This window comes from Leuresthes tenuis, unplaced genomic scaffold (assembly GCF_036924035.1).
Source record: "Leuresthes tenuis unplaced genomic scaffold, fLeuTen1.0.hap1 SCAF_12, whole genome shotgun sequence".
NCBI classification, from domain to species: Eukaryota; Metazoa; Chordata; class Actinopteri; order Atheriniformes; family Atherinopsidae; genus Leuresthes; species Leuresthes tenuis.
In genome coordinates, this window is record NW_027325366.1 from 9,310,373 (window position 1) to 9,381,935 (window position 71,563).

Sequence of the window (71,563 nt, forward strand, 5' to 3'; positions counted from 1 at the left end):
CATTAGTTCATGTTTCATCTGATGTACTGAAAAGATTAATCATATCAAACTTTTACAAATTTTCATCTTTAAATTCTTCTTCTATACTTCTCAAATCATTTTTTTATAGTATGGGACTTCATCGGGAAATATCTCAAATAATGATGGAATGATTGAAGTTTTCAAAGGAGGAGTTGTGAAAACAAATATTTTAACGCTTTCTTGCACTGAATAAATCAATTTAATCTCTAGTGATAGTGGCCATGGTTTAATTAGTGGCAGTTCTGGGGAAAACTGGTCTTAATATGAAGCTTGAAAAAGACTCATCATTCTAATATCATCCTTTTCTCTTGTTGTCAGTCAATGATGGAAAATCAGCACTGAAAATCACAGCAGCAATCACAACTTACACATTAAATATTTTATCATTTTTATGTATTACTGTATATCTGTTGGGCTACTTGGTGGTATGATGGTTAGCACTGTCACCGGAGGGCTGTCTCTGGGTACTCCAAAATCCTCACAGAGTCCAAAAACATGCATGTTTGGTTAATTAGTGATGGACTGTTGACCTTTTATAAATAACTGTATATTTGTTGGACATATTAAAATGTATGATAAGAATATTGAATGTAGATTGTTATCTAAAGCTTTGATGTGGTAAAACAGCTGTCTTATAGCGATTCCACATGTATAGCTATCATATTGTAGCTAAATGCCATGAAGTTTATGAAAACTACCTCATGATTTGGATTGGATTGGATTGGATTAGCATTACACTTGTTATATGGCCATCTCAGTCATTTAATTTGGTCCCTCTCTTATGGGTCTGCTTTGCTGCTGCAGGAGTTGGTAAACTTGACCATAGCAAGCATCTTGAATTCTGAAATAACCACATTCAAGTAAACACAAGAAACTTGTGCAACAAAAAAAATGGACCATAATTCCTTAAATTCAACAATTAACCTTCTAATACTGGCTCAGTACCTAATGAAGAATCTCCTGATCCCTATAATCCCTATATAGACCAATGAGCAGTGCTGACCAACATGTCAATGGGGTCATCAGGTGGGAACCTCCTTTCATCAGTGTTTCATCTAGTTGGGCCCACGACACCTCCAGGAGGCTAGACAGTGATCACTGTCAATAAAGAAAGCTCTGGCAGTACAGGAACTAGGAGGGTTTATAATGGTGAACAAGCTGAATGATTATGATTGCAAAAGTAAGGCATAGATCCTGGTAAGATTAAACTTAAACAACCTAACACAATTGCACAGCTCTGACACATTAATGTGTCCTTAACATCATTTAAATAATAAAGTAATGACCTTTGACTCCACCTAGTCCAATAGTAAATTGCTGATAACACAATGCAGATATCCATTATGATTGCAAAAGTAAGGCATAGATCCTGGTAAGATTAAACTTAAACAACCTAACAAAATTGCACAGCTCTGACACATTAATGTGTCCTTAACATCATTTAAATAATAAAGTAATGACCTTTGACTCCACCTAGTCCAATAGTAAATTGCTGATAACACAATGCAGATACCAGCAAAGTTCTATAATTAAAATTTGCAGCACATTTCCCAACCAACACTTTTGACTATATTGAAACTTTGAAGACAGAACATGTAATACAATAGTTTTCTATTGTGGATTTGTCAGTTTTACCTAGGCTAAAGACACAAAGGTAACTCATAAACCTGAACAGACCAATGACAAATTCCTGTTCTATCATAAAGTTTTCTCTTGATATGACACACTTTTGACCAAGTTTGCACCTCATTTGCACCCCAGGTGTGTACCTCATTTGCACAATAAGACATTTAAAGATGCTGACAGGCGCGTGCAGTTCGTGCGTTGCTAGGACATAAACAGGTTTATGACAAGGGGGCCAATTCAAACAAAAGCTCACCAGCCCCTGTGTGGTAAGAACTAAATAGTTTACCTGTGGTATTGTTACACTGACACCCTTTTGCAGAGGTATAGTTCAGTCGTTTTTTTTCCCAGCGCGTGTCGTAGGACGACCACGTCTGTTTTTTCTACGCTTTGTAAATAATGGTAGGTCACGTGACACGCAGGCTATATGCGAGGCGGGACGTAAACAGAGCTGCAGAGAGGAGCAAATCGTTCAACGGAGCACTGCTGAAAACACCCCTAGTCTTTGTGTTTTGTGCGACCATCCGGTCCTTTAGACCATAAGATTATATCTTTCCAACTTCAGCTACAGTGATAGCTAAGTTTGGAAGGGAGAAAAGGGGAGAAACGCCGTGTCTTTCTTATTTTTGACGGTTAAATGCAAAGGTAGCTTAGGTTGACCTCCTTTACATTACAAAAGGGGAGCTATTATAGAAGAAAGAAGGTAACCACCTGGTCATTTTTTTGCATTTAAACACTTAGAAAATGGATAACTCTGGACCTAAGAAGACATGCTGTGGTGAGTCATTTATGTCTTTTTTTTTTCTAAGAGCATGTAAGCAAATACCTATTTACCAAGACGATTGATATCGACCACCAGCAGTAACATGTTGTGAAATTCTTTGTTTTCTTTACAGAATCCATTCGGGATTTCTTCACTTCAGCTAAATTTCTTATTTACATGGGACATGCTCTGTCAACATGGGTAAGAAAAAGTTAAGCTCTAAAATTCTTACAGCCACAATTTATTAGTAACCACATTATTGTGTTTAAATAATACACCATCACATTGGACATTTATCTGTTCTAATGTGGCTGTCCAGTTTAAATCCTAATGTAATACAACATTTATGTATTACTACTGCATTACATGTAATTATAAGTGACATTGTAATACAAAATCACATGTTTTCCATGTATAGCTTATCACACAATACTGGTCTATTCAGACAGCTCTCATGCCTAAAGGGTAGGTTAAAGTGCAGAGGGTGATCTGCTTTTCAACCCATGAAAGCTGAATGAACTCTTATTATTTATGGAGAACTTAAACCACCTTTCTGTCACAACCTGGATATCTCGAATTATCAACCTGCCTGTTAATAATGAGAATGAAAATTTCCAGGGTGACCGAATGTGGAACTTCGCTGTAGCTGTTTTCCTGGTGGAGCTGTATGGGAACAGTCTGCTTCTCACGGCAGTGTATGGGCTGGTGGTGGCTGGCTCTGTGCTCCTGCTGGGGGCCATCATTGGGGACTGGGTTGACAGAAACCCTAGACTCAAAGGTAAGGCAGCTCACAATCTAAGCCTAATATGGCTGTTTTTGAGGGTTTGGCTATGAACACCCTTTTCAAGAGATAAATGTGTTCATTTTGTAGATTTGATTCTGAAAAAAGGCATATTGTGTGCAGTTTTCATGCCTCACTCTAATAGAATCACCCTCTTGTGAAATGATTATCCAGAAGAATTTGGTAAGGACATTATTAGATTAAATGAGGGAAAAGGAAACATATCTTTTGCTCTTGTGGAAGCACTCTAATGAATTAGTTTATCAGACAGATAGCTGTTGTCTTTGATCAGATTTCTGTCCCTAATGCTGGTCCTGGTGTTTCCACAGTGGCCCAGACTTCGCTGCTTGTCCAAAACAGTTGTGTCATCATGTGCGGGGTCCTCCTGATGGTTGTTTTCCAGTTCAAAGAACAGCTTGTGGAGCTTTACAATGGATGGATTCTGGTAAGATCTTGTCTGTTTTAACATGGTTTGATAGTAGATTTCACTCAAAGCAATTGTGTCACATTTCTTGGTATATTGTAACACTTTGTCCCTGGGCTGAAACTTGCTTACCTCTGTTGATGAGTTCCCACATCAATATAATTTATAACCCCTTGAACAACTTTTCCAAATGTTAAGTTAAGTTGACAGAGAGTTTAATTTCGGAGAACAATATGATCAAATAGTAAAATGATCAATTTGGATTTATTATTTTCAAGTCACAAGAAAACAATGTTTACTGCTCATAAACATTTAGATTTCTTTGTCACATGGAAATTAAGCTTGAAAGGTTGTTGTAGAGATATGTCAACAGTCTTTTGGAGGAAAGCGAATTTATGAGTGTCTTGGAAGGGACTCGTTTACACTTGTTGAGCTGTGGACTGCATCTAACTGAGTCTGAAGTCTGGCAGACTTGCAAACTTTGAAAAGTTTCTGTCTTTGATGAGAGTTAAGTTTTGGGGAGCTGAATTGAAGCTTAAAAGCCTATCTGTTTGGGGAGCTTGTTCTGCATTTGTGAGACGTGATCCAGAAAAAGGTGATTTTCAACATGGGGCGTTGGGAGTGTTTGTGTTTGTGGAGAGAGGTTGGTGAAACAGGAGCTAGTGTCTTGTTGAGGGCTGTTTAGTCAGCAGGTTCTTCAAGGCCTGTCACATGACAAAAAAGGAGCTAAGGGGGGGGGGGGGAACTTGGCCACTTCCACTGAAGCATTTCTGTTGCTATGCTGACTAGAGCAGCTGCTTTACTATGTACATACAGAAGTGAAGACTGTCAGACTGTGTTGTTTAGTTTTTAGGCCATTAGGTTTTAATTGCTACAGCATGTTGAATACTGTATTATGTCAAACTGCTCTTTGCGTGAAGCTTTTTTTTTTTACAGTGTGTTACAGTTTTTCTGCAGGAAGTAACTAATTTTTTAGGTTTATATCAAAAGTTATGGCTCTTGACCTTAGATTTCAATAATTGATAAGATTTTTTTACATTCAAAAGGCAGATCCTCAGATGTTATGTGCCATTTTATGGTTATATTTTTCTGTGAGAAAGTGCTGAAATCCATACTCCCCAGTTTTCCTACTTGTGGAGGGTGCAAGTACAGTACACCTTTATGTCTTTTATTCTATATATCTACAGATGAATTATAGCTCTGTTGTTATTCGTTGCTTTCCTTACTTTCAGCAAAGCCCCTGCTATCATATAGTCTGTCCATGTGTTTTTTCACCCACAAATTATGCTTGATTTAAATAATGGATAACAAAGTCCATCCATACATTTTCTATACCCATTTAATCCGTCGGTCGGGTGGCAGGGGGGCTGGAGCCTATCCCAGCAGTCATCGGCCAAGAGGCGGGGTACATCCTGGACAGGTCGCCAGTCCATCACAGGGCCACACAGAGACAAACGAGACAAACAACCATGCACGCTCACACTCACTCCTAAGGACAATTTTAGAGTCACCAAGGAACCTAACATGCATGTTTCTGGACGGTGGGAGGAGATAACAAAGTTGTTATTTTTATTTATAGAACAATGACTCGTCAACATTTTGGTAATTTAAAACCAGTGCCACTCAAATTTGTTGGGAAGTATTTATAGCATCATGCACATTTAAAGTGAGAGTCTTGGGCTCCAGGACGATATATATGGAACTGGGTCAAGATAAGCTACAGATTGTTTTCATGATAAAGAAGTGTAACAGTGTGGCTGAATGGTGTGTTTCTTTTTGTCTTTTTTGCTTCTTAATGGAATTTATTGACAAAAAGACAATCCAAATTGCCTTTTCTTCAACAAAAGCAAAAAAGAAAATCAATAGTGATCCTCAACAGCAACCTGGAAATGTAAAAGTGGTTTTATTTTGTTTTTCAGACAACCTGCTACATTCTGGTCATCACCATCGCCAATATTGCTAATCTGGCCAGCACGGCTATGTCCATCACGATCCAAAGGGACTGGGTGGTGGTTGTGGCTGGTCAGGACAGCAGCAAGTTGGCAGGTCAGTGTTATACCAACAGTTGGCTTATCATCTAGTGTAGGTTTCACATGATCCATTATCAGATCTGTTCAGAGGGAAAGACTTTGAACCCCAGGAGGTGACTCACTCTCATTTTTTCAACTTTTATTCCCTGCAGTTTTCCCCTGATTGTCATAAGCTATTTAAAAGATTTGCTCACATGGTGTAGAGCACAATGAACCTGGTGAACCTTATCAATGTGTTGTGCTCGCACCATCATTGTGAGACTGATGATTTAGCATAGTGTTCCTGTTTCTCTTTATTATTCCATATTCTTAGTTCTTCTGTACATTTTTGTCGTTTAACTACTTCTGCACTCACTTATTCTCCCGTTTCCGTCACAAATTTTGGTCTGCAACTAGCCCCGCACGATTGGTTCTACCGGGATAAAAAGCATATCATGTACACCAGTCGGGAATAGTGTGCTATTACTTTTCTCTCTCATTACTCGAACGATATTCTGGAAAAATAAGAAAAACTGGGAATTTTTGTCCATTGTAAATGCATGAAAATGCATGTATAATGGGACAAAAATAGCCATATTTGGAGGCCTCATAACTCAGCCATACTTCATTATAGAGACACCATGCAAACTTTAAACAAGTCACAAGACATTCAGCTATTACCAAATGGTTCAGCTTTTTAAAATATTAAGTCAATTTTGAAATATCACAGCATTTCACAGAATTTCAGCTATGAGCCTCGAAGCGAGAGAAAGTCTTCTAATGCGTCCATCGACTCCAGTGGAACATTTTTCGGAGGAAAGCAGACAGGTTCATGTGTTTTCCAATTGCTCTCGTTTACACATCTTTCACTCCATTGAAATGAAAACTACATTACCACTGAAAATCATTCCACTATTGTCATTTCAACTTCAAATTCCTTCCTACCAAGACTTCAGCAACTGGTTTTCTCTTAAAATTTAAAGTTTTTCCGCTTCGTTAGCATGGTCAGCTATCCCCATTGAACTTATCAGCATTCTCACTGCTGTTTTGCAGGAACAACTTTTTCTAATTCTTGTAAAACTTTCACTCATATAAACGTAAAACCCACCAAAATATGTGTACGTTTCCTTTGTCAGTTAAAAATGAATTAATTGACTTACATCTTCCACTCTTGTTTCAAACAGACATGAATGCCACAGTGCGGATAATCGACCAGCTGACCAACATCCTGGCTCCCATGTTAGTAGGCCAGATAATGGCTTTTGGCTCTCATTTCATTGGCTGTGGTTTCATTTCCGGCTGGAATCTGTGCTCCATGTTTGTCGAGTACATGCTGCTGTGGAAGGTGTACCAGAAGACACCGGCACTTGCTGTGAAAGGTGGACAAAAGGAGCAGCAGCAGGAACTCAAACAGCTCAGCCCCCCAAAAGGTACGTCAACTGGTTGAAATGTGTGTTTGGAACATTTGAAATGGACCTCCACCTTCTTAGTTATTAAGTTTTGACTTTTGTGATGGTAGGAATTCAGTTCCCATAATCTCTGCTATTTTGCTCTTTTTCAGATTTGGAGAATGGCCAGAGTCCTGAAGAGTCATCTCAGCCGCTGATGAATGAAGCCTCAGTGGTTCCCAGCCCTGACTCTCCAAAACAGCATGGCTGTTGCTACCAGGTGACTGAGCCACTGCGCACATTGAAGGCTGGCTGGGTGGCCTACTACAACCAGAATATCTTCTTTGCTGGCATGTCCCTAGCTTTTCTCTACATGACAGTGCTTGGCTTCGACTGCATCACCACAGGCTATGCCTACACACAGGGCCTCAACGGCTCAGTTCTCAGCCTGCTAATGGGAGCTTCAGCCATCTCTGGCATCTGCGGCACTGTTGCCTTCACTTGGGTTCGCAAGAAGTGTGGCTTGATCCGCACAGGTTTTATTTCTGGCATAGCCCAGCTCTCCTGCCTCATGCTGTGTGTCGTCTCTGTCTTCGCTCCGGGAAGTCCCTTCGACCTCAGTGTCTCGCCCTTCCAGGACCTCTACACTCACTTGATTGGAGAGAAGACCCTGCCAGAGGCTGACCTCACCAGTGTTTTTACTGGTGGGAATGTCACCACAGCTGCACCAGCTGAAGAGCTGCCACCTCTACAGTCCTACATGTCTGTTAGTCTGCTGTTTGCTGGCGTCATCGCTGCTAGAATTGGTGAGTAAAATTACTCTGGATGTTTCTTCCTGCAAAGCTCGTCAAAGTGTAAATACCTCTATTTTAAAGGATGTAACAGAAATGCTTACCGACTGTTTTAGATGTTCCAGTTCCAGTCAATGATCATTGATTTATGGTCTGAGTTGAGAGATATGGTAGTCATATTCCAAAGGAAATTACACAGGGCAAGAATTAGTACCTGCTGTGTTGGCATGTTCACTTCCTTTGTTGCAATGATCACATTTTACAAATATGACTTCCTAAACTTGACTAAGCAGGTTCAAAGATCGAACGTTTTCATAATACACTAAAAAAGTTCACTCAAGACCTCTAGATATCTGCTATTGATGTCAAAGCAATATTTGCAACCTTTGGTGCCAATAATATTGTCTTTCTCCCGCTACAGCTACTGTCGAAATCTGAAGTTGTTTTACTGTGGCTGTAAAAGTTTCACCAGAACTGACTGCTGATTTGTACCTTCATCCTGCAGGCCTGTGGTCCTTTGACCTGACAGTGACCCAGCTCATCCAGGAGAATGTGATCGAGTCAGAGCGTGGCATAATCAACGGTGTCCAGAACTCCATGAATTACCTCTTAGACTTGCTGCACTTCATCATGGTGATTCTGGCTCCGAACCCAGAGGCTTTTGGTCTTCTGGTCATCATCTCTGTTTCTTTTGTGGCCATTGGTCACATCATGTACTTTCGATTTGCCTTCAAGAGCCTGGGCAGCCGCCTCTTCCTCTGCTGCTCAGCGGAGCAGAAGGTAGAGATGGATGACAGCCCCTCACTTCCTACCACCGTTTAACCCTGTTAAAGAGACTCCATTCTGGGTGCACACCTTCTAAGACTAACTCTACTCTACATCTTATTTATCTTACTAACATTATTGCTTGTAGTTGGCAGAATGCTAATACTAACCAGAGTGTGGTAACTGAACATGCTATCCATAGTCATTAACAAAGCATTCAGTAGAGTAGACAGTTTCCAGTCAGGAAAACTAACCCACAGTGTAACTTTATATAAGGCAGCATTCCGGTAAAGTATTCAGTTAGAGAGTATGAGGAGAGTCTTTGCCTTTTAACAGTGGATTCCATGATCCTCAACACATACATGTAGTTTTAAACAAGGATCCATCACCTCTTGGACTCCATTTTGGGTCCTTTTAAAGAAACCAGGGGATACAGCACTGTAAAAAATATTCTCCCTCTATTAGCCTGAATCTAGTTGTAAAGATTTTCAAAAGGTGCTTCAGCTAATATACAAGCAAAACGAGGGGGGAAGTCTTGCAGTGAAAAAGGCATCGTGGCTTGAATGAAAGGTGATGACTGTTTCAGAACCTAGAAGACAGAACGTTCCTCAATCTGAGACTTTGTCTCTCAGTGAGTTCATTGGCGCTGTTCTTCCTGACTGTTTCCTGATAGCCTTCTGTTGGTTGTGTCATCAGACATGCTCAGTATATACTTATGATGAGCAGATTGTTGATGTCTTTCTCAAGCAGAGAGGGGGATACGTTTTATTTAACCAAACACAAAATAGTGATTTAGTCTCTTTAATAATCGCTATAAAAGTTACACATTTAACTGTATTTATTCAAAAAATGCAGACGGTGGTTTTATAAGAACTGTCATCAGTATTGTGTTTCTTGCTGTTGTGCCATATGAAACAAATGAGAGCTCCTATGCACCCTAATAACAATTTTTCATTACCAAAGTCCAAGTCCAAATGCATATAGTATCAAAGGAAGTGAGGGAAACCAGTTCTCTGTCTGAAGCATTCCAAATATCTATTTACATATTCTGGTAGTAGTGAAACCTTAGAATATCTGAATATTCCTTAAAACACTCAGCGATTGTACTTAAATTTAGTTTTTTTTTGGTAGTTTACAATAATAGTATACTATGTTCCTGTTTTGATTTTCGAGAGTGATTTTTTTCATTTTTTTTCCTGTCGTGATTGTCGTTACTAGGGCACTTTAAGTGATTGACATCTGTCATTACACACAGCTAATGTGTGATCAGGCATTAGTTCAATATTTTTTGCACAAGGCTGAAGTCATGACTCCCAACAGTAATCTTATTTCAGTCATGTGTGGTCTGTGAGAGGATTTAAGGTTTTAAAAAAGGCACATATTGCGACACTTAGTAGCACTGCACTAGCTCTTTTCAAAACATCCCCTTGTCCACCTTGGGCACCCCAGTTCCTCAAAAAGTCGGCTAAAGATCTTAGTCAGCAACCTTACCTTAATCCACTGCCAACAAAACACTGAACAAGGACTCAGTCTGGGTTTCTGTTCTTGTTGCTTTGAGCTTAAATAGATACAGCATTTTGGTCTGGCCAATTATGCTGTGATCTTTGGCTTTTGGGGTCTAGTATAATGTCTAAATATTACCTCACAAAAAGTTTGTGACATTTCTGCATGCTACCTTTTCTTTGTAGTGATTACCTGATCAGACTTGGCAGATAAAAGAGTGAGAGAAAGGATTGTTGGAAGTTGTAAAGTAAAAAAGTGACTAAATAGTTACATTTGTTTAAAGCTTGGCAACATAAGCCACCGTAAGTTACTGGCCAACTCAGAGAAAGTAAGATATACCAATAAAGCCCTAAGGTGCATTTTTTTTTGGCTTGAGTACATTTTTTTACAAAACACTTGTTTTGTATGTATAAAGATCTACCGTGAGGACCTAATGTAGCTTTAACTACTTTGTTTCTACTTCTGACAGTGATTTCTGATGCCTTATGGGAAAGTTGCCTTGACCGCTGTTTAACGCACACGTGTTCAAAGGCTACATCAAGACATACAAGTAGCCGCACCTCTCAAATGAAAAAAACTAGCCAGTCTAGCCAGTCTTTCAGTCATGGTGGGGAAAAATATTTGGTCTGGAAATAGAGCCAGCCACACCAGATGTGGGAGAACAGAGGGCACTTTGTTAAGGTGCATCCCCTGGCAGAGAGGAGGGCAGTGAGTTAGAATGTCTGCAGATGTACCATGAAGTGCAAACTCACTCGGAATTAAGTTTTCATCCCTAACTTGCATTACAGTAACTTTGAAGCCAGTCTGGGCATAAAAATATAAACCAGCTCAGAGAACAGTTGGTCTGCTGATTCAGGGGTATCACACAAGGCCATAAACTATATTTTTGATGTAAATTACACTTAGCTGTGAGTCAATTTAAACGTACGTTAATGTTTAATTGGAAAATATTTTAAACAAATATGTGTTCTGTTGTTATGCCATTTGCCATGAAACTTTTTTTTTACGTGTTTTTATATACCTTGTGTGAAGACATTGTGTAAGTTTGAAGTTTCTTTAAGATAGTTGGAAATTTGTGTGTGAAGCAATTACTGGATTTAGATTTGAATAGGTCTGTAATTTACTGCTTTTATCGGACTATTGTTCTCTTTACATGTATATGTATATATTTACATATATATATATATATATATATATGCATATATGTATATACATACAGTGTTATTGTAGTTTTATAGGCAGATCCAAATTCATGTTTGTTTAATAATCACGCTCCACTAGACATGAGGAAGATGCCCTGCTTGTAATGCATGAGGTATATTAAATAAAGAAAATAATTTACAACTACTTGTTTGTGATGTGTTTTGTGGAGAGTGTTTGTGTGTGTGTTATGTATGGAGTTTCTTGGCCTCAGTCTTGGGCTTGGATACTGCTGTGTAAGGTCACATACCACAGCGGAGTATGCAGCCGAAATCCTCCCCCAGAATCCCCTTCCTTTAGGCAGCCGGTGTAAGACTGGCTGACATAAAGCTGAGCATGGGCTTGCTGTTGACAGTGGCCTGGATTTGCATAAAATGACCAAAAAAGAATGAGTGCGTTAGTGGGCTTTAACTCTGCAGTTTGCATTTGCTTCAGCAAATCCATGTATTTTAAAATGTATTTTTCAGATTTTTACTGGTCAGTTCAGCAAGTGCCACTTTAAGAGGCTTGCATATCGACAAATACCAAAGTGCTACCAATAGCCAAGACAGCTTATGAATGCAACAGCACATTTTTGAGTGTGTGAGCTGCTTTGGCTAATATTCTGCTTCAGAAATCATACACAGAAATATCTTCAAAAGAAAGAAAGAAAAAAAAAATAATTCAGACCTTCTAGAAGCATGTAAGATTGGCCTGATTTTGTACAACTTGGGAGTTTTCTTATGTATAGTAGCAGCTTACAAATCAATCAATCAATCAATCAATCTCTCTCTCTCTCTATCTATATATAGATATATATATATATATATATAGATATATATAGAGATATATAGATATATATATAGATATATATATATAGAGATATAGCATTTATACATTGTTGTTATACATTGTTGTTTTATGATGGTGGCATCTAGAAAAGGATTCACTAGAAGGAGGTATGTTGTATCTCAGTGCGACTTTTCTATTTAAATAAATAAAAATAAAAAAAGAATAAAGGTAAGGAAATTGCAGAGGAAAAAAATGACAATATATATATATATATATATATATATATATATATAAGAGTATATATACACAAATACCTAAAAATCTATCAATATAACATTTATACAAACGTATTTATAAATATGGATACATCAATGCAAATACATGTAATTTCCTTTGTCATGATTTAGACCTAAAACTGCCACTCTGATGTGTCACTAGTGCCAAATCTGCAGTAAGATAATGAAAATGCACTCACAGTTTGTGCTGTACATGATAACTTGTATAATATCAGCTATGGGCAAGAGACTCTGTGATGAAAATAAAGAAGTGTGTAGAGAGGAGTGAAAATGCTGCTGACTGTGACGAAAGTCCATCGTCTACAGACAGGAACTGGGACTGGGACTTGAGATGGGTGGAAACAGTCGAGATATCTTTCTCTTCATGTTCAGCATTTCTAATACAATTTACACTCATGGGTAAACACTTTCTTAAAAACAGTGTGCCATCTTTGGTCACAATCTCCTCTTGCAGCCTTTCACTTGTTTTGATAAAGCTTCCAAGAAATCATTTTACAGCCATTTTAAAGATAACATCAATCATGATATTTAACTGATACCATATCAGTGAAAATGAGGTGCAACGAGTTCAGACCTTGCTCATTTCCACTAGATATAAGTCAGGTATACTGTACATACGTGTGGGCAACCCGGGACAATTTTTGTTACTGTGAATAATTCAGTAGACCAGACACAAATTTATTTAAAAAAATAAAATAAAAAAAATATATAAAAGCAATATGTTAAAGATAGAACATTATCAATTAATTTCCGGCTGGAACCTACCCTGAGAACTTGCACTGAGATGTTTGTCGTTTCTTGTCCATATGGTGTAGTTTATTGTAATAGAGGTTTACTTTTGGTATTTTTTCACCCCAAATTACCGGTTCAGCTTTAAAATCCACAAGGCATATCACAGCCATGATAATAATTGAGGCATCTTACAGCTTAATAAGAACCTATTAGGTGACTCAGTTTGATCACTTGTTAGAAGAAACACAGAGATAGTGTGAAAGTTCACAACACAGCACGGGGCCCCCGGACTGAGAAGAGCACCTGATCAAGACAGGAACTGAAAAATGCTGCGATCAAAGATCTCCATCTTATCCAACCCTGGGAACAAAGCATGATCTCCTTGTGAAAAAGCTTACTCAGGAAGCAGATCTCAAGACTCTGCACCATTTCAAAAAGGGGGGGGGGGGGGGGGGGGCACTGCCAGGATTTTTTTCTATGAAAGCTGCTAATAACAGATATATGAAATAGGGTAGCCTAATCAACATCATCAACCTTGACACAAGCAGCAGCAGTCTGACAATAAGTGCACCAACAGCTTATAAAGCAATGTTAGAAAGTTGCACATAACCTTGAGAACACTGAATTCCATCACACAGTACAGACAATAGAAAAGTTTTGTGTGAGAGGGTAAGTAGTATGGCAAAGTTATCCAGTCTAGCAGCATTGAGAAAACCTCTTGGTTTAATCTTTTTCTTTAAAATATCAATATGTTGAAAAATAGATGTTTTTTTTCATTGCAACCCAGAACTTAAAGGGTAAGTAACGAACCTTTTTAGATGACAAAAACACAAATCCCTGCAAATCTGAGGGAAAAAAAAATCTGGACAAGTGTTAACAAAAAGTGACATTTAATTGAAGCTCAACAATATCTGAAGGTGTCCTGGTGGCAATATAGGATGCTTGACCATGTGGTCATTAAAAGCTAAAAACATGAAAAAAAAACTTTAAAAACACACTTTCTAATCAATGGAGGCATGTGGGACTTTGGTAAAAAAAAAAAAATGACAAGAAAATGACTGCAAACAAGATTCACATTAGCAAACAAGATTGAAGATTATAGTGAGGCAGTTGGAAGAGAGCTCAAAGCGGTTTTAACAAGAAATCTACCAGTGACTCAATCGTACGACTGTAAGCCCTGCTGTTTTAACAGGGAAAAACTGGGGAAACATTGACAGACTCAGTAGATACTTCTCCAATCCAACATCTGTTCTGTGTTTGCAGTAATCTTTTTCCTCTTGGGCATTGTTTTTCTTCCTTTTCTGAAGAAATCCACTCGATGGTGGAAAACATTAACATAAAAAACACCTAATGGCTGGTGCAAGCTTTCTATAAGTAATGAAATTGCGAGTGTCTGTCTTTTCTTTTTACTCATTTTCAAGAGTCCAGCAGGCCTGCGAGCCAGCTGTGGTCAAGTTTCTTCACCCTCTTTAGTTCCCTAACCTGAGCTTTTGTTAACGCAGGAGCAGCACACTCCAGAGCTCTCAAAGATGCTTGCTCAGGTGTCAACGCTCTGGATTCAATTTCCCCATCTGAAACCTCTTCCTCATTCTCGCTCTCCATTTCCTCTTCTGGTTGTTTATTTTCCTCCCTGAGGCCAGGAGGGAACACATGGGGAAAAAAAAAAAAGCGTTAGCATGACTGCGCACATTTTCTAATGAAAAAGAAACCCCACATTTTCACGTGAGCACAGTTTTGGCTTTCTAACTGCTGAATCACATTAAACTCGGCTGAAGCAGTCTTTTGTTAAAACACACTGATATTTATAGAGCTACAGTAGTCAAATTAGTGAAGCGTTATCAGATATCCAAGTTTCCCCAAACCAAACTTGGCAAAAGGAACAAAGGACCATAGTGTTCTAGTCTATGATTTTTCAATTTTTTTTTTATTGAACACGTTAATGACAAACAGATCAGTAATCATGCTGCGTTTTTGAACCAAGACAAAACACTTTGACACCCGTAGACTGACCCGGTATCTGTGACGGAGATGAGCAGAGACTGTACAAACATGGAGCAAAGGAACGAGGTGGAGGGCAGGACGTGGGCCGGGGTCTGCAGAAGCTGTTAGAAAGACAATTCTCATCAACTACAAACATGTTTCTGTGGGTAAAATTTTCACTTTATTGCTTATGTACAACCCAAACTGCCTACCTCTTTGATGGAAACAGAGCTCTGAGGAAGAGCTATTCTCTCAGCAGAGGGGTTGCTCACTAGCTCTAGATTTTCCTGTTGCTGATGCCGATGTTTCCCCAGCAACAGGTTGAATGGTGTCATAGTGATACTGTCATCAATAACAAGCTTGAAGGGGGTGAGAAAAAATAAATAAATCAGTGTCGTGAAAAACCTGAAGCATTTCAAATAAAAATAAAAAAAAGAATGACAGCCAGAGGTTAATGCTGACCCTTGATTTATCTAACTGCAATGGGGGCCACCATAAGGCTGGAAGAAACCGAGAGGGTGTGTTGGGATACTTTCTTCCCAATTTGAACAGAACAAAGGCAGCTTGAATCCAGAGTTGACTAGTTTACTAGACAGATTTAGTACCTCTCACCAGTTCCTAAAACTTTAGACATGCTGGACTTGGTTTTTACCGTATTTGAATCTCTGCAGTCTCTCTACAAGAAAACATTATTCCTGCTGCAACTTTATTAGTTTTAGTTAAATTTTTGGAAAGTAGAACATATGGTACCCACACGTTTGATATGTTAGAATTGTGACAAAGTTAAAATGTTTTGAGGGCATACTTTCTTCCTCTTTTTTTTACCCCATTCACCCCCTCAATTTATAACTTTGGGGAAACAGCTGACCTGTCAGCCTGGTGATCAGCATTAAACAGGCAGGTTAGGGGTGTGTGTTAAATTAAATTAATTAAGTCCCTTTCTGTACAAATTTACTTTACCAAATACATCAGTTAATGTTATTCTAAAGTCGTCTGTCTGCCGAACATCTAACCTTCATGCACAACGCAGACCAAAAGCAGCACATATTATTTCCATAAAATGCAAAAACATTGTGATGACACAAATTATTAATGATGGAACAGAAAATAGCCAAATTAGGTTAATGAAGTATACAATAATGACTTCCACTACAAATCTAACATACAAGGCACAAAGTGTTCTACATTTCTGAGCCGGGATTCCAGATGTCTCGATAAATTACAGCAATTCATTTGGCTTTCTGCTCTCCACTTTTTGTAAGTTTGTAAAAAAGAAACTCAACCTCTTTCTCAATACCTTTGTATAATTGATTGTCTAACAGCTGTTTCCCATTTTAGACACGTTTTCTGTGTTTGAGCATTGGAAAACAGCCTCCAGCAAATAAGGTCTTTTTGCCACTCTGTGGTGTCATAACCGAGTGTTGTGACCAGTCTGATGACATGACGTGCGTACCCTGCACTGACAAGCAGTCACCACACAGGTAAACCTCACCTGTTTGCTGGAAGCCATTAGCCTGTCCTCCTCTGCTTTGGTGGTAAATGTCAGTAGGTTCTGCAAAATAGTCAGAATTAGAAAAGTTACTGAACAATCTAATCCTACAAAATCCAGATTTTCTTTTGTCTTTCACTAGAAATGATATTAAATTGAAATGTCCTCGACTTGAATGAAGTGACCCATTCTAGGCTACAGTAACGTTTGGATTATCTTCTCTTCAGAGATGTTATTTGTCAGAATTTAGCTCTGCAATAAAGGTTCGTCAGTAACAATCATGGCACCGTAAAAATAGAAAAAGTATAAACATACTTCTAAAAAAATACCAAATGCCCCTGGAACCCCTTTGTTTTTGAGAATGTTAGCCATTCTTTTTCGATCTGCTTTTAATCCTCTTTAATGTACAAGGCAGATCTTTCATGTTACATCCTCTGACAGTTAAATATAAAACATATCCGAGTCCATCTCTTGTCAGTGATGTTTACCATGTATTGTGTGATGAAGTACAGCTGGGAGCGGTTGAGCCACTGGCTGCTCTCCTCACAGCTCTCCAGCATGACCTCCCTTGGGGCGAAGACAGCGTGAGTAACCTTCCCTGAGCACACAGCCTTATGGGAAAAGAGTGGCCGAGGCTCGCTGGGTTTGAACACAAACACTGAAAACAGAGGGTGGAAAAACAAGTCACAAACACGGTGATGTTATTTTAGAAAGTTCAGTTGAGGAACTTAATTTGTTGAACAGGCAGCAGCTCTATACTGCCAAAAGTTGCATTCTAATGGTACCATTAGTGAGCCACTGACACAATAGTGGAGTTAAAATTTGCTAAATCACTCATCAATCAGTTAGTGATTCAGTTATGGATCTGAATCAGTGAATTAATGAGGCTACCAGGAATACACTGTGGCAGAAAAGATAAAAATGGAAATAAAACAGAAGTCTTAAATCTGATTTTAGATGTTTCTAAGATGCTATTAGGTTCCAGTCGGGTAAGATTTTCAGAAACTCATTTGCAAAAAATGTAATCTAAAGTGATTTGAGATGAGATGTTAACTTTGAAATGCGTGAGCTTGGACATCCAGTACAAAGCTTACAGTCAGCAGATTCAGCTTGAAAGCAGAAGGCAGCGATGTTCTCGGAGAGGGGGTCAGCCAGCAGCAAACTGATGTCCATGGAGGTGCTCCACTCCACTGCCACACAGGAGTGTGATGAAAGACAAAGGAAAACATGCTTTTATAAGTATGAACAAAACTTACACAACAGCTTCATTTAATATATTCAACTGGAAAAATTATAACAGGAAAATGTGCACAGTGGCTTGATTTTCTTCATTTTGTCTCTGTATGCCGACACAGTGAATTTGAAATGAAGCATATGTTAGAATTACAGACTGTTTTAATTCAGATGGATTAACAAAAACCTTGCATTAATTGCTTAGAAATTATAGCCATTTTCTACTTTGACTGTAATTTTTTTCTAATAGCTTTAAGCTAATGTTTTTAATACTTGGATACAAATCTTTTACAGTCAATGACGGCCTGAAGCCTGGAAATCTTTCTGCTTTCAGTAAGTGAAAAGCATCCTCAGTCAGGTTGAGGTCATGACAATCGAGCTCAACCTGGTCAGGACAAAGATCACCATTTAAGACCATTTTATCCGTTTGACTTTTGATTTGGATCATTATCCATTTGTATTGTCAAGGAAAGAAAATTGATTCTGTTACTTTTATCAATAGTCACATCATCACTAGAGAAAAATCACTGAGTCCCAGAGGCACTCATACATGTCCATGCCACACTACTGCCCCCACCATTTTTTTAAAGAATAATTTTAAATGCTTTTGATTGCGACTCTTTCCTTTTTTCCCCTCCAATCGCTATTTTTTCCCATTATCCTGGTACAAGTTATTTTTGCTTTTATGAGTTACTTTTATGAGCGGGATGTTCATTATCAAAGTCTTACAAGGCCTTTCTGTCCTTTGGTGGTAAAAGTGGTTTGCATATTGATGTAAACCCCATGTATTTACATTCTTGATATGTCTGCAGACTTTGTCCACTACTTGGCAATGAAGCTACTCATCGCCCAATGATCCATTAATCTTTTTAAGTCTGCGAAGAATAGAGGCAATGTTTAAAAAAAAAAAAAAAAAAAAAAAGGTTGTATATTCTAAACTATCAATGCAATATATTTTAATACCTTTAATTGCAGATGAAAGTTTACACTTCAATTACATTTTGATTATTTTTATTTCAAATCCATTTTGATGGAGGAAAGGCAACATTTGAAAAGTTGTGTCACAGTCTAAATACTTCATGAAGCTGTAAAACGTCTTACAGAAACAGGTGAGGAGGTTCCAGCAGCAGAGCAGCTTACTGGCAGTGAAACCAAGCAGATACTTGGAACAGCTTAGTCGCCCAAAACAAAGATCCCTGATGGAGGAAAGAACATTTCAATGAAAGTCCTGTTATTTTCATGTGTCAGTGAAGAATTACCTAGTGTACCCTCAATAAACCAGACCCTTGCATCAAACAGGTTTTATTTATAGTGAGAACATAAAAGCAGCTGCTGAACACACGCTGAGAACCAAAAGCCAAGAAATTTTGTATCTGGGAAAAAAAAATAAAAAATTCAATAAAGATCAGCTCTCAGAATATAAACACTTCCAACTATCCATTATTTCATGTCTCGACAACAAGAAAAGGAAAGAAGACAAAAAAAGTTCAACTTTTCTTTATAAAAATGACTGCACCTTTATTATAAGGCCTCAGTCAGGGAACACAAAGATTTACTTATTCATCACATGTAAAAAGTGTGGAGTTAGCACTTGGAGTTCAAACAACTGACCAAACTCTCCACATCTATAGGAAGCCGTTATGCAAGGGGCATGACACAGCTGTCAAAACAACTGACCATTAATATTCCTGTTTCCCCTCATCAACTTTGAAGTCCTATTACTCAAAGTCTTATTCAGGGCCAAAAGTATATAAGAAAGGTCCATTCAATTGAGGCTCTGAGTATGACTAAGTGTTTTTCAATGCTTTTCACTTCCACACAATCAAAACAAGTTTCTCAACATTTAAGTTTATCAAGAGGGAACCCACTAGTTTCTTCCTTAAAATACTCAGTATTTTGTGTTTGCTTCAGAAAAGTGTAGAATCTAGCAACAGTAGTTTTGTGTCCTCAGTGACCTGAAGGCTCTTTGTGAGGAGAGAAACATCTGCCAACATTTCTGAGACTCGAGCAACATTGCGAAACTGCAGCCTGTCCTCGTGTTCAAGTGGTTGTCAGGCACAAAACTCTAAACTTCTGTCAGAAAAGGTCATTTAACTGTTCAAAAACACCTATCACTCAGGACCCTTGACAGCAAACAGCTCTTCTAAAAAAAAGCTGAGTGTGTGTGTGTGTGTGTGTGTGTGTGTGTGTCCATACCGTGCTTCGTTAGTTTATTCTTTTTTTTTTGGAAGTTGTGCTGGGTCTCATTGTACTGCTTTCCCCTCACAGGAGAAACGGTAAAATAGCCCCCAAACAGGAATAAAATGCTAAGCACTCCATTTATATTTGTTTTTAACTGAACATGAGACATTGTGTCTGTGCATTTTGTAACATAGATAACCTGAACTTGCAGAGTCACTGTTCCAAAATGCCTTCCTCTTCAACAGGAAGCTGACCAGGAACATGACCAGCTTAAACTGAATACCAAGCATGTAACAAGCCACGTAATGTTCCTTTTTAGTAACTAACAATGCTGAAAACTAAATAGTTGATACCTGATAGCTCCTGGTGGCTGTGACAGGGTTGCCAGGAGCTCCCAAGAGGTAGGACTCCACACGGTCACCACCTCCTGAAAGCTGACGGACAGCAGAGAGCCATCAGCTGAGAAACAGCAGCATTCCGGTACCAGGCTGTGATACGCTCCGACGAAATCACATGACCAGGAAGGACTTTCATCTACCAGCACATTCAAAGAAAAAGGAGAGATGGAGAAAGACATCAGGAAAGCTGGATTATTAAGAAAAACAGCCCAATTTGTATAAATCCTTTAAAGTAGTTTGTTTTGGTAAAAAGTTGCTGGCAGAGCCTGACACCAACAGACGGCCTCCTGCTCACTACCTTCATTTAACAATTGTGCAAAGTCATGCACTCGGAGTACAAGCAGACACTGCATGCTGATGATGGCTGGACATTATGATATGCAGTTAAGATGCTCATGGAGAAGATCAGAATTAAAGAGAATATTACACATTTCCAATTACCAAGAGGCAATTTGGTCTATTTCAACTAATGATTGAATGACAAGGTACACACATCTAACTGGCAGTGGTATTTTATTTGGTTACCACTTTAACTCATACAGCTTTGTATTTTGTTGCCATGTTTTGATGGGCATTCCGATTGATCCTTTTTTCAATAAATCAGTGATTTTGGCATTATGCTTTAATATTTGGAAAAAGAATACCACATGTAATGTGGACAGCTGCAAGTTATCCACTCAAATCATCAAACGCTATAAAGATAATTTAAAGTTCTGGAACAGTATGTGTACAACATCGCACTAACTGGTCAGACAAAAATCTGCCCTGTGGTCCACTACAGCACGTGACACTTAGCTAACTGCTTACCCTCTGTGTGGGCTGGTGCGTCCAGCTGCCAGGCTTTGAAGTGTCCGTCTTTGCTGGTGGAGACCAGCATGGTGGTCTGGCTGCTGGCTGCCTGGTCAAAGCACATGGCTGTAATCTGTGCCTCGTGGGGAGCCGAGATGGTTGTGTTCAGCACAAAACTGCATGTTACAGGGTTGTGGTTGAAGATCAAGGACAAAAAAAAAAAAAAAAAAAAACATTACTGAACTATTTTCATTCTATTGAGAAAAATAAAAAAAGAAAACTGCTAGACAAGAATGTATAAGCATGAAAAAAATATGAAGACAGCTGAGATGTCCTCACCTCTGCGTTTGTTCATCAAATGCCCAAAGTTTCAAATTAAGCTCCAGCTCAGCAGCTTTCGGTTTTCTTTCTTCCACTGTTGCTAACCAGGTACCAGAGCCATCAAATGCTGCTTTGACCACCTCAAACTGCTCCAGGCCCAATTCGTGAATGTACTCCTGCTGCACTATGTCTAGCTATGGGGAACCCCAGAGATGAAAGACTCAATTAGTAAGTTAAAGGTTAACAGATGGACTTCTCTGGATAATGTGCCATCTTCAGAGTCTTACGTTGTACAACAGTTTGTCTCTTTGAAGGGAGTAAAACTGAAGATGCCCTGGTTTTCCATTTAGCACCAAAGCTTTGCTGCGTGGGTCCACTATCAGGTCTGTGTTGACATTTTCACCTATAGTAGCACAGAAGAAAGCTGTGTAAAGTGACAACCTTGAACCTCCTCTTTCTTTGATAGAGTCATATAATGAAAGAGTGAAACATCCACCTACAAGAATACACTTTTGACACTTACATTCATCTAGACATTGACAAAAAAAAAAAAAAGCAACATATAAAGTAAATGATTAACTTTAGAAATTACACAGAAGATTTGTAAATGGGGTCATTCATTTTGACTGTACAATAATCCCAAACTTCACATAAAGCATTTTGGGCTTGGTTTGATATTTTGCCAGTGTTTGTTTACACAACAGCCAAGTTTACTTTTTTGGCAAACTAAAATAATTCTTATGTTCGTGTTAAGAAAGAAATGTCCAAGCTGGCTATACTGAAATGCTGATAGCTTCCTCTTGTATAATAAAGATTCCTCAGAAGTCTAAAGGTTATTCAGAAGACATGCAGTCTGTTTACAGTTTAGAAACTCATACAGCATGTTTATGATCACAATGTGCCACAATATGTTTCCACCTACAGTCTGTACTCACCTTTGACCAGGCCCTGGATGACAGCTGATACCTTAACACAGCTCTGCATGATTGTGATTTCTAAATGAGATAGAGAAGTCAGTTACTCCCACAACCTTCAATTAAAAGGAAAATCTCAAATCATTCTAAAGACATTTTTCACACATGCGCTCATAACTGCAAATAATGTTGGAAATTAATTTCTGTTCATGATACTATTAAATGTGCAGCATAGATATAAGTCTTTGGCTGCAGTTTATCAAGTGGTCAGAAGGTGCTGCCTTCAGAAACTGTTATATATTAAATATACACCATATATGCAGCATTTGTCATAATAGAGTCATTCTATTTCATATTGTTTTGCCATATAGGTTACAGCGTCTTACTGTTGTCACTGTGGGAGGTGCAGAACAGTGATCCATTAGGTGACACAGCTATGTGTGTGATGGCAGCACCCAGGCGAGGCAGGAAGTCCCGCTGGTTCTCTTGGTTGTATCTCCACTGAACAAGCACAGACTCCACTCCCCCACTCAGCAAGTTGGTACCTGATAAAACACAACAGCCACAGATACAGAGGGGGGATGGTGTTTCCTCCTAAATCTGGTATAATATGAGCTTGTTTTGTAAAAAAGAAATTGATATCCATTTCTGAAGAGAATAATCTTTTATAAGACAGGTAGACACTTGGCTTACTTAGACATAATTGGATAGAACATGAGAGAAAATAAAAACGTGCAATACCTTCTGGAGTGAAGCGCAGTGAACTCACAGCACTGTGGTGCCAGTGCAGGGTTGAGTATGTGTACTCTCTGTTGTGGTTAAAATTTCTCCTGAAGGAACATTTTAGAAATAAGTTTGTCCACACTTCACTGATTACCCCCAAAACAACACAAATGACCAAAAAGAATGCTTAAACAACAACAAAAAAAAAAAAAAACAAGCTCGCACAAGAAACTGAATATAGGAAGTTGCTCAATGATAAGCTTTCTTTTACAAAATATATGCAAAAAAAAAAAAAGGAAAAAAAAGTGACCCGCAGATGAAATGACAAAGTAACAGAGCAAAACAACAAGCATTCTGTGTGTAACCGTTTATGCTTGAGATGACTCACCACAGCCGAATTTTGCCATCTTCATGACCTGTGGCAATGCAGTCCTCTTTCGGGTGACAGGCAAGGCATGTTAAGATGTTCTTGCCTCCCTTCTTGTTGTCTTCTTTGAGAGAGAACCTATCATCCCACAAGAGGACCCATGTTTGGTGTTACAGAACATAACTGTGCTTTTATAGGTAAAACTGGAAATGGGAGCATTGTGGATTAAGTAACTGAGCTGCAGCCTCACAAAAAAAAAATCCAAATTGTTGGCAATATAGCAGTTTAGCCTGCGTATTTGTATTTCTTTTTAAAAAGCAATTAACATTAATTGTAGCAATGTGTTGGATAAACTGTGACCACTTCCATTTCACAGTGTTGCCAGAGGAGAACCCTCTTTTCTTCCCTCACTTCTGCAGAGCAGCTGCAGGATGACGGCAACTGTGAGATGTGCATGTACTGAACTTTTTCAGATTCGTTTCACATTTAAACACAGCTGAAACCACATAGTTAAGCCACTGCAATATAAAAACCTAGAATCTAAAAGAATGTTTGTGAATATACATCTCTTTGAAAACCATTAGTGTAACTGGAAACAATTCTGGAACCTAAATCATTTAGATTCTAGTCTTGCAGCCTACAACGTACATTCAAGTACATCTAATAAACTAATAAAGCTATACTTAAATATTTTTAAATATTAATGGTTTACAACTGTAAAAGTTATTACATTGTTCATGATTGAAGTTCATAAAAACGGAATTTCTTAAACAGCCGTCTCAAATCAAAGCAATGTTCAAAGACAATTAAATACAGGACATCATTCTTTAACATGTCGCCCAGCCCTGATAACTACACTCCTGGTGTCAAAATGGAGCACCTAAAGCCCCTCGCCCCCGCCAGATCGTTAATTTAGAGGTGACAAACAACATGAGTGAACCTGTATGACTTCTTCTTCTCGAAAAAGTAGATCACCAGCTGCGCACCTTTGGCTGAAACAAGATATTCACCCTGTGAAAAGGAGAGTTAATGATTTTAATACACATGCATAGAGGTGATCAAAGATCTAGATTTTAATAAAGAAAGACATATATAAAGTGCAGCTTGTACAGTCATCTACCAAAAAGAACGACATTCATAACACAAAACGTGTCAATGATAGAAGCGGTGACATGCGTACCTGTCTACCAAAGGAGATGGCTGCTGGGTTGGAGCTGACGTTGCTGAGCACAGCAGAAAGTTCTCTGGCCTCCACCAGCTGATCCCCACACTGTGGCAGATGTACTGCAACCAGCTGAAACAACTCTGTACAAACAATGTCAAACGTCAGCCTGTTACCCATCCTTACCCAGTGACCTCTGATCCAGTTTCTCCTTCCAACATGTCAACATGTTAAACATTTCCTGCATTTGGTAATCCCTGTACCCTAATTAAAAACACACAGTGTAGATCTTCATGTATGCAGATACTGGATACAGCAATCCTATAATATGACATGGAGAGACCCGAATGTTGAGGATCAAAGCAATGCACAGAGCAATTTTCTAATTTATGAACATACCAAATTATGGCAATTTAAATTATCTCAAAACATAAGCCTGAATATTACCTACTCAGCATTAACACATAAGTTCTTAGTCTGGCCTGTTCCAGTATCATTAATTACACACTCATTCTATCATTTTACATTAAATCCAAACAATGACTACAACTTGAGGACAACTCAAACCTACCAGATCTTTTGTCATTTTGCATGGGGGTAACAATAAAGATGACCCCTTCATGGTTTGCAGATGCGTACAGCGAGTAAACCGGGTATCCGATTAAATAAGTCTGAAAGAGATCAAACAGCCTTCACATATTTTGCAAAAAACTTCAAGCTTCTTTCTTACACTCATTCCACCCTTCTGACTTGTCCTTGACAGCATGTTCCACTCAGAGCTGTGCATGGCTCTCCACACAAAAAAGGAGCATGGTATTCATACACTGATGAAAAGGAACAAGCACATGCAACTCTGCACCATGAACTCATTACTGATCTTTGTGTTTAATTGCCCTTTATTATGTGGCTACTTTAAGGGTAGCATGTTCCCAAAGGAAATTTAATGAAAGCTAACTTTTCTGCATGGCTTCTGGTGCTTTGTTGTAAGCAGCAATAAATAAGCCTTACCTTTATGAGAATGCCATCTGTGAAGTCCCAAAGTCTGACAGTGCCATCTGTTGAACAGGAGTAGACCTGCAGCCCAGCAAGATTGCATTAGTACAAAAACGTGTGCAAAAAAGTCAAATAAACTACAATAATAACGACAACTTCTAAACTATTTTCAATGAAGTAATAATTGAGCCATGGACAGCCACTTGAAACTGGTGTGCTGAACTGAACATATGGCATTACCATTTGTTCATAAATGCAGATATATACAATATGTATGTGCACACCCAGTTGTGTTAACTACCTATGGACAATCTTGAACATTAATGTGCAGCTTTATCTAGAATATCCACATAAATGTACAGTGAATTGTAGTATTCTATAATAAATGGTACAGTGCATAAAGCTTAGTCTTCAGTTTTTATTAGTTGATTACTTACTATCACTCTACTATTTAACCTATCAATTATTTGACTATTTGATTGAGTTTTGTGAAGTGACTGCTGTAACATTCCAACTGATAAGATACTTCATACATTTAAACAAAGATTGAAGCAGCTTTAAAAAATACTTTCTTAAAATTTCTTTACAGCAAACACTCACACAAAATAAGCCAGTTGTAGGCCAATCTTTCTACCCAGAAAATTGAGATTAGTGTTTAAGGAAGTGGCCTTTATGAATATGAACATTTAACATATGGATTATTTATTAGAATAATAAAAAGAAAAATCTTTTTTTTTTTAAAGCACTGCTTTTGTTGAGAAATTATTAGCTATATTCAATAAGCCTGAATTTGAGGAATTCATTGAATTCCAAAAGAGACTGATTTACAGATGTCAGAATAAGTCTTGAATCAGATCAAGGAGAGAACCTTTAGATAACCTAATCAATAGGAAAATGTAACAACGTATACACTTTATCTAACCGTTTATCTCTGGATGGAACAAATATGTTATTTCTCTGAACGCTGAAAATATGATGTGGTCTGGTGACACAATTAGTTGTTTGGGGTGTTACCACCAAACAAAACGGGTCTGTGTACAGTTTTTGTACGTAAAGTTTTTATAGGGGATCTGGTGACAATTAGCTAAGAAGTAGTAGTTGGTGAGTTGTACTTATATTGATAAAAACCCTGTATATCACAAATAAACAGAAAGGAACATGGTACACCAGGCTTAAGACTGCTCGAAAGACATCTTCATTCCAAGCAGCAGTACTGTTTGGAGTGAGTGTGGAGAGAAGACTGTACCTGCAGGTGGTTGGAAGGTCTGAGCAGCACACCTGTCACCAGGTCGGTGTGTCCCCGCAGGTCATGGATACACTCCTCTGTGGAGGTGCTGAACACCCTCACACACTCTCCTGAAGCACACAACAGGAACCTGCAGCAACACAAACCACCTTTTTCAAATTCAGCTCATGACAGGTAGTGGGTTCTTGTCAGTACGTAATGCACAGCCATAGTTAAATTACAAATAACCGAGTGTCGCAGAGATAAGATGAGATTGTGACATTAATCCGTAAACAGCGGCAATGCTATAACAGTAAGCTTGTTGCTTGAATAGCTAATGCTAACGGATAGGACTTGCTTTAGCTCTACTAAAAACTGTAAGAATCGCGAGAGTCTCTTCCAGCCAACATTATTCATTGTCAGACTTAAAATACACACTAACCTTGAATCATTGCTTATGACGGGCTCCCTGAAGTTAATTTTACTACCACCTCTGTGAACCACGCGGATATCCCCGTTTTCAACCATGTTTTTACCTCAGTAAACTTTCACCCCTGACCGCTGCCCTTTCTTCACCCAGAGCCAGATCATTTACCGTTTATCGCCCTCTATTGGACGGGAGTGGTACTGTACTCTACTAAAGTATGTTTGATAGAATAACATTATCCCTACCTTCAAAATCTCCTGATTACAAGGGACCACACCACAAAGAGTCATATTTTGAATAAAACATTATTGTTGTTAGTATACAAACCAGTTTCCAAATTAATTTTGAATGCTTCTAAAAATGTAAATCAAATCAGTTCTAATGCCATGATCTTCAAATGTACAAAAACAATATAGAATGTTGTAACAAATGCTATTTAGAATATTTTACACATAGGTTAATGTTAAATTTGATGTCACCTTGATAAAAATGTTCTGATATTGCAATGTTTACCACTGTGTGGCACCAGTGCTTCAGAGTTTGATAAATGAGGAGATTATTTTTTGTTGTTTTGAAAGATTGTCCATACTTCCTTGCTACAGCATTGCTGCTGTTAATAATTTTATGGAACTTTTTTCTATTTATCATTTCGTATTACATAAACAGTGGCCCCTTTAGACAGATGAAATGTTGGGCTGCATGGGCTGCATTCAGGCCAGTTTAGCACACTCTGCTACAGAGCCACACTGTTATAGTACTTTCATAAGAGGTTGTGGTATCGCCTTTCTGAAACAGTAGACTAGTAGCAGCATCTTTGGTTTCTGTATTTTTCTTTGTACGTTAAAGTTTTCATTTGCATTCTGAAACTCACCTCTGGTAAAGTTTATTAAATTATTCAACAAGACAAACAAAACCACATCACCTCATTTGCGATGATAATGGATACAACACTTTACGTTTCAACATGTTATTTTCATGTTAGTTAGACACCGCGGGGTCATTTTATTATGACACAGCATCTTAACCTTTTAAAACTATTACAGTTGAAAACTTATAAAGGTTACTGAGCAGGTGACAGAAAGTTCATCCGTCCACTTGAGCTTTTATTTATCATTCTTTATTTATTTCAGTTGGATGGAGGAGGATGGGTTTCCTGAATACCTTCGGCTTTCTCCGTAAATGGAGGTGGTTGAGTTTGTACCTGATTCTCCGTAAATAAGGTCTCTTCCTGGAGTGACGCACATTAAAAGTGAAAGTGCATGTGGTGAATGAAGCACACGGGAAAGCAGCACAGAAACGTCTCAGGTAATAGTTATGAAGATAGTATATTCGTTTACAGTCGTTATTGGAATAAATGATCACGAAGTGTTGTTATTTATATTTATTAAATAACACACTGCCTTCTACGGAATCTTTAGTGATAACCGGTGTGTGCGTGTCTCCTGGACGCGAAGCAGCATGAGCCAGTGGAAGCAGATTCAGCAGCTGGAGATGAGACTCCTGGAACATGTGGATTATCTGTATGATGATAACTTTCCCATGGACATCCGACAGGTGCTCGCCGGCTGGATCGAGTCCCAAGATTGGTGAGTCCTACTCTTTGTGCGTGGTTGTGCTGGGAGGGTTGTTGAGTGAATCTTCTGATATACAAATTATAAACTAAATCCATTTCTTATTTTCTATGTTTATCTTACATTGATTTAATATTAAAATTATTATATGGGAAACTAAAATTCAGTCTTAAAACAGCAGTTTTAAAACAGTTCATATCGATCATGTGAAACAGAAACTACACTGGCTTTCAATTCTGTGCTTTTGTGTATGTATGTATTAACAAGGGCATGATAATTAAAAAAGATCTGGTCCTTACCAGGTTTTAAAATTATGTAAATACAACCACAAATGAACAACAACACATGACATATTACACTGTGTGATTATTTAGCAAAAACTAAGCCAAAATGTCTATGCTTCCATAAGAATAAAGAGGGTAGGCAGCGACTAAGGGCTGTTATTCAAATGCATTTGATTAACAGATAAAAGCAGATGTTTTGGCAGTTTGCTAGTCCATAGTATTTTGGAACATTCTGGTGTGTGTTAAAGCAATGCAAAGGAGGATATACATCAGCAACAATCTTCGTGAGGCAACTATTGCTGACGTTAATCTGGGAAAGGTTAAAAGACCACTTCCCAACTATTTGAAGTCCATCATTCTATAGTGAGAATGTCACAAGTGGAGGTGGAGTGGGAGGTTGAGGACCCAGAATGTACAAATACCAGGAAGGAGGTGAGGAACTAACAATGTAATGAATAAAGGTTTTACTGAAATAACAAAACGAAATAGCAACCAGAGCTAGAACAAAAAAACTGGAGAAAAAAATTAAAATCAGAATAAGAGAAACAGACTGACTAGATACAATGGAAACACACATGAGAACATAGATGACTTGAGCTTCTAACAAACAACATATACTGTATGGATGCAACGGCCTGGCAAGGAAGACCTGAAAACCAGGAGAATATATACTGAGGGATAATTAACAAATGGAAGACAGCTGAGGTAATGAGCAAACGAAACCAGGTGTGACACAGAAACCAGAAAACTAATAGAAATGAACAGAGACCAAAATAAAACTGGAAGCATGAAGACAGAAAATCAATGAGCAAAATAAGACAAAGGTACAAAACATTATATGAAAATGAAAACCAAGAAATACAAAAAACATGGACCATGACAGAGAAGGATTATTCACAACATTAAAGACAGTTGCCAGACGGGTGTCCCAGCAAATTCACCATCAGGTCAGACCAAGCAATATTTGAATTTTAGTAAGAACTCCAACAGCTAAATCGCAGACTCTATAGGCCTTAGTTGGCATGTTAATTGTTAGAGTTCATAATGGCACAGTGAAACATAACAAGTATATTTTGTTCGGAGGGTTTGCCAGGATAAATCCTACTCTCTCTAAAAAGAACATGGCAGCAGGATTTAGGTTTGCAAAGTTGCATCTAAACAAACAACTGGACTTCTAAAAATATGTCTTTTGACAGACAAGACCAAAATGGAGATGTTTGGTCATAAAACACAGCATATCAGCAGAAACACCTCATGTCAAGCACGGTGGTGGAAGGGTGGTGATTGGTCTTAATTTGCAGCCACAGGACCTGGACACCTTGCAGTCATTGCGATGAACATGAATTTGTCAGCATACCAAAATATTCTAGAGTTATATGCGAGACCATCTGTCTGACAGCAACAGGACAATGATCCCAATCACAGGAGCATATTCGGTGAAGTGGCTGAGAAAGAAAAGACTCAAAGTGTTGCAATGGTCCAGTCAAAGTTCAGACCTGTAGTAGTGAATAAATGTTTTTCTCATGAATTTAAGATAATTTAGTTAGACATCCTTTTGAATTTACATTCCAGTCAGTGTTTTAACAGTTATTCCTCTATGAATTGCAGGTGGGGGACAGTAATACAAAAGCAGAATTTTAAGTCATCCGCCTGATACCCCAAGTCAACCTTTTATTGGATTGCATTAACTTGTCCTAATTGTCCGCATAGAGTTAAAGTTTGGAAGAGATTACTATTAAGAACAAGGATTATCTGATCCACCTTCACCTATTTTGGAGGCGTATGACGATGGGATGCCTTATGTGCAGTGAAGAGTAGGAGCCACTGGCCTTTAGTGAGGAGATTTTAATGAAAAATAAAATGTTCGATTTAACAACATATTAAGGTGAAATAAAACAATGCTTCAAAGTAACAATAAACAATGTTGTTAAATGTTCTTTTTTTTGTTGACAGATTATTTCCTGCAACTCATGTTTACAACCCCATCTACATAATTTCCTGTGCTGCCTGCTCTCTACCACATTGTTGGTCTAATTCACTTCTCTGACTGCAGTTTCATATCTCTCCTCTGGTATCTATGCACAGATAGGCTTGTATTACTTAAAACAAACCTTTTGATTTGTTGATTTGTTTGGCAGCTAATCAAAACAGAAAAATGAAAAGTGATAGTGACAGTGACACTGTGATGTCACTGACAATGTGCTGTTAGTGTGGGGTTAATTCTAACTTTCAAATTTAATGCATATCTTTTTTTCAGATGATACTGGTGATTTAGTTTCACACTATTTATTACTAAGATAATTCAAATGTTAAATCAGTTGTCTGCCTCATTGCTTTATTTTCATAAAGGGCATTACACAAACACAATTATGCAAACATATATAAAAATTATTTTCAAAACATATTTCATGCGGTAAAGCTGAATTTTTTGTTTTTTACATTTTGCTCGTTTCCCAAAAGAGTAAACATCAAATGATCTCAATCATGTAAAATGCAAACTACATGTCTTTACCCAGACACATCCTTCTACAAAAGTATATGGATGCTTTTGCAAAGTAACAGCAGAAATAAGTGACAGCAGAAAACTGCTTGTCAAAATTACCTCTTATTTTACAAGCATAACACTGATCACTTTCTTCTTGCTTGGTTCATTTCCTGAATGTGGCTTGCTGTGTTTTTTCAGGGACACAGCTGTTGACGACGAGTCAATGGCCGCAGTGCTGTTCACCAACCTGTTGTCCCAGTTGGAGAAGGTGCGTTTGCTGGAGCAGAACTTCCTACAAAGACACAACATGAAAATCATTCAGCAGCAGCTACAGGTACATCACTGTCATCTCATCCCATCAGTGTTTCTAGACAGACAACTGCAGCATAGAGTAAACAAATGAAAGGATCAAAGAATGTATATCACTATGAAAGAGAAATGGGAGCCCGTGTTCTGAAATGGTGAATGTTAGATAGTAAAATTCACCCAGGCTTGTAAAACTCCACAGACATGACATACTGACACAGCAGGGAAAAGCACAAAAGCGTTTATAAACGTGTTTCTTGCTTAAAAAGATTAAGTAGATTCCTTTTCTATTTGAAGTTCATCATTCTACAGGGAGAAAGATTATTCACAAGTGGAAAACATTCGACACAGATGCCCATCTTGTCAGGAGTGCATGTCTTTGAAAGTTCACCCCAAGGTCAGAGCAGGCAATATTCAGAGAAAGTGCAAAAAATATGAGCTACATCTCAGACCCGACAGACCTCAATTAGCATATTAAATGTTGAGGTTCATGACAGTACAATTAGAAAAATGCTGAACAACTATGGCTTCATTGGAAGGGTTGCCAAGAGAAAACCTGTTTCTAAAAAGAATGAGCCAGGACAGTTTAGTTTTGCAAAGTTGCATCTGAACAAACCAAAAAGACCTATTGAACAATGTTCTTTGGACATCAGTCCAGTCAAAGCTCAGACCTCAAAGCTCAGAACTCAACCAGACTGAAAAGCTGTAATGTGACCTTCAGAGTCCCATTATGTGTGTAAATGAATGCCAATAGATCTGAATAAACTGAAGCAACATTGTAAAGAAGAGTGGCCCAAAATTCCTCCAAAACAATGTGAGATACTGATAGCATCACAGAGAAAACTATTCCTCTTGTTGTTGCTGCTAAAGGTGGTTCCACTAGTTATTTAATTACAGAGTGTACTTAGTTTTTCACTTTTTTGTATATATTTTAGAGAAATAGATGATACCAGGTATGTAAAGGTGTATTGTGTTCATCTGAGGTTGTATCTACTTAATAACACGTGGCAAAGACCAATTTTTTTACTTTATTGTGATAATTAAAGCCTTATAGTCAGAAGAGGGTGTGTTTGCTTTTTAACAACTGTATGTAGAATACTTTGGGGAAAGAAGACAACAGCCCCAAAACAGCACATTTTTTGGCTTCTCTAAAGTTCTAAAGTTCTCGTTGGAACTTTCTGTTTATTATGGTTTTCCACATGTATTGAAATCTTTCTTTTCAAATTACAGTAAACCACATCTTAGTCGTAAGGAAAAAGTCTGTCATTATTTTCCTGAGAATTAATGTAAAGCATTTTTATTCACTCTAACTTGGAAAAAAAATCAGATAATTCTTCTTTTTACATTAATCATCCTACACTTAACGTGCACTTACACCAAACTAGAAGCTGTGTGCTTCATAGCAGAAGTAAAGTTAAACCATGGACCAACCGTTACTGTCGTCATTTAAAAAAAAAAAGTTGTTTTTAAAAACACCTACAATAAGGAGAAGTAGTTTAATGGTATTTGGTGTGTGTGTGTGTGCTATAGTTAAAAGGGAAGTAAAATTATTGTTGTATTCTCAAAAAGGACTTTAACTGTGCTACTGATTTCTCTTTTGTCTCTGTTACCTGTGTGTAGTTGCTGCCTTTTTAACTTTTTGGAAGTTTCAGTTGGCCTATTCTTCAACAAACTATACATCCATGTACTTCCCCATAAATACTGTTGGTGAAGAGTGTAGAATTCAGCAGAGGAGCTCCACAGGATGTTTGGTTGAGCTCAGAGCACATTCAGTGTATGTTTAGTGTATGTTTTATTCTTGAAAAGACCCGTACCTTTGCAGAACAAGCTGTTGAGGCTCACACCGCTGTTTCCTGTGTTTCTGAATGTATGTGTCAAAGTCAACACTTCTTAGAGGAAGTAGTTACTTCTATGTGGTAGCCATTAGTATTTGTGGCTTATTGTTGTTGTTATGTGTGAGCAAAGTTTGTTTCTTCGATTCATCTAACACAGGAGATAATTCAGTCTATATAAATGTTTCTCACTGTTCAGTCAAGAGGTTTTCATGGGGAAACCCCTTCATTGCATTTATGCTTATTTGACCTTTAGTAAGAGAGGTCTCTTGCATGAACATCACAACATTTAGAGCTTAGCACCGATAATGGCAAACAAAAAAATGGAAGTGAGCTTGTGATTGGCAGATGCTAGAAACTCAAAACCAAGCAAATCTGGTGTTTGCCAGTGGCAGTGATGTTACCATAATGAAAGTGTGAATGTTTAGGTGTACATTCGTGCGTTCTTTGTCTCTCTGACAAAGATGCTAATGACTGCTACATGGAGGCGAGGGCAAAAGTTTCCCCCAACCCTCAGCAAAATCTTCTGTGCTTTTCTAAACGAGTTGATGCCAAAAGCACCATCATAAGGAAAGTTTATGGCTGCTGGTTATTAGGCAAGACAAGATTTAATTTATTCCCAAGTGGGATAGGTTACAGCAGCAACAAAGGGTCAGAAAAATTATCAATGCTGTGATCTATATCAACTGCAAAGAATATTATCAATATGATTAAAGAAAGAGTTTAAATTCTCATTAAAGATATTGAAATAAGTATACTGGTAGATTTGTAATACACTCAAGACAGCCACTAAGGTCATGAATAGATAGACATAAAGAAACTCCTTATGAAAAAGCCAACAGCTGCAAAAGAATAAATACTGCAAAAGAAGCTGCTCAGAGTTATGTTAGATGTATTAAAGGAACATGAAACAATGATGATGTGGCTCCAGAACAGCTTTGTCTGGAGTGGAAAAATAACCCTGATAGTATGTCACTGTAATTGGGGTCATCTGAGCATGAGAACTTCACATTTCTTCTTAAAGCTTGTTAGACTCAAGTCAAAAAATTTAAAAGACTTAAACAGTTTAAACAGTTTAAGGGAGATTTACGGTTGTTTAATGAGATAATCCATTGTTTTGGGGATTTGACCAATGCTCAACGTTAGATATCTTTGCACTTTTAAATTGATTACATTTTGAAATCCATAATGTGCAAGTCCATCAAATCTATGGAACCAAACTAAATGTTGGTGCATCCTGTTCAGACAGTCCACTTCAGTTCATGTATGTAAAACAAAATATGGCGTGCTACTTTTATGGTTACTTTTATTACAAATCTTATCCATCCATCCATTTTCTATACCGTCAATCCGTTAATTGGGTAGCGGGTGGGCTGGAGCCTATCCCAGCAGTCATCGGGCGAAAGGCGGGGTACACCCTGGACAGGTCGCCAGTCCATCACAGGGCCACATATAGACAAACGAGACAAACAACCATGCACTCTCACACTCACTCCTAAGGACAATTTGGAGTCACCAATTAACCTGACATGCATGTTTTTGGATGGTGGGAGGAAGCCGGAGAACCCGGAGAGAAACAAATCTCTGTTATGCAGTTATTCTTATTGCTATTTTATTGATGACTTTCTTAATATGGGATGCAGTTAGATTGATTGAAGTGATTGTAAAACACTTTGGTCAGTTGATGTTGTTTTAATGTGCTATGTAAATACATTTTTAATTTGAGTTTGAATTTGAATATATTCCTTTACATTTACTGTGACTTTTGTCCATTCTTTGTAGCAAAACTGCTCAAATTCCTTCAAGGTAGATAGATCTTGCTTGCATTTAGCAATCTTAACCCACCATAAAACACAGATTTTTAACTGGATTGATTAATCTTGGCTTTGATTAGAGCAATCCAAGACATTTGAATATTTACCCTTAAACCACTTGAGTGTTGCTGTAGTAATATGCTTAAGTTAGTTGTTTTTCTCTTAAAGATTAGAGGTGTTGGGTTTGTACTAAATGCTGCATTTTCCATGATGGCCATGATGTACCTTTACCTCATCATGTTTAGGGAGTCTCACAGATGCTTTTTTTTTTCTGTAAACTCTGTTTCCTTCACATCAAGGAAGCTTATTCATGTTTAAGGTAATCAGATGTTAGAGAATAACGATCTAAACAATGCTGTGGGTGCTTTTGTGGTCTGCATGTATTCAAGAGGAACCTTGAAAAAAGATTTAGAATGGAAAGTGATGCCTGTTTCTTTGTTACTGATACTTAGAAATACTCTTTTTATATGTGTGTGTATGTTTCCCACCAGCTGAAATACTCAACCAACCCTGCAGTAATGGCTAGAGTTATATCTACCTGCCTCAGGGAAGAGCGACGTATTCTCTCCAGCGCCTGCACACAGGAACAGGTTTGTCACATCATCTGTTTTGAATGGAAAGTCCCACTGCTTCTTTAATTAGATTTGCTGCTGGTAATTCAGGGCCCCTACCAGGAAGACAGCGCTGTATATTGTACACTCCCACACTCCCAACGTCTCATTTTATTCCTTAGAGACAATGCTGGAAGGCAAAATGCTTTTAGAAGTCACCCTGTAAGTGTTGCAATAACCGCAAATGACATGGCAGTTTTTTTTAAAAACAGTTGATAAAAGTACATGGGCAATTGAAACATAAGTTTAATAAATCTTATCAAGAAACCTGCTTTTTCATATCTGATAAGTTAATAATTACAGTAGATCACAAGACTTCTTGTATATGTTAAAGTGTGCCCGTTGAAAACAGAATAATCACCTCATACTGCAAACACCATCCTTGGTTTTATGCCCCTCAAACACTTCTGTTTTTACCAAACAGAAAAGAACTAAAGCCAAATATAGCCATCAAAGCTTAAAGAACGATTCCTCACAAAATGCAACCTCTAAAAGTTTGCCATATCAACTGATTAACAATCCTGTTACTTTACAGCCTCTTTTTCTCCAAAGTGGACAAGAAAAAGCGCTTACTCCCAAGTTACAGCCCCATCCGAGAAAGAACAGATGCAGTGTTTTCCCTTAAACCAGAAAGAATCTCATTGATTGTGATAACATTTTAGATATTCTCATGTCATGTCGTTGTCAACAAAGCAGTATAAGCCCTTTGTTAAATCAGTGGTGCTGCTTAGCATTCTCCAATTAAGATTAAAACAGGAAAAAGGCATCTTTTTTAAATACAAAGAGTGGCTTAATTAAAAACTAAAAAAGTGACTCAAGAAAACATGTTGAACAGGGCCCACTGGAAAAGTCAATACAGAATTCTGTGGCTTTCGAGAGACAGAAGACCATGGACAACAGAGTTGGGGTCATCAGAGGCAGTGTGCAGGTAACTGAAACAGTCCAACCTTTTAGGAAAAATCCAACAAGCACAGTACCACATTTCATAAATTAATTTTGAAACTGTCTGTTTCAAGTTGATGGACCAGGCTGTGAAATACATTGAGGACATGCAGGATGACTTTGATTTCCGATACAAGACCCTGCAGTCACGAGGTGAGCATTGTAATGGGCTTTGTTTACAAGGTTGAAAAAGAAGAAGGAAAAAAGAGAACAAATAGAAAAAATCTAATAAAAAAAAGGGGCTCTTTTGTTCCTTCGCAGACACCAAGAACCCAACATATTTCATGTTTTGTCTTGCCAGCTTAATTTAATTTCATAATATACATCCATTTTTGCATTTCAAGCATTCAACCCATTTTACTCATTCCAACATAAAAATGTTGGAATAGAGCAATTTAGGACTAGTAATAAGTCAGGTAATTGTAATCATGATTTGGTACAAAAGCAGTGTCCATGAAAAGCTTGTCTTTGAGGCAGAGTGCCTGGGAAAAATCACTGAAACATTCAAAGAGAGTGTTCCTTAAATAAAGATTGAAATGGATTAACTTAAATCTCTATACAGTGCAGGATATCATGAAAAAGATCAAGAAATCTGGAGGAATTTGAATGCGTAAAGAGCGTAGGACTAAGCCTAAACTTGACACCCAGGATCTAAAACCCCACATAATGCGATGAGTTACACTAAGTGCAACCTCTTACAGTCATTTGAGAAGTGACTGGTGCTGTCAGCCAGGAGAAGATTTCATCAGGTGGTCTCTGACTTTTCTCAGGCGTTTCGACCCTGAAACACAACACCTTCCAGTCGGTGGGTCTGCAGTGATGGCCAGTCATTGCCCATCTTCTCCTGACTTCCAACTTAACTCCTCCCTCCTACTCCATAATCAGCAAGAGGCTCACGCCCAACCTGCGAGCAGCCATCTTCCTCTCCCTCCCTTCTTGGCCTCCTCAGTCCATATGACTGTGTAAGTTCTCAGAGAGGTTTGGACAACCTGGGGAAAATGGAGTTTCCGCCCCAGGTCTACCCTCATCTCCCATGATGGTGCTGTGTACAGGAGGCCATTCATAGTTTTCTTGGAGGATACTGGTCTCTCCCCCACCCTGACGAATTGGATGGACGGTACTTGGCTGAGAGCAGTCTTGCACCCAGCCTGTATGTGTGCCATTGTTCCTCTTTCTCCACATAGCCTGCAAAGAGGTTCCTCCCTCAGCCCCCACCTGTGCAGGTTTGTTGGTGTTGGGAGGTTGTCATAGACTGAACAGAGCAGGAACGAGCTGCAGAAGGGCTCTAGTCGCCCTAGTTCAGGTCAGGTAATCTTACGTTTTGGCAGGTCCCACTTCGTCCAGGCCCCCTTTGATCCATGCTCCACAGCCCGAGACATTCTTCCTTCCTCCTCCAGCTGTTGGATCTCAGCTTGGACCATGTCTTTTCCTCTGACACTAAGAACCAACATCACAAGCTGATATAATCACATGGACCAGGGAGAACTGATGTAAATCTTTGTCAAGCACTACAATATGGAGTTTGATTCACAATTTTTTTTAATTGATCTTTAAACCTTTTAAAAGCCTCATTGAGATTAAAAATCTCTTTTCCAAGAGTGTTCTGGCCAAGACAGCAGTACGCAGATTAAAATGTACAAATGCTTCTTAAAACTTCACTGTGCGAAACAAAAACAAAAAAGAAACTTATGTTAACCTTGTCTAGAGGCAGCATCCAAAAGCCAGGCTCCTTGGTAAAGGTCATTTACACTTCTGTTGTAAGGAAAGGAAATGAAAGGAAAAGCATCATTACATAGTGGTAAATGCTGTACTGTACCAATGTTTGGAATGGGCTGTAGGCCTGAAATGCAAGAATGGATATATATGATAACAATTTAAATATAGTTTCAAGATATAAAACATGAAATATCTTGGTTTAATACGGTTTGTAAATGTAAGAAATACTGTTAAATGTATTATTATATTTCTCGTTATTGTCCAGTTGCACAGTCTACAACATACCCTTCTCAAATTGAATGTTTGTGATTATATATGTGTGTTTGTTATAGAATCATCAGATAGGAACTCTGACATTATGAAACAGGAAGTACCAAGACTGCAGGAAATGCTTAACAGGCTCGACTTTAAGAGAAAGGTAAGCATTTTCAAAGCTCTACAAATATAAACTCATTGCAGTGTATGAACATGTCAAAAACATTTAGCATCTTTGACTGTTTGGCTCTGTAGGAGATACTGTCAAAGATGGATGTTGTGATCAAAGAGATTGATGACCTGATGACCACTCAGCTCAGCCCTGAGCTGCAGGACTGGAAACGCAGGCAGCAGATTGCTGCCATTGGTGGTCCCCTGCTTACTGGCCTGGAGCAGCTGCAGAGTTGGTAATGAACTCAAACAACAGCTTGAAAAAAAATTCACAAAGACCTGACACACATATCAACAAATGGTTTTGTAAATGCAACATTCTTATGAGGAAACTTAAAAAAACTGATTTAAAAAAAAAGCCACTGACAACAGTTTTACTGTATTTAAAAAGTTTAACTGAATATAAAAAAAACACAACGGAGGGACAAAAAAAGGAATATATCCAATATTTCTAAACAAGAGCATGTTTTCTTCACCTGTCAATATTCACTCATTGTACATAGGGCAGAATGTATAGTTAATAAAAGATTCTTGGATCCAGATCTATATCAAAAGTTAACCATTTCTAAGTTGGGCTATGCCCCAGCTAAAGTAGCATTTAAAAGCAAATCCTACCATAACTTTTTGAGTAATCGTGAAAACAAACCAACAAACAAACAAACTGAACCAACTAAGTAACCTGCTTCACAGAGGTAAGAATTATTTTTATTTCTGAACCAAAACAGTGATAACCCAGGTGACGTGAAAAAGGTAATTCTGTCTGGCTTGAAAGTTCCTCCACAGTGACAGACGATGTTTCTCAATTCAGCAGAATGATTTTGTTGACCTTTACTGGTAAAATCAGTGAGGTTTCTTTTTATCCTTTTCAGTGACATCAGTTCCTGACTTTGTAACTTGCAAAATGCATGGGTTTTGTCATGTAAACACATTCATTAGAACAAACAGACTCATCTGATGAAAACAGTTAAGAACAGGAAAAGCTTAAAACACTGTATATGTAATATAGGTACATCTTTGTCATCCATTTCAGTCCATTGGTTGTACTTATAAGAGTTGCTTTAGTGCAATAAAAGAGTAGTAAACCCCTTAAGCAGTCATTACAGGGCAGTTTTATTTAACAAGACTCTATCATCTCTTTATGGGTCTATGTCCTTGGTCCATTGCAGTTGTAGAAGTAGTCACAGCCTCCTTTTAACTTAAAGTACTCAACACTTTTTGAAAATACCCACTGCAGGTAAGAAGCCTGTTCATAAACAACATTTACTTAAAGCATAATCAAAGTACCTCTTCTTAATTAAAATGTTGTCTGTGTTCTGCTGTTGAGTATTATGTCATTATTATTATTATGCATTAATAACATTGTCTTATATTATTTGGGTGGTTTACAAGCTACTTACACTACTAAATTCCACTGCCACAATGTTTTTGTATGTATTTATCATTATGAGGTTTTACAGGTGTGGTTTTCAGACCAATATCTCATTAGACTTACTGTCATTAAATGTAATTGTTTTATAACTTTGATGATCCTTCAACTTTTATTTTAATACTGTTAGTAGCTCCAGCTTAGTCAGTACTTTGATTTAGGTCCAAATCTCCTCAAAACCAATAGTTAGCCTTAGCTCTACTTTGTGTGAAGCATATATTTGCATGTTAGCCTGATAGTTATGATTGTTACATTATCATTCACTAGCCTAACAAATTAACTTATCTTGGTGAGTGTGTATGTTGGAACAGTTTTGACTGTGCATTTTTCTTCTGCATGTCTTTGGTACATCACTTCTGCTCTCAGTTTTATCAAGTCAAGTAGTTTTCTTACTGACAGGGGCTAAACCCATACCATAAGATTTTAAAACAGTATATATGAGGTCCCATTCCCTTTTTTCTTTGGTCCCATCTTCTTCTCCCTCCTCAGGTTTACTCTGACAGCACAGAGCCTCTTCCAGATCAAGCGCCAGCTGGACAAACTAGGGGAGCTGGTTGTGAAGGTTACTTATGAGAGTGACCCAATTCCACTGCAAAAACCTCAGCTTGAAGAACGAGTCAAGTACCTCATCTACCATCTCATCAAGAGGTACTGACATTGCAAATTGTAATCCAGTTTCACAAAATACTATATACAGTCAATACTTGGAGGAAAATTAGGCATCATTGTGTAGCTGAACTGAATGCATTTTGTTTTATTTTGTTGCAGTTGTAAATGTCCTGGCTTGTTTCAGAGAAGCTGTATTTTTTCTCAGCCTAGGAAAATATGCAAATTGTACATAGGCTGAGAACATAGATGCATAAATAGGTAACATGACTTTGTCCTCCATTTGCAGTACTGACAACACGTTATACGACTTAGGAAGGCAATGCTGTGAATATAGTTCTATCAGTTGAAATGATCAAATTGATAGTATGATGTATGGTATGTTCTTAGCTCATTTGTGGTGGAGAAACAGCCTTGCATGCCCACACATCCACAAAGACCCCTCATCATCAAAACTGGAGTACAATTTACCACCAAAGTCAGGTATCATCATATCAAATTTCTTTTCTTTTTTTGTCTGTCCCTTTTTGGCTTGTTCAGGGTTTAACTGTTAGTTTATTCATTGTTATTATTGTTTGCTGAGAATTCAATCACGGATTTTTTTTCTTATCTGATTTCTACCAGGCTCCTGGTAAAACTTCCAGAGGTGGATTATCAGCTGAAAGTGAAAACAACATTTGACAAGTATTTATTTGTTTCCTTAAAAAAATAAAAAAATAAAATTGTACTGTGTCAGTATTTGTCTGCAATATTATTCAAGCATCACTTTTACTAACATATATATATATGTTTGTGTGTCTGTAGGGACCTCCCTCCTGGCAGAGTGTGAGTACAAACAGTCTCAGTATAGCACGTGCTGCCATTGTTCAGTTTTAATGCAGATAAAAGCAACGCAGCATGAAGGTTGCACTAAAATACATCAAAATATAGATATGTATGTGTTCAGACATATTTTTATGTTGAAATCAGTTTTACAAACAGTTTTACAAAAATATCACTTTATAGGTGAGTTAGTAAAGAAACAGTAACTGTTGATTTGATTTTAGTAGGTTAACTTCTATTACCTTTAAACCTACACTTTCTTTCAGCTTAACAATTTCTTAGCAAGTCTTTGAATTCATTGTAATCATTATGATGAGATTTGTTGTGTATTTTTTGCTATAATTCAAGTTAGAGAATTATAACTTTGGGAAGAAAACCTTGTTGAAATCTTTTAAATGAGATTGGATATTTGTTATGCTAATTTAACACCAGATTATTTCATTTTTAAATGACTTGCAGATTTCAGCACATACATGTCTGTACCATTTAAAATAGTCCAGAAACTCCATCCTCAGATTAATCGAGTCCATCACATCAATCTATATACTAATTAAAGTAGGCAAATCCATGAATCCGTTGTTGTTTGACCTTCCTTTTTTCCTCAGAAGTCGTCAGTTTTTCATCCTGACCAACAACACTAAAGTGATGGACATTGAGGACTATTCAAATGGCTGCCTCTCAGTGGAGTTTCGACACCTGGTAAGACAACCTCACTGCTCTACAGATACTAAATAGTAAAAGTAGCCTACCTTTTATTTGGTTATGTATATAAAAACATCTGAGTGTTTTTAGATATTATTTAATGCAACTGACACTGAGTTTGTGTCTCACAGCAGCTGAAAGAAAAGAAATACATTAATGGTACAAAAGGGAATGAGGTAAGAAATATAGAAGACTATTAGCAGACCTGTAAAGTTCTTTGTTATCACCTCTGCAGATCAACTACTCTACGTGTTGGTTTTGTTGTGTTTGTCCGTCACTTTCAATATCTGACTACTGCAAATTAAGTCTAAATGTACTTTTAAGCTGGTCTGTGCGCTGATTCCTTATTAATGAAGTGGCACTAAAAAGGCTCTGATGTGGACTGGTGTTTGGTGTATTTTGCAGGGCCTGCTCTCTGTGACTGAAGAACTTCACTCTCTTAGTTTAGAAGCTTGCTTCACTGTGCAGGGCCTCACCATCGATCTGGAGGTCAGTATCAGTGACATTTATATTTATTTATTTTAGTTGCAGACTGTGTGTAATCTTTTTTTAACAAAAACTTTATTAATCTGTTTTCCCACAGACATGTTCCCTGCCATTAGTGGTGATTTCCAATGTGAGTCAGCTGCCTGGGGGCTGGGCCTCTGTAATGTGGTATAACCTACTGACTGATGAGCCGCGGGTGAGCTGTCACACACAAAATACAATCACATATGATTAGCTAAAAGCAAATCTGTTTAATACAACAGTTCTTTACTAAATCTAGTTTTTTTTTAAGCTTTTATTGTTTTGTTTTTTGTACTGAGCAAAATATAAGCCAGATTAAAATTCTCATTCCTGTCTGAATCATCTTTTGACAGCAAGCAACATATTATAAAAACAACACAAGCAGCAATAACCCTTACCTTGCATTAATGTTGTATATTTGTATATTTTCTATTGTCTGTAGCAATACATTTGCTAAGTAACTTAGTTAGGTGTATTTTTTCCACTGTTGGTGCTTGAACAAAAAGCTTCCAACCTTTTAGACTTTTTTAGTAAATAAGCTAATGGATGTTAATGGGGTAAATTTGTTTTAAAGACATCTTAATTTACCTTAATGCCCATATTCATGAAAAACAATCTTTCTTATCTTCCCTACCTTTTTCCTTTTCTTCCTCTTCCATGTCTGTACATAGAACTTGGCGTTCTTTGGTAACCCACCTCGGTCCAACTGGAGCCAGCTTTCTGAGGTCCTCAGCTGGCAATTCTCTACCTTTGCTGGACGAGGCCTCAACAAAGAGCAACTTGCCATGCTGGTGGAAAAGCTTTTGGGTATGTCTGCCATTTAGTTTTACTCAGTGGATATACATTTTTAGATTAAAAAAAAAAATCCAATGTAGCAAAAAAATTTAACTCAAAATGAGTTTAAGAGTACTTTAACAGGACTCATACCAGTTTACTTTATTTTTGTTTATAACATAATTTAGTTCAGCCATTAATACCATTCTCTGTATGTTTCCTGAAGGTCAACATGCCTCCTGCGGTGACTATCAAGTGTCCTGGTCCAAATTTGCCAAGGTAACCACATACACTACCGTGCAGTCACAGTAATGCGATTGCACCACCTTGTGGCCTTTGCAAAAGCTATTTCTATTACTGAGGCTATTTTTTTTTATCCTGGTCATGTATATGTTCCAATTCTTATTCCCCCTCATTATCTTTTTGTCTTTTTACTCATTAAGGAGAATATTCTAGGAAAGCCCTTCAGTTTCTGGATGTGGTTGGACTCAATCCTGGATCTCATCAAGAAGCACCTCCTGCCAGTCTGGAATGAGAAGTAGGTCACAAGCTCACTTGGTATATCTCATGTTATCGCACCTTCAACCCCCATCTCCTTCCTCTGTCCCGGTAAACTTTTTGCTATTTCCTCGGGACCGATTTTATACTTAATTTTAGAACCTATTTTTCTATAAGTGTCAACAGAATGTCAATGTATGACAGTATCATTTGACACCTCAGGTTGAAACATAAAACGGTGATATTTTTTCTCTTTTACCACCATCATTTGTTCAGCTATATCATGGGCTTTGTGAGTAAGGAGATGGAGCGTGCTCTGCTGAAGGACAGAGAGCCTGGTACTTTCCTCTTACGCTTCAGTGAGAGCCACCTCGGGGGAATCACTTTCACCTGGGTGGAGCACAGTCACAATGGTGAGGTCGGCTTTCTAATCCGCCAAAAGACTGTGTGTCAATGCAATGACAAAAGGATACTTTACATAATTGTCTTTTATGAAAAACAGAATTTTGGACCAGGAAAGTGAGTTTTATTATTATTTGTCCAAGGCCTACTCCAGTTAAACATCCCCAACAGGCTTTTAAACACTTTTTTAACCTTACCTATTTCTGTGCTTGCTAACAGTACTTTTTTTTCTTTTAACAACAGGTGATGTGAAATTCAACTCTGTGGAGCCATACACTAAAAACCGGCTGAGTGCTCTTCCATTTCCTGACATCATACGGGACTACAAAGTGATTTCAGACGGAGTTGTCCCTGAAAACCCACTCAAGTTCCTCTACCCCGACATCCCCAAAGACGAGGCCTTTGGACGGCTCTACAACAGTCAGCCTAGCAAAGGCAAAAATCATAAAACCTTGTATTTATCTGGGTTTGAAATTTTTTAATGCTTGAAATTTTGTTGGGTGCTTAGAATGTAGGCAACAACTCTAATGTCTTTTGTATTTCTGTTTGATTTCCAGTGCATCCATACATACATACTACCCTCATCCCCATCTCACAACTACGGTGAGTTCTTTCTGTTTTCTATATATGCTTGGAAAACTTCTGTTTAGATAATTTTGCACAAACTTCATTTTTAGTTGAAATATATTAGGACATGTTTCTGATTTTCAAATGTGTGTTTATGGAACTGGTAACATCACCTAAGAGGTCGAAAAGTGACATCTCAATGTAGTTTTGCCAGGGCCTTACTTTCAACTTTGGAGTGAGAGGATAAGTGGTTATTGAGACAGGCAAACAGATATAAATTGGGGATCTTAGGTTACACCCAAAAGCTTGCTAAGAATAATGTTCAGAGAGCACATTCTTTATATCAAAAACATTAATCGAAATATCAAAAACGTATAAAGTATCTCAAAGTTCCGTCTACACACGCTTAAGTACCCTGCAAAACACTTTTTAAGTCTTTAAGATGTTTTTCTTAGCCTTTTATGATAGAAACAATCAACCATTGACAGTGTAGGGGGATAGAGAAGATATGGTGACTGCGCTCTACCAGTTGTGCTACAGGAGTACTTACCTGTGAAATCTGAAGTATTTCAGTTAAATAGTTGCTAAGATAGCTGAAAACCACAAAGACAGACTCACAGAGATTTCCATAATTATTATACATTTTATTTTAACATTTGGACCATATGGCAAGGTTACAAGACTCAGGGCTTGTAAATTTCATCATCACATTTAGAAATAATTTCCATAACTTATTAGAGACAACTAACACATAACTATGGTCTCTCCCTTTTTGCTATTCCAGCTCTAATGCAAGCACCACATCACCTGCTCGTCAGTCTCCTGAGCCTCCAATGACTCCTGGGGAGTTTGACATGCTCAGTGAGAGCTTATGCTTCGATATTGATACCGTAAGTTTGCATGCACTGACTTCTGTACTTAAAGTTAAAGCTAGCAACTATCTGTTTTTCTTTTCGTACATGAATCCCAATGAATGACTGAAAATAAAAACAAACTGATCCTACAAACAAATGTTAAGATTATGTCCAAAGTCCTAATGTATTTACTGATTTATTAAAGAACACATCCATGAACCACCTTGCTGCCCTTACTTGGCAGGGGGACATGATTAACAACAAAGGCACAATAAAATTATTGAATATTGTTTGAAATATTGAAAGTGATGATGCTTTGCTGCTAATGTTATTTTTCTTTTTGCTTAACAGATGAGCTCTTCATATTCAGAGTAAAGCAAGATGTGCAACATTTTAATCAACAAACCTTTCAAGTTGACCTGATGCCAGTCTTTAATCAGTGTGGATATCTTGATATTATTATGATTTTTAGCTTTGTTTAAAGATGTTTTGTTGTTAAATGTTGCTTGTTTTATTGACTTTTTTAATATTCATACTTTTTCCATTAAATAATTGTTTTATGTCAGTCTGTTTTTATTGACTGTGATGTGTATAAATCTGTTTATTTTGACATTTATTATTAGACATTTTATGTCTCGTGGCAACAGCTGGAGTAGTTGTATAGTGATTCGTTCCAGCCTGTGTTACATCTATGCACATAATTATGTACTCAGCTTGCTTATATGCCACCTATTGGCCACAAAGAAAGTGCATGAAATATCTAAAGACAACAACTTGGCTGTGTATATTTCTATAGATGGTACAGCAGAAGGAGGTTTAATTTTGGAAGAAGCCAGAAATTAAATATCTGCAAACTTGATACAATGCTACATCATGCAACGCCTTGAATGTGTGCATCAGCATTTCTGGAGAATCATGTAATTCTCTGTGAGCTGAGAGTGGATGAAGTGTCAAGGTATTTACCAGGAAATTATTCAGCTCTGCTCGGCATGTTGTTCCCTTTGTAGGATTAAAAGCACCTTTTCTCTATGAAACAACATACCATTTCAATTTCCACACTCATGATTAACTCTATTTCCAAATGTATGAGGTGTAAACCACTGACCATAACCAAATTATATCACATCATAAAGAACTGTTTTGTGTCAGGCCTGTGGAACCTAATGAAATGATGGGTTTTAGCCGAACAGCCACAATTTTGCTTCGTCGTACTGTTGTTTGTTTCTCATTTAAGTTTGTGTGATTTTAACTACAATACTGTCACAGGTGCAGGTAGGGTATGTATTTAGGCCCCTGGATAGAACCAGTATAGATTTGTCTGTACCCAATTTCTATACTAACCTAAGCAAACCAGTCTGAAGATGCTTTTGACCTTGCTGTGAAACTCTTGACCAAAGACTGTAAAATAGGTGGGCTCTAAAAATGTCGTAGTGTTTATTGAAAACGTAGATAGTATTTGGTAGTGGCAAAACAAGAAAACAACCAAGACGTGATATATAAGCCTACTCTCTTGTACATATATTGAATGTGTTTTGAACAGTGAAGACAGTCATTCACCTCAACACTTTTGTAATGGTTTAAGGTTTATGGTTTTTCCTTTGAATGCAAACTTAATGGACAAATGTGTAGTCAAACAAATACATTTTTTCCTGGCCTTGTATGGCTGATATGTTGCAAGAATTAGAATTTTAAAATATTAAACAAAGTTTTGAATTGTAGAATAAAGGAATCTTTAGTCAAAGTCAAAGTCAAATTTATTTGTATAGCATATTTCATGTACAAAACAATTCTAAGTGCTTTACATGAAATGAAAACATTGCGGCAGGGGGCAGAAAAAGCAATAAAAAATATGTAAAAGAATATAAATAGAAAAATTTAATAGTTGATTAAACTTAAAAACTTTTAACTTTACACAAGTTTTGAGGTGTTACATGTCACACGATGTGGAGTTGAGAGGAGAGGGATCCAAAATACAGACTGAGAGGGAGGAGGTTGAGGAGAAACTAAACTGATTTATTAAAACAGCAACAAAAGGTGCATCTGAGCCAGAAATCCAAACAAAACAAAAACCTGATGGATGAACAGGAGTAACAGACTGAAGAAAGGGACGAGAGTAGGGACACGAATGACAGTGAAATCCATGAAGTGATACAACGAAGATCTGGCAAGGACTGAAGGAAATGAAAGAGAATATATACTGAGGAAGACAACGAATAAGTGACTAGCTGTGAATAATTAGCAAGGAAACAGGTGAGTAACTGGAGATGAGAACCAGAATGGGAGGGAACCAAGGAAACTAAGAATAATGACCAGAATAAACACAGGACAAAAAACATAGAACAAAAGCAAACTGAGAGCATGAACTCAAATGATAAAACCAAGAAAACACTAGAAAAACAGAAACAAAAAAAACAGAACAGCAGAGCGCAAAACTCCACACCATGACATTATCTTTATTTTTGTCGTGAAACATCCCTTCCTCCCTATCAGATACTATTCCCCCTGTGTTTACAAGGACACGAGGCTTGCTCATCTGTCAAATTCCTACCGAAGTTAACTTAATTTACTTTATTTGTGATACAATATTTAATGCCAAGCTACTACATAACTATGCGCTTTCTACCCATTCACGCACATTCATTCAGTTTCACATCAGTCAGTGTGGCCAGGGAAGGCGGAGTCGAACCATTAACCTTCTGGTGGGCAACTACTCTTCCACCTGAGCTACAGCCGCCCTAGAACATCAGTAATTACATTACATCAGTCCCATGTTATATTGTCCACTATCTATTTGTGTCTATTTGCTCAGCCTGTTACAACTCCAGACAAAGAGGTGTAGCCATTCTGATAAATAGAAGAGTAAATTTCACCGTAAACGACACAGTTATAGATCCAGAAGGTAGATTTCTAATAGTTAATTTATCTATTCAAAATATGAATTTATGCATTGCAAATATATATGGTCCAAATGTGGATGACCCCTCATTTTTTCACTCCTTTTTCACTTCACTCTCTGATCACTCAGATAACACACTCATCATAGGAGGGGACTTTAACATGGTATTAGACTCAGGAGTAGACAGACTCAGTACTTCAGGAAGTCAGCGGAACTGGCAGTCCACGAATATTGTTAAACAGTATATGAAAGACTGTGGTCTTTGTGATGCTTGGCGCTCCCACCACCCCACTCTTAGAGAATACACCTTCTTCTCACCGGTACACCACTCATATTCAAGAATAGATTATTTCTTAGTTAGCAGTTCCTTGATGAGGGATATTTCAGACACCAAAATCCACCCCATCACTATCAGTGATCACGCTCCAGTTTCTATCACACTGAAGAATAACAGAGTTACACCACCAGCTAGGAATTGGAGATTTAATACATCATTACTAAAAGACCCTGATTTTATTAATTATTTCAAAAGGGAATGGTCTGTATATTTAGAAAATAATGACCTGCCAGGAATGTCAGCTTGTACTCTCTGGGAAGCCGGAAAAGCAGTTATGAGAGGCAAAATAATCTCTTTTTCATCAAATAAGAAAAAGAGGGAAAGTTCAAGGATATCAGATTTAGAACTCAGGATTAAATCATTAGAAATAGTCTACAGTACCTCCAAAGAGGAACACATACTGAATGAACTAAGAAAAGCTAAACTTGAATTAAACAAAATTATTGATAAACACAGTTTCTGATACAAAGACTTCGCTTGGAGAACTTTGAGCACGGCAATAAATCTGGAAATCGTGAAGAACTCATGAAAATAAGCTTATTCTCGGATTCCTGAAACTTTAGATTTGCTCTTTCTTTTACTGCAAAGTACAACATTGTTTTTTTTTGTTTAAATCTTTCTAGACATGGTAAATATGAAGGACAAAGCAGTTTTAACATAGTTTGAGTGAAGGAATTCATTTTATAGATAAAATCCCAAGAGTCTGCTGAAAAAAGAGAGTGAATGCGAAGTAGACTTTAACACGGCTCTGGGAGCGAGCCGAGTGTGGGCTAACCGGGAGAATTGCTTGAAAGAAACGCGACACCGAATGACCGCTCATTCGGTGTCGCGTTTCTTTCAAGCAATTCAGAACAAAGCCTCAATATGGTGTTCCCATGGTATTTTTGTTGCTGCCTTGTCTTTTGCACAGAGTAAAAGACAAGGCAGCCATCGAATAGGGCCCGATTGTTCCTACTTGGTCAGCCGAGGAGCAAAGGGGGGGAGCAAGCGTCTCAACCAAGCAAAGGTCACCATGGGGAAGGTGGCTATGAAAACTAGCCCGATGCCCTGCTCCCGCAGTGACGGATAATCGTACTCTGGTTTCTCTTCATAACGTACAAGTCTTTTGCCTTTTACTAAAGATTTCCGTGGAGAGCAGCACTAATGAGTTGTTTCTATTTTTGGCAGGCTTTACCTTTGCGGGTGAAGCCCTTTCTGTCTGTGCAAAAGAAATTTTGTTACTGTGCAGAGTGACTTATCTGAGTAGAGTCACCTTACTTGTTGCGACTGTGCCGATGTTCGAAGCTGGAGTGCAAAGTTGTTGCTTGAATGGTGCTCGCTGGAGCGTGCGGGAGTGCAAAGTTATACCATTTAAAAGGGCTGAAGAGTGCTCAGTGCAGCGGGTGGGCGGAGATGCAAAGTGACACTCTGGCCACATCGAAAACCGAGGTTACATCCACTACCAGGGGCAGCCCAAGCTCTGCCGCAAGTGCGGTGAGCATGGGCACCTGGTTGAGGCTTGTACCAAGGTGATATGTGGGAAGTGCAGAGAAATTGGGCACACTTTTGGAGAGTGTCCAAATGGCAGGAAATGTAATCTCTGTGGAGAATTAAATCACCTCTTCAGAGATTGCCCTAAATCTTTTGCCAACAAATTAAAGACGGTAAAGCCACAGTCAAGCCAACAAAGAGAAGGACCAGAGGTGGCAGTTGGTGAACAAAGTGAAGAGGTTGACCCAATAAATTCAAACTTCCCACCAAAAGTTTGGATTGGAAATGAGGAGCAAAAAGGGGAGGGGCCTGTAGAGGCCTCACCACTCAGTGCTGAAGTCTGTGAGAATTCACAGGCAGAGGGTGGAGCTACGCTAAATGAGGAGGAAGAGCAGACAGGTGAGTCTAGTGAAGATACTCACCTCCCCGAAGGTCAACAGCCGAAGAGGACGGCATCTGAGTTGTCCTCTGATTCCCCAATGGTATCAGAGAAGAGGGGAAGGGTTAGGTCCCTTTCAGACAGTTCTTCAGTGGAAGAACCTAGAGTCTTCCCCTCCGACTCACCAAATGAGGTCTCCTTTTTAACTTTAGCTCTGCAATCAACCCCCAGGGACTCAAAGTTAAATGAGTAATAATAAAATAAAATAAAATGAAATAAATAAAATAAACATTGCGTCAGAGGCCAACACAGAGAGTCCGAAAAGGAACTATAGATCACCCTACTCACTTTTCACCTAAAGAAATGAAGGAAGAGCTAGTTTCCCAAGAAATAACCTGAGTGTGTAATTTGTTTTGATAACTTAGAAAAACGAAAATGACATACCTACTTTCCTTTATCCTTTTAATGGTTCTCACCTTCTCAATACTAAACGTGAGAAGTGTGAAATCAAAGACAAGAGCCCAGAGTATTTTATCCTTCTTAGACTCCATAAAATCAGATGTGTTTTTATTACAAGAATGTGGACTACCTTTTTTTAAAAAACCATAGACAATGGGAGGAAATGTGGCCCCATTTATCGATATGGAGTGGCTCAAATCAAAATAAAAATGATGGTGTGGCCATTCTAATTAAAAATCCGCATGTTCTGGTGAAAGGTAGCACAGTGGTGAGAGACGGACGGGCACTCTTAGCACACTTGAATTTTATGAGGCAAGACTTTAACCTCTTAAATATTTATGGAAAAAATGACAGGTATGACCTTTTAGAAGATATACAGATTTACATGCTAGGGCAAGTACCTTTAGTTGTAGGAGGGGATTTTAACTGTATCTTGAGCAGGAAAGATAGAAAAAGAGCAGGGGGAGATTTTAAAGTGGATAAGACTTCGATTTTACTTCAGGGCATATGCAGGGATTTTAAGCTTACTGACTGTTTTAAAACCATGCATCCCAGAGAGGAGGGCTTCACCTGGTTTAGTCATGATGGCACCAGAGCCTCTCGCATTGATTATTTCTTTACTAGAGATTGCCCACCCACTGATGTTAGATTAACCCCTGTTTTCTTTTCAGACCACCTTATGCTCTCCTGCACCCTTTCACCCCCTTCTGGTGTGACGGTAGGAAGTGGTCTGTGGAAAGTCAACTGTTCCCTGTTGGAGGATGAAATCATAGTCAGTCAGTACAGGGAATGTTATAAAGAGTGGCAGACCCTTCAAGACCTCTACGAAACACATGCACAATGGTGGGAAATGGTGAAGGAAACGACCCAGACTTTTTTTAAACAGCAAGGTAAACGTAAAAAAAGGAAAGAGAATAGATGTATGATGGGACTACAGAAACGCTTACAGCGCTACTTTAAACTAAATCAGTGTGGCATAGACTTTAATGAAGAAATCAAAGATGTCAAAAAGGAAATGTCAGTTTTAGCAGAAATAAAGAGTAAAGGAATTTTTGTAAGAAGCAGGGAGCAGGAAATTGAGGAAGGTGAAAAATGCACACGGTACTTTTTTAAGAAAGTTATAAATAAAAAGGAGTGTATTCAAAATCTAAAAAGAGAAGATGGGTTTTTAACAAAATCAACATAAGAGATGATTGAAACTGTACATACCTTTTATAGTAACATGTACAAAGAGAAACCAGTGCACTTGGAAACATCGGCAGAAATTTTTAAATTCGTTGACAAAACCGTAAAAGAGAATGCACACATGACACAGGAATTTACTGCTTTAGAGTTAAAAAAATGCCTAACAGGTTTTAAGAGAAGTCTAGCTCCGGGTTTAGACGGGCTTCCTGCAGAATTCTATCTGACCTTTTGGGACCTTTTATCATCAGACATTTTAGATGTTTTTAAAGATTTTGAAAAACTCGACCGACTGCCTGACAGTTTTAGAGTGGGAATAGTGACTCTACTTTATAAAAAAAATGATAAGACTGACCAAAAGAGTTGGAGGCCCATCACACTTCTAAACTTTGACTGTAAACTTTTTAGCAAGGTTTTAGCGACACGGATGTCCTCTGTTTTAGAGGAGGTAATTCACCCAGACCAGGTTTGTGCCATCTCAGGGAGCCAACTCACCGACAGCCTCGTACTGATTCGAGACATCATTGATTACGCTAAAGACAGAAACACCCGGCTTGTCATCTTAAATTTAGACGTTGAAAAAGCTTTTGATCGGGTCTTGCATCAATATCTCTTTCAGGTGTTGCAGCCATCCGCAGCCTCATTTAGCGTAGCTCCACCCTCTGCCTGTGAATTCTCACAGACTTCAGCACTGAGTGGTGAGGCCTCTGCAGGCCCCTCCCCTTTTTGCTCCTCACTTCCAATCCAAGCTTTTGGCGGGAAGTTTGAATTTATTTGGTCAACCTCTTCACTTTGTTCACCAACTGCCACCTCTGGTCCTTCTCTTTGTTGGCTTGACTGTGGCTCCACAGAGATTACATTTCCTGCCATTTGGACACTCTCCAAAAGTGTGCCCAATTTCTCTGCACTTCCCACATATCACCTTGGTACAAGCCTCAACCAGGTGCCCATGCTCACCGCACTTGCGGCAGAGCTTGGGCTGCCCCTGGTAGTGGATGTAACCTCGGTTTTCGATGTGGCCAGAGTGTCACTTTGCATCTCCGCCCACCCGCTGCACTGAGCACTCTTCAGCCCTTTTAAATGGTATAACTTTGCACTCCGGCACGCTCCAGCGAGCACCATTCAAGCAACAACTTTGCACTCCAGCTTCGAATATCGGCACAGTCGCAACAAGTAAGGCGACTCTACTCAGAGAAGTCACTCTGCACAGTAACAAGATTTCTTTTGCACAGACAGAAAGGGCTTCACCCGCAAAGGTAAAGCCTGCCAAAAATAGAAACAACTCATTAGTGCTGCTCTCCACGGCAGTAAAAGGCGAAAGACTTGTACGTTATGAAAAGAAACCAGAGTACGATTATCCGTCACTGCGGGAGCAGGGCATCAGGCTAGTTGGCATAGCCACCTTCCCCATGGTGAGCTTTGCTTGGTTGAGACGCTTGCTCCCCCCCCTTGCTCCTCGGCTGACCAAGTAGGAACAATCGGGCCCTATTCGATGGCTGCCTTGTCTTTTACTCTGTGCAAAAGACAAGGCAGCCACAAACACCACGGGAACACCATATTGAGGCTTTGTTCTGACCGCTCATTCGGTGTCGCGTTTCTTTCAAGCAATTCTCCCGGTTAGCCCACACTCGGCTCGCTCCCAGAGCTGTGTTAAAGTCTACTTCGCATTCACTCTCTGTTAGAAAAATTCTCTTAAAATTAGGCTCAGAGTCGCTGGATACGATTAACACAAAACATTTATTTCTTGCAAGAAAGAGACAAGTCCGAACAACCTGTCAGGAAGATGGCTCAGAGTTGTCTCCCTGACCAAATGGTGCTCCAGCTATTTATGTTGTTTATCCTTGCTGATCACACAATGTTATGAGAAAAGGCGCTTTTCTCACCATTCATTATTATGGGAAGGAACATTCAATGTTATGGGAAAAGGTGTTTCTCACCAGTTAATATTATGGGAAAGACTAGTACAAGAGTCAAAACACTTTTGCTTGAATCATAGAAGAGGAAAAGATGGAGGGACTCTTCTGTCATAGTATAACTATATCATTTTTCCAACATTCCCTCCTGTTTATGCTATGAAGTATTAAAACTCCAAAAATCCTGCACCCCGTACAATTGACATTGAATGTATTTCTACCGTTCACAGTGCATAGGAGTGAAAAACCCATTTGCTTTATTTACGGGAAAATTCTCCTATGGCCCCATTCTCTCCTTGGCGACCTACCGCTTAGTCACTCACTTAGTATCAAAGGTCGCACTCCGAACCGTTAATTTCAATGAAAAGTGATGGACCTAGGTGTGACCAGCAAACACAAAACGGATACACAACCAAAAATACATGGCAATAAGGACAAAAATCAATAAAAATGGAAATCAATAAAACTATGAGTAAATGATTAATGAACAAAATTAAAAATGGAAATATGAAATATGAAAAACATAATAACAAAAATACATCGATCAATAAAACTATGACTAAATGATTTAATGATGAAAAACATAACAAAATTAATACAATGGAATAATAAAAATGGAAATATGAAATATGAAAAACATAACAAAAATCAATACAATGGAATAATAAAAATGGAAATATGAAAAACATAACAAAATTAATACAATGCTGTTTATTCAGTTCAGTTCCATCTCCAACACTGCAATCGTCTGCTTCTGGCGGAAAATCAGTCCGGCTTGGTCTTGAACGGTTAAGCTATCTTGGAAGGAGAGGTTACTAGCACTTCACTTCCCGAAAGAGGTCTTTACCTCCTCTTATTCCCTAACTAATCCTCTTTTAGGACACTTCAGGATATAATTCAGCCATACAGTGGTTGGAGGCTGTAGATTGTTAGACGTTACTTGGTGGAATGAACTCTTCAAATCAGCTTTTCATTCAGTTCGGGTGGAGCGCTTAGCTTCGCCGTCCACCCTTTTGTACACATGTGGATAAAAATTTGTGATTGTTCCACCATCATCTTGGCATGATGGGAATTCCAGAATTCCAGAAACCTGGTCATTTACCTGACTTTGAGTCCTGTAGTGGTTCTGCTGCTGATGCAGTTCATTTAACCTGTGGACAAATGTTAGCAGGAAAAAGCAACATATCATCTTTACAATGCTCTACATTCAGGAATTGCTTTTTAATAGGTCTAATTCCCATGTTCATTGGTCTTTCATATGAACGCAAAAATAATCATTAAACAAATTATTGAGAATTCCCTCGGGGTCATTCAAAGTACTTTGAACTTTGAACTTCAAATGTTATCTGTATCATCATCTCCATCATCCATGTGTCGCTCGTTGTCATCGTCACCCTCTACCTGTTGATACATTATGCGGGTAAGGATGGTTTCAATCAGTCTTTGGGACAGTCCTCTCAAGCATGTGATACAACATCAAGCACAGGTGGCTACTATGGCTCTTACAATAGACAGAGACCAATGCATCATGTCAGTGAAGGGGTCGTTGATTTTCTATCAGCTCTGCAGAGAGTGATGCGAGTCCCTCTTTGTGATTCTGCCATCTGCGGAAGTATTGTTAGGAATAAAGGAACAGGAAAAAGTTCCAAACATTTTAATTTTTCAGCAATGCCTTGTGGATGTAATTTATCCAATAAACATTTTTATTTATTGTTGCCCACCAGAAAAGAAAAGATTCAAAGTCTGTAGTTACTTGATTTCTAGCTTTAAATTCATCTGGGACTCAGAATTCCAATGCTATCCAGGTACACTCTGTCAAATGAACCTCCAGACGCAGTTAAATGCTTGAGACATTGCAGCTTCTCACCCAAGGCCTTAAAGTCCCCCACAGGGAACAGACGGAAAGGCATCAGTAGTTGGGCCATTGTGCAGCTGCCAGTTAGGCGGAAGGACGGACCTCAGTTTCGTCTCCCCACACAGCCACCAGAGGTCTGCTCTCATGGAAGTTTGGTTCCGAAACCAAGATGCTGAGTAGTTACCTGCGTCCTGAGTGACAATAGATGGATTCTTGACAATTATCTGACATGAGTGTACCCACATTCTTACCTGTACCCCTGTGGATGAAACATATATAATTACCCTTATAAGCCAACGCTGAGGGCAGTTGTCTCTTTTCTTAACTGCTGGGAACAACAAAGAGAGAGTTTTACATTGCTCTGTGTTAGGTACAAAAGATTCATTATGCAATTGTAATGCAATTGTAATGCTTCATTTCTAAATTTATATTCTGGCTTTTGCACAGTCAATACAGTTAGATTGGTGATTTTGTCATGCTGTATACATTATAACAAAATTCCAACTGATACACTCGTGATTCTTCAGAAATCTTGTATTAACATACGTTTCACATATGTACTTTTCAGAATACACATGGGCTTTTTGGTTGTCTTTACATAAAATAATTGAGCATAAGTCAATGTCAGCCACTCCATCTATTCCTGCAACAAAAAATAGGTTGACAAGTTGTCTGTTGGACCTGAAGGACCTCCTATCTCTGTGGTCAGTCTGTGTCATGGGTCTGAGGGTGATTCATTGTAATGCATTATCTTTTAGTTTTTGTTTTTATTAATCTGTGCTTAATCCCATAGAATTAGGAATACAATAATAAGAATAATGATTAACAATACACAACTGGTTCCTTTTAACCTACAAAATCCTGGTAATTTAAATGGATGCCACCGCTGCTGTCTGTCTATCCCTGTCTTATTTTAGCCACACCCTATGTTCTCGTTTTAGCCGTTGTTTTCTTCACTGAGGTTGAGACGAACCCCCTCCTGTTGAGAGAATTCCCCTTTGTAGTCAGACTTATGCCTCAGAGAACGGTGGTGGGTAACTAATCTTTCCCTACTTCTGCAGGTCGTGGCCTTACTAGTTTACAGTGTGATGAGTGAATCCAGGATATATTATTTTAGCTGCTGTGGTTTCTGTAAGCAGTACCTGCTATGAACCTTCCCACCGTGGGCTGGACCAGTTCTCTTTCTTTATCACTTTGATGAGGATCCAGTCTCCAGGTTTTAGAGATTCCTCCACAGGGTCACCTGGAACAGACACTAGACAGAAGAGATCTCTCTACTTGTTAACATTTTAATCATGTATCCTGCTAAGGTTTCTTCTCTTTCTTCATCATGTCCGGTGAATAGTTCTGTGGTAGTAAAAATGGTCATACATGATCTCAAATGGAGTTAATCCTGTGCTAGTTAGAGTAATATGCATGTTTAGGACTACTAGTGGTAAACAGTAAACCCAATTCTTCCCAGTTTCTTCAGTCTTGACCTAATTATTCTATTGTCTCTCCAGCAAACCTGCTGATTGTGGATGATATGCACAGTGATTTCTGAGATCCTTTTTTTTTTTATTAAGTTCTTCGCCATCAGGAAGATAATATTGTTTACAAAGTGCGTCCCTGTTATCACTGTAGATTTTTTCAGGAATTCCAAATCTAGGTAACATTTAATTCACCGGTGTTGAGAGTGCATCTGCCTGTGCATCTGGAAATACTTCAACTCATTTGGTAAAACATCACTAATCACCAGGGAGACACCTTTATTTAATTCAATGAAATCCATACAAACGTGTTGAAAAGGGTCCTCCGGCCTCGGGAACTGTCCTCCTTCCCGGTCCTAGGCCATATGTATGGATCGTATTTTGCACATTTTTGACATGTCAGACAAAAATTCTTTATTATCATATTATGATATTATTACTTATTATAAATAAAACCATACACTGCAAAAACCTTGTTCATTGTTGCTACCATCCCTCCTGTAGAGACATGACGTGCTCCATGGCTCGATACTGAAGCATATTTAAACAAACTCTTTGGCAGTATAAGTTCTACATTTCATAGTAAATGGCACCTTTATTCTTCCAGATCTGTCCTTGTAAGTGTACATTTGGTTTTGCATCCATGGTCCAATTTAATGGACTAGTATATGCATCCAGTTTCTCAGAATACTCTATTCCTGGCTCCACCTCCTCCCAATCTGAGGCTTCTTCACATGCAGTCACAAACACCCCTAAACGCCTCCAGTGGTCGTCTGTGGGTTTGGAGAGTGACACATGAGGTGCATTCCATGATCTTAAAAACCTTCTCATGCTGGGGGAGAGTAAGCAGCTGACTGCACAACAACCCTCTTTATTCCAGTATAAGTATTTTAACTTTAGCATGTTTTAACTTTCTCATTTGTTTAAAAAAATAAAATATGTCCTCCCCTTGAGTATATTTGTAATACAGCTACAATACAACTTGACAATCAGCACTTACCCCACTCCGTGTATCTGTTACTGTCAAGAGTTTTGATAAACGCTCAGGATGGCTCTTACCATTTGCTGATTTGACCCAAATCATTTCTTTGGATTCCTCAACTCCCGGAATGTCATCAGGATGGATTACAGTTCGTGTTGCACCTGTGTCGCATAGAAAAGTTACCTCTGTCCCGGAAACATTCAATGTAATCTCAGGTTTGATGTCCTACTATAAGATAAGTTCAATTCCCTCTAAGTTTAACACCTTTTCTGCCTTTTCTGCTTCTATCCTGGTTACAGCTCATGTTTTTTCCTTATCTAGTCATAACTGACTCCCAAACTCTTCCTCTATCTTACTGTTGCTCCTGCAGTCCCTTGCCCAATGCCCCCTCCTTCCACACAGCCGACATGTATCTCCTCCTGCTCTGTCTCTCCTTCTCCGTCACTGCTCCTGTTGTGATCTGTGTTTTTGCTTTCCCTCATCACCTAAATAGTTGCTTCTCTCCCTTTCAACAAAAAGTTTAGTCCTTTCTTCCTTTTATTTTTGTTGTTAGAGTGCTCCTCTGCATGCCCTCTTTATTCCATTGCTGTGCAAACACATTAAGATGACTGTTTATTGTCATGTTACAAGTCACACAAAATTACTCTCTGCATTTGACCCATCTAGTTTGGCACCTGTTGAACACACATGCACACACCTTTCTGTTTAATTTAATTAATATTTATCTGCAGGCTTAGAAACTGCTAATAGTATTAATATATTACTCCATATATTACGCTGATTTATTGCAGCTGTCTTTAAATTTATCTTTAAGAAAGCTATTGTTTGATATCTGACTCACATAGCATATTTCATTGCTGTGTTGTTGTTTTTTTAAAATATATTTTATATATAAAATATATATACGAATACTCACTTTACCCATTCTGTGAGATACATGCTTTAATCTCTGATGAATATGATGTCAGTTCATAAGTTTTAGGGAAGTTAGTCATTCAGAAGTAATGAAGCATTACTTAACTTAACATTAATATGTTAAATTCTCTATTTCCGGCTTATGTTTCTGATACACTTATGATTTTGTTGCAGAAGAGCTAATCTCAAATTTAGAAAATGTTTCAGTTTGGCTTGAAAACCATCTGCACCTGAAAGGTTTGACTGTCTGGTCTCAGACCTGCTTCAGGTGGAAATGATTTCATTTTATATTGCCTTGAACTTTGTCATTAAAGAATATTCCTACTTCATTACCCTTATATGTAGAAATGAGTTCTAAATGCAACCTGGAGGGTTTGTTAATCTGTTTACTGTAGCAAGCAAGACATGAGAGTTGTTACTGCAGTTTTTTTATGACTTCAGAAAAATAACTCTCCCTTCATCTATGCAAAGTCTGGTTGAACACTCATAACTTTTCTCTGTAAATCTCATCATGAACCTGGAGCTTTAACTTGCACCATTTTCATTCGGCTCTCTGGCACTTCCTTTTCTGTGCCCTGACCGACTCTTCTTTTCTTGCATGGTGCCCTTTGTCCACTTTTTAACCATTCTAACCTTGACAGGAACAATGGTATCCAAAACATTCAAAAGACTTGATGTGTAAGAGCTCAACAGATCATCATCATTAGAACACAGAGTATTTTCAAAAGTGATAATTGGGGGGGGGGGGGGGGGGGGGGGGGGGCAGTGAGTTCTTTCGCTTGCTTATTATGGGCTACATCCATGTGCACCTTCAAGTCCCCTGTTATGACTAAACAGTCAACAGCAGTGCACACAATTTAAAGAAATTTAGTAAAATCATCAATAAAATCATTCTGCGGTGAGACAAAGTATTTAAGATCGTTTCATCTCTCAGTTAAACCCATAAAATCAAGACTGTGAGAGGAAAGTATCAAAAGCATTGTTAGACAGGAAAAAGTCAGAAAGCTATTGGTGTACAACTTTTTCTAGGACTTTGCCTAAGAATGGCAGGTTTGATATGGAAATGATAAAAATCTCAGCTTGTAAAACATCTTTTGCTCAGATAGTTTTTCCTGTGAAAGGAGTAAAGATTCGAAATGCTTTGTTTGTTTGTCTGAGATCTTCTGAACTTTAACTCTTTAAGAGAGCTGCTAAATCTTAATACACAAACTTGTACAAATGTCTAGCTTTAATCCTTGTTGTTCTTTTTTTGTTTTGTTTTTTTAAACTAGATTAACTTTGTACATTACTTTTGTCTTCCCCTTCTCTAGGATTGGGCTATGTTACCATGTTCAATTCTCCCTCAAACCCAAATTTATTTTCTCATCTCTCCAAGTATTCAATATTTTCGGGGGTTTTCTGAAACATGATTTTAGCACTCCCACTTAACTCCCGGTTAGCTTTAAAACAGGTATTTCCCATACTGTCCTCTTGCAGCTAATCAATTTTCAGTGGAGTTATTGTGAGTACTACTGAATGAAACACTACTTCTGTCGTTATGTCACAAGCAACAACCAGACTCCAATGTTCACTTCAACTCAATTAGTCAGTAATACATTTTTCTGTCGTCACCATCAGCAACATCACACACCAGCAGCTGTTTCACTCTTATACATACATAGCAAATAAAACAACACTGCAGCAAAGAAGCAAAAAAAACAACAATTTAACAAACAAACCATTCAGCAACCAGCCCTCTTAGCAAAACAAACAATTCTGTCACAAAGCAACAATTTAACAAACAAACAAACAATCAGACGTATGACACAAACAATACTAAAATGGATTTAATTCTTGCGATATTTCATCGCAAACTCTCTTAAGAAAGATTCTGTTTTTAACGCGCGGCGCGGAGTTATTTATTCCTGTAGTCTTCTCACACAGACTATGGACTAACCTTTGCTGACTGCTTCTGCTATCCTGGTTTAGTAAAACACACATAGACCTTTCACCTTTCTAAAAGGCTACTTACAGTACCAGCTAAAGGCTTTTCCTTTGATCCACCTTTGCTGACTGCTTCTGCTATGGGTTAATCCAGCACAATTTACACACAGTTTACAGTTAAAAGTCTTATTTCCTTTGCCTCACCTTTTCTGACTGCTTCTTTTATGGGTTCATCCAGCACAATTTACACACAGTTACCAGTTAAAAAGATGACCTTTTCTGACCGCTATTAGGTTTCTATTTTTCCAACACTCTCTTTTCTCAGCAGACTCTTGGGATTTTATGTATAAAATGAATTCCTTCACTCAAACTATGTTAAAACTGCTTTGTCCTTCATATTTACCATGTCTAGAAAGATTTAAACAAAAAAAACAACGTTGTACTTTGCAGTAAAAGAAAGAGCAAATCTAAAGTTTCAGGAATCCGAGAATAAGCTTACTTTTATGAGTTCTTCACGATTTCGGATTTTGCTATAAAATGAATTCCTTCACTCAAACTAAATTAAAACTGCTAAACCGCTAATCTGTTACATGTAAGGCAGATGTCAAATTCACCGAAATAGGATCTAAGGGTATTCGGCCAATCGAGCTGTAGCAGCTTCGGTAAAAGAGTATAAGTTGAAGAGTTTGTGAATAAAGGTGTGCGCACACATAGTGAGCTGTAGGAAAATAGGCAGGGAGCAATGTCGGCTGGGGTATATGTTCTTGTATGTTGTCTGACTGTTTGATTTGAATGTGTTGTGTAAGTGTCCTGTTGAATGTTACATGTTTGGGCTTTGACACGCTTCACTGTGGTTGTTAACTGTGTGGTGTGTCCTGAAATGTTATATGTTTGGGCTGTGTGACATGCTTAATGCTTGTCAGTAGCTACCCACTTATTCATATATAGCAACTGAACACATAAGAAGTCCGGACATACTTTGATAGTAGTTGTAGAAGTATCCTTATTGATAATAGATAAACTAATTCATAGTGATAGAACAGTAGATGAACAGGTGCCTGCACATGTCTCACGAAAATAAAATGGGTGTATGATTGCTGACGGCAGAGCAATACTGCCAAACTTATGAGTTCTTGTGGCAAACTTGATTCAGTGTCTTGACATGTATACGCTGTTTCGCTGACTTGATTGTCACAAGAAACAAAGTGTGTTTGATAAGATCCGACCATTTTATTACGGGAGGATCAGTATGTATGGATTCTGATGTGACTGATAAACCCATTCGTATCTTAAGCATAATCTAATACGTGAGACAACGCCCTGACACACAATCAAAAAAAAAAAAAAAGAGAGAGCGGTTTTGTGTCCCCACAGTCCATAATGTAGAAAAGAGAGAAAAAAGCCTTTCTGATTTGGTGTGTGTGCTCACAGTGCAGAGTGTAGAGAAAAGAGAGAAAAGAAAGCCGTTTTGATGTCACGGGTGTTGTGACTTACACACACACATTTCTGAATTGAGAAAGGAAATCATTTTAGAGGAAGCACTAGAGTTTAGATCACACATTTGTTGATAGGCATTCATTTATTTCTTCACTTCTGATGAAGTTTCAACAATAAACAACAAACTTTGTATTATGAGAAAGAACCAGACTCATTCTTCAGGAATCCGAAAATAAGCTCTATTTTACGAGTTATGCACGAATTCGGATTCTCCTATAAAACGAATTCCTTAACTCAAACCAAGTTAAGACTGCTTTCTCCTTCATATTTATTCATGTCTAATCAAGTTTCAACGATAAACAACGTTGTACTTTGTAGAATGAGAAAGAACTTCTTCAGCAATAAGCATCTCTCGACATATGGCGAAGTACAGATTTTGCTATAAAATTAATTCCTTCTATCAGCCTGACTTAAAACTGTTTGTCCTCCTTATTTATCCACTTCAAATCAAGTTTAAACAATTAAAAAAAAATTGTACTTTGAGAAAGAACAACTTAATCTTCAGCAATCAGTATAAAAAGAGGGTAAGAAAAGGTGCAAATGCCAACCATACATCACTAAAAGGTGGAGCGGAAGTATTCGGCTGCAAATAGGTGTGAATGTCTGACCATAATTTGTAAAAAGCTGGTAAGAAAAGGTTCGAATACCCAACTATATATTAACAAAAGCGGGAGGAGAGGTCTTCGGATGAGAGTGGGTGAGAATTTCCAACCATAATCTATAAAATGCGGTGAAAAAAAAGGTGTGAATGCCCCATAGAACACTAAAAGGTGGAGCGGAAGTGTTCGGCTGAAAGAAGGTGTGAATGTCCGACTATATTTGGTGAAAAGCAGGTGAAGCAAGGTCTGAATGCCCAACCTTACATCATCAAAAGCGAGATCAGAGGTGTTTGGCTGCAAGAAGGCCATAGTTTGCCAAAAGCGGGTAAGGTGCGAATGACCGACTAAATATCAACAAAAGTGGGGGCAGAGGTCTTCGGATGCAAGTGGGTGTGAATATCCCACCATACAAGTATGGTGGAGAGGAAGCTGTGAATGGCCGACCATAGTAAAAAGCGGGTGAGAGAAGTTGCGAATGTCAAACCATACATGATCAAAACAGGGAGCGGAGGTGTTTGGCTGCGACAAGGTGTGAATGTCCACCCATAATTAATGAAAAGCGGGCAACAAGTAGGTTCGAATGCCCAACCATACATCATCAAAAGCAGGAGTGGATGTGTTCGGCAACAAGAAGGTTTGAATGTCCGACCATAGTTTCTAAAAAGCGGGTAAGAAAAGGTTCGAATGCCCGAACATACACCATCAAAAGAGGGAGCGGAGGTGTTCCGCTGTAAGAAGGTGTGAATGTCCGACCATAGTTGTTAAAAAGCGGGTAAGAAAAGGTTAAAATACTCGACTGTACACAATCAATAGCGGGAGCTGAGTTGTTCGGCTACTAAAAGGTGTGAAAGTCCGACCATGGTTTGTAAAAAGCGGGTAAGAAAATGTGCGAATGCCCGACAATGTATGATCAAAAGAGGGAGCGGAGGTTTTCGGCTGGAAGAAGGTCTGAATGTCCAACCATAGTTTGTAAAAACCGGGTAAGAAAAGGCTCAAAAGCCCGACTATACACCATCAAAAGCGGGAGCGGAGGTGTTCAGCTGCAAGAAGGTCTGAATGTCCATCAATAATTGCTAGAAAACATGAAAGAAAATTTTCGAATATCAAACGGCACATGATCATAAGCGTGAGAGGAGGTGTTCAGCTGCAAGAAGGTGTGAATGTCCACCCATAATTCCTGAAAAATGGGTAAGAAAAGGTGCGAATGCCCAACCATACATCATCAAAAGAGGGAGCGGAGGTGTTCCCCTGTAAGACGGTGTGAATGTCCGACCATAGTTGGTAAAAAGCGGGTAAGAAAAGGTTAAAATACCCGACTATACACAATCAATAGCAAGAGCGGAGTTGTTCGGCTACAAGAAGGTGTGAAAGTCCGACCATGGTTTGTAAAAAGCGGGTAAGAAAAGGTTCAAATGCCCGACTATATACCATCAAAAGCGGAAGCGGAGGTGTTCCGCTGCAAGAAGGTATGAACGTCCGACCAAAGTTAGTAAAAAGCAGTTAAGAAAAGGTTCGAATATCCAACCAAACATAATCAAAAGCGGGAGCAGAGCTGTTCGACTTCAAGTAGGTGTGAATGTCAGATTATAATTTGCAAAAAGCTGATGAGAAAGGGTGAGAATCCCCGACTATACACCATCAAAAGCGCGAGCGGAGGTGTTCAGCTGCAAGAAGGTCTGAATGTCCATCAATAATTGCTAGAAAACATGAAAGAAAATTTTCGAATATCAAACCGCACATGATCATTAGCGGGATCAGAGGTGTTCAGCTGCAAGAAGGTGTGAATGTCCACCCATAATTCCTGAAAAATGGGTAAGAAAAGGTGCGAATGCCCAACCATACATCAACAAAAGAGGGAGCGGAGGTGTTCCCCTGTAAGACGGTGTGAATGTCCGACCATAGTTGGTAAAAAGCGGGTAAGAAAAGGTTAAAATACCCGACTATACACAATCAATAGCGAGAGCGGAGTTGTTCGGCTACAAGGTGTGAAAGTCCGACCATGGTTTGTAAAAAGCGGGTAAGAAAAGGTTCAAATGCCCGAATATATACCATCAAAAGCGGAAGCGGAGGTGTTCGGCTCCAAGAAGGTATGAACGTCTGACCAAAGTTTGTAAAAAGCGGGTAAGAAAAGGTTCGAATATCCAACCAAACATAATCAAAAGCGGGAGCAGAGCTGTTCGACTTCAAGTAGGTGTGAATGTCAGATTATAATTTGCAAAAAAGCTGATGAGAAAGGGTGAGAATGCCCAACTATACACCATCAAATGCGGGAGCGGAAGTTTTCGGCTGTGAGTAGGTGTGAATGTCCACCCATAATTACTGAAAAATGGGTAAGAAAAGGTGCGAATGCCCGACAATGTATGATCAAAAGAGGGAGCGGAGGTTTTCGGCTACAAGAAGGTTTGAATGTCTGACCATAGTTTGTAAAATGCGGGTAAGAAAAGGTTGGAATGCCCGACTATACACCATCAAAAGAGGGAGCGGAGGTGTTCCGCTGTAAGACGGTATGAACGTCCGACCAAAGTTTGTAAAAAGCAGTTAAGAAAAGGTTCGAATATCCAACCAAACATAATCAAAAGCGGGAGCAGAGCTGTTCGACTTCAAGTAGGTGTGAATGTCAGATTATAATTTGCAAAAAGCTGATGAGAAAGGGTGAGAATCCCCGACTATACACCATCAAAAGCGCGAGCGGAGGTGTTCAGCTGCAAGAAGGTCTGAATGTCCATCAATAATTGCTAGAAAACATGAAAGAAAATTTTCGAATATCAAACCGCACATGATCATTAGCGGGATCGGAGGCGTTCAGCTGCAAGAAGGTGTGAATGTCCACCCATAATTCCTGAAAAATGGGTAAGAAAAGGTGCGAATGCCCAACCATACATCATCAAAAGAGGGAGCGGAGGTGTTCCCCTGTAAGACGGTGTGAATGTCCGACCATAGTTGGTAAAAAGCGGGTAAGAAAAGGTTAAAATACCCGACTATACACAATCAATAGCGAGAGCGGAGTTGTTCGGCTACAAGGTGTGAAAGTCCGACCATGGTTTGTAAAAAGCGGGTAAGAAAAGGTTCAAATGCCTGAATATATACCATCAAAAGCGGAAGCGGAGGTGTTCGGCTCCAAGAAGGTATGAACGTCCGACCAAAGTTTGTAAAAAGCGGGTAAGAAAAGGTTCGAATATCCAACCAAACATAATCAAAAGCGGGAGCAGAGCTGTTCGACTTCAAGTAGGTGTGAATGTCAGATTATAATTGGCAAAAAGCTGATGAGAAAGGGTGAGAATGCCCGACTATACACCATCAAATGCGGGAGCGGAAGTGTTCGGCTGTGAGTAGGTGTGAATATCCGACCATAATTGCTGAAAAATGAGTTAGAAAAGACTAGAATGCCTGACCATACATCATCAAAAGCGGGAGAAGTGGTGTTCGGCTGCAAGTAGGTGTGAATGTCCACCCATAATTACTGAAAAATGGGTAAGAAAAGGTGCGAATGCCCGACAATGTATGATCAAAAGAGGGAGCGGAGGTGTTCCGCTGTAAGACGGTGTGAATGTCCGACCATAGTTTGTAAAAAGCGGGTAAGAAAAGGTTCAAATACCCAATTGTACACAATCAATAGCGGGAGCGGAGTTGTTCGGCTACAAGAAAGTGTGAAAGTCCGACCATGGTTTGTAAAAAGCGGGTAAGAAAAGGTTCGAATGCCCGAATATACACCATCAAAAGCGGAAGCGGAGGTGTTGGGCTGCAAGAAGGTGTGAACGTTTGACCAAAGTTTGTAAAAAGCAGTGAAAAGCGAGAAAAAGCTTTTCGTGAGTTCTGCATGATTTGGGATTTTGCTTATAAAATGCATTCCTTCACTCAAACTATGTTAAAACTGATTTGTCCTTCATATTTACCGTGTCTAGAAAGATTTAAACAAAAAAAACAACGTTGTACTTTGCAGTAAAAGAAAGAGCAAATCTAACGTTTCAGGAATCCGAGTATAAGCTTGCTTTCATGAATTCTGCACGATTTTGGATTTTGCTATAAAATGAATTTCTTTGCTCAAACCAAGTTAAAACTGCTTTGTCCTTTCATATTTATCAATGTCGAGATAGATTTAAACAAAACAAAAAACCACGTTGTACTTTGCAATATGAGAAAGAACAACACTGAAGGATCAGGAATCCGAGAATAAGCTTTTCATGTGTTCTGCATGTTTTGGGATTTTCTTTTTAAAATGAATTCCTTCACTCAAACTATGTTAAAACTGCTTTGTCCTTCATAGTTATCCATGTCTAAAAATGTTTGAAGCATAAACCTCCTCATATTACCCTGAATGAGAAAGAACCACACTTTAAGCCATACGTTCCTTTTGAGGAGTTCTGCATGATTAGGGATTTTGCTATTAAATAAATTCCTTCACTCAAACCGAGTGAAAACTGCTTTTACCTTCATATTTATCAATGTCTAGATCGACTTCAACAAAGAACAACATTGGACTTTGCAGTAGAAGAAGTTGAAATATACACATATACGAACACTTCCGCTCCACCTTTTAGTGTTCTATGGGGTATTCACACCTTTTTTTTCACCGCATTTTATAGATTATTGTTGGATTTCGTTTTTGTTAATATATAGTCGGGCATTCGAACCTTTTCTTACCAGCTTTTTACAAATTATAGTCGAACATTCACACCTACTTGCAGCCGAATACTTCCGCTCCACCTTTTAGAGATGTATGGATGGCAGTTGCACCTTTTCTTACCCTCTTTTTATACTGATTGCTGAAGATTAAGTTGTTCTTTCTCAAAGTACAAAATTTTTTTAATTGTTGAAACTTGAAGTGGATAAATAAGGAGGACAAACAATTTTAAGTCAGGCTGATAGAAGGAATTAATTTTATAGCAAAATCTGTATTTTGTCATATGTCGAGAGATGCTTATTGCTGAAGAAGTTCTTTCTCATTCTACAAAGTACAACGTTGTTTATCATTGAAACTTGATTAGACATGAATAAATATAAAGGACAAAGCAGTCTTAACTTGGTTTGAGTTAAGGAATTCGTTTTATAGGAGAATCCGAAGTCGTGCATAACTTGTAAAATAGAGCTTATTTTCGGATTCCTGAAGAATGAGTCTGGATCTTTCTCATAATACAAAGTTTGTTGTTTATTGTTGAAACTTCATCAGAAGTGAAGAAATAAGGACAAACTGTTTTAAGTCAGTTTGATAGAAGGATTTCATTTTATAGCAAAATCTGTATTCCTACATATCTCCTCGAGAGAAGCTTATTGATGAAAATTAGGTCTGGTTCTTTTTCATACTACAAAATACAGTGTTGTTTATTGTTGAAACTAGATTAGAAGTAGATAAATATGAAGGACAAAGCAGTTTGAACTTGGTTTGAGAGAAGGAATTAATTCTATTGCAAAATCCGAATTCATGCATAACTCGTCAAATAGATAGTGATGTGTCGTTCGTGAGCGATTCGTTCGATATGAACTAATTTTTTATATGACTCGGGAGTAACGAGTTGTCTCAGTTAGTGATTCGTTCATTTTCATGCAGTACCCTTCCTCACCACATGGCAGGCGGCAGCTTCATAAGCTCAGTCAGCAGGACAGGAAACAGTATTGATTCGTTCACGACTCAACTCCTCGGGTGACGGGTCCTCGCACAGGAAACAGTATTGATTCGTTCATGACTCAACTCCTCGGCTGACGGGTCCTCGCACAGGAAACAGTATTGATTCGTTTACGACTCAACTCCTTGGGTCTTCGTTCATTTGTCACGTTTCAAATTCTACGTTTCATTTGACAGGCTGAAGAGCAGTAGGCACAACAGTTCGTTCACAAACCGTATCATTAATCTCATAGACTATTCTACCATCAACAACTTGGAAACCACAATCGACTCTCTAGATGCAGAAAAAGCATTTGATGGAGTGAACTGGAAATTTTTATTTGCAGCATTAAACAAATTCGGGTTTGGGTCACACTTCATCAACTGGATAAGGATATTATATAGCTCCCTAAATGCAAGTGTCAGGACAAATGATCAAACTTCTCCAAGCTTTAGTCTGCAGAGAGGTACAAGACAGGGTTGCCCACTTTCTCCCTCACTTTTTGCTATTTTCATCAAACCTTTAGCAACTTCTATCAGACAAGATAGAAATATTAAAGACATCCAATCCCAAAATATTGAGCATAAAATAAGTCTTTATGCTGATGATGTATTACTTTTCCTTCAGAACTCACAGACGTCTCTCATTCACACGATCACACATAAATAAATTCTCAGCACTTTCTGACTACTCTATCAACTGGTCTAAGACCACAGTTCTGTTCATTAACTGTAGGGTCCAGAATATACCTGCGATCACTTTACAGTCAGGAAATATTAGATTTTTAGGCATAAACATTTCCTCCAGGCTCTCAGAGCTAACAAAGCTAAATTATGTGCAATTATTAAAGAGAGTAGAGGACGATCTCTCTCGTTGGAAGTCCTTACCTATATCACTTAACCATTAAAATGATGATACTACCAAAAGTTAACTATTTGTTCTCAATGATCCCCATAAAACCATCTGCTACTTGGTTTAAGTCACTAGATTCATGCATCTCCAAATTTCTGTGGAAAAACAAACCACCACGTATTAGTTTAAAAACCCTACAGAAGACCAAGGACAGTGGTGGATTAGATTTACCTCATTTTCAACACTATTCCTTAGCCAATAGGTTACAATATATATCAAAATGGTTTAAACCCTGTTGTTGTCACAGTTCCCAGAGACGTTGTAATCGTTGAGGATTCTATATTCTCCCCCTCATTAGAGGCACGTGTTGCAGATTGATGACACTGAATCTTCTTCTCTGTTCATTGCTGGCATCCTTCCCAGCATCGTAAGTGTTCGTGGCATTGTTAGCCTCTTCTTCTGGATCTTGATATCGAGCATCCTTTTGTATTTCTGGTTTGTCAGTCCTCTCTCTTCGTTCACCGGAGTCTTCGTCTCTTTGTCCTTGAGTTTGGTGATTTTTTCTTCTTTTGATGCCTTGACACAGTGTGACAGGTGATACCATGTGGGAGATCCTTTAACTTGGACTGCTGTCCCTGTGCTGCGAAATGGCTGTGCTGCTCAAATGGTCTCTCCTTCATCATATACACAGTTATTTATACATCACCTTCCATCATGAAGCGTTGTCCCTTTTTGTTTCTCTCTTTGTTCTTAAAATGCTGTTATGCATGTCTAAACCAATCCATTAAATTAGATCATTTTGGCAGTAAAGCGATCTACAA

General features: G+C 38.5%; 3 protein-coding genes, 1 non-coding gene and 1 pseudogene across 6 annotated transcripts; 3 read left to right on the forward strand and 2 right to left on the reverse strand.

Moving 5' to 3' along the window:
* The first annotated feature begins 2,072 nt into the window (after nucleotides 1-2,072).
* slc40a1 (solute carrier family 40 member 1) lies at nucleotides 2,073-11,412 on the forward strand. Its single transcript, XM_072396548.1, has 8 exons — nucleotides 2,073-2,422; nucleotides 2,541-2,608; nucleotides 3,026-3,185; nucleotides 3,518-3,633; nucleotides 5,532-5,658; nucleotides 6,806-7,051; nucleotides 7,183-7,815; nucleotides 8,306-11,412. Exons 1-8 carry the CDS (start codon nucleotides 2,389-2,391, stop codon nucleotides 8,620-8,622), a joined length of 1,701 nt encoding a protein of 566 aa, XP_072252649.1. The 5' UTR covers nucleotides 2,073-2,388; the 3' UTR covers nucleotides 8,623-11,412.
* A 2,535-nt stretch (nucleotides 11,413-13,947) lies between these two features.
* Nucleotides 13,948-27,396, reverse strand: wdr75 (WD repeat domain 75). The gene is made up of 21 exons (XM_072396549.1): nucleotides 27,285-27,396; nucleotides 26,864-26,993; nucleotides 25,633-25,698; nucleotides 25,196-25,295; nucleotides 24,643-24,767; nucleotides 24,403-24,473; nucleotides 23,484-23,600; nucleotides 23,114-23,202; nucleotides 22,759-22,917; nucleotides 22,394-22,453; nucleotides 21,746-21,861; nucleotides 21,477-21,652; nucleotides 21,156-21,313; nucleotides 20,304-20,484; nucleotides 18,871-18,965; nucleotides 17,631-17,726; nucleotides 17,025-17,194; nucleotides 16,540-16,599; nucleotides 15,260-15,406; nucleotides 15,078-15,169; nucleotides 13,948-14,697 (listed from the first exon to the last, which is right to left on the reverse strand). Exons 1-21 carry the CDS (start codon nucleotides 27,368-27,370, stop codon nucleotides 14,484-14,486), a joined length of 2,508 nt encoding a protein of 835 aa, XP_072252650.1. The 5' UTR covers nucleotides 27,371-27,396; the 3' UTR covers nucleotides 13,948-14,483.
* A 1,097-nt stretch (nucleotides 27,397-28,493) lies between these two features.
* Nucleotides 28,494-46,871, forward strand: stat4 (signal transducer and activator of transcription 4). 3 transcript variants are annotated; one of them, XM_072396552.1, is made up of 24 exons: nucleotides 28,494-28,574; nucleotides 28,727-28,855; nucleotides 31,808-31,943; nucleotides 36,053-36,151; nucleotides 37,008-37,100; nucleotides 37,189-37,267; nucleotides 39,163-39,248; nucleotides 39,341-39,492; nucleotides 41,172-41,330; nucleotides 41,679-41,771; nucleotides 41,913-41,972; nucleotides 42,093-42,113; nucleotides 42,716-42,809; nucleotides 42,944-42,988; nucleotides 43,218-43,301; nucleotides 43,396-43,494; nucleotides 43,991-44,126; nucleotides 44,320-44,372; nucleotides 44,537-44,631; nucleotides 44,868-45,004; nucleotides 45,237-45,428; nucleotides 45,551-45,596; nucleotides 46,345-46,450; nucleotides 46,766-46,871. In XM_072396552.1, the coding sequence occupies exons 2-24, from the start codon at nucleotides 28,728-28,730 to the stop codon at nucleotides 46,787-46,789; spliced, it is 2,217 nt and encodes a 738-aa protein (XP_072252653.1). In that variant the 5' UTR covers nucleotides 28,494-28,574; nucleotide 28,727; the 3' UTR covers nucleotides 46,790-46,871. The 3 variants fall into 3 exon arrangements, with proteins under 3 accessions (XP_072252653.1, XP_072252651.1, XP_072252652.1); XM_072396550.1 differs by lacking the exon at nucleotides 46,766-46,871 and having other exon boundaries at nucleotides 45,237-45,447; nucleotides 46,345-46,435; XM_072396551.1 differs by lacking the exon at nucleotides 46,766-46,871 and having other exon boundaries at nucleotides 42,719-42,809; nucleotides 45,237-45,447; nucleotides 46,345-46,435.
* A 3,847-nt stretch (nucleotides 46,872-50,718) lies between these two features.
* On the forward strand, nucleotides 50,719-50,832 carry LOC140265729 (U5 spliceosomal RNA). The gene has a single exon (XR_011906427.1). It is a non-coding gene; the product is annotated as a U5 spliceosomal RNA (small nuclear RNA).
* Nucleotides 50,833-54,382: 3,550 nt separating this feature from the next.
* LOC140266120 (U5 spliceosomal RNA) lies at nucleotides 54,383-54,489 on the reverse strand (annotated as a pseudogene).
* Nucleotides 54,490-71,563: the final 17,074 nt, after the last annotated feature.

Coding starts and splice junctions, on each gene's coding strand:
- stat4 (XM_072396552.1), top strand. CDS start 28,728: ATGAGCCAGTGGAAGCAGATTCAGCAGCTGGAGATGAGACTCCTGGAA. Junction 42,114..42,715: donor GACCTCCCTCCTGGCAGAGT/GTGAGTACAAAC, acceptor TTTTTTCCTCAG/AAGTCGTCAGTTTTTCATCC. Junction 44,373..44,536: donor CCTGGTCCAAATTTGCCAAG/GTAACCACATAC, acceptor TTACTCATTAAG/GAGAATATTCTAGGAAAGCC.
- slc40a1 (XM_072396548.1), top strand. CDS start 2,389: ATGGATAACTCTGGACCTAAGAAGACATGCTGTG. Junction 2,423..2,540: donor ACCTAAGAAGACATGCTGTG/GTGAGTCATTTA, acceptor TTTTCTTTACAG/AATCCATTCGGGATTTCTTC. Junction 7,052..7,182: donor ACAGCTCAGCCCCCCAAAAG/GTACGTCAACTG, acceptor GCTCTTTTTCAG/ATTTGGAGAATGGCCAGAGT.
- wdr75 (XM_072396549.1), bottom strand. CDS start 27,370: ATGGTTGAAAACGGGGATATCCGCGTGGTTCACAGAGGTGGTAGTAAA. Junction 25,296..25,632: donor CAGATGGCATTCTCATAAAG/GTAAGGCTTATT, acceptor GATCTCTTTCAG/ACTTATTTAATCGGATACCC. Junction 22,918..23,113: donor ACTGCGCTTCACTCCAGAAG/GTATTGCACGTT, acceptor GTGTTTTATCAG/GTACCAACTTGCTGAGTGGG.